This window comes from Salvelinus alpinus, chromosome 5 (genome assembly GCF_045679555.1).
Source record: "Salvelinus alpinus chromosome 5, SLU_Salpinus.1, whole genome shotgun sequence".
Taxonomy (NCBI): domain Eukaryota; kingdom Metazoa; phylum Chordata; class Actinopteri; order Salmoniformes; family Salmonidae; genus Salvelinus; species Salvelinus alpinus.
In genome coordinates this window covers 77,609,210-77,678,215 of record NC_092090.1, presented here as the reverse complement: position 1 = coordinate 77,678,215, position 69,006 = coordinate 77,609,210, and the positions used below count along the sequence as shown (strand labels likewise).

At 41.8% G+C, this 69,006-nt stretch overlaps 2 protein-coding genes across 2 annotated transcripts; one reads left to right on the top strand and one right to left on the bottom strand.

The window, feature by feature from the left end:
- Window positions 1–21,459: 21,459 nt before the first annotated feature.
- Window positions 21,460–23,656, top strand: LOC139576856 (uncharacterized). The gene is made up of 2 exons (XM_071403398.1): window positions 21,460–21,649; window positions 21,861–23,656. Exon 2 carries the CDS (start codon window positions 21,861–21,863, stop codon window positions 22,656–22,658), a length of 798 nt encoding a protein of 265 aa, XP_071259499.1. The 5' UTR covers window positions 21,460–21,649; the 3' UTR covers window positions 22,659–23,656.
- A 589-nt stretch (window positions 23,657–24,245) lies between these two features.
- On the bottom strand, window positions 24,246–50,079 carry LOC139576855 (zinc finger and BTB domain-containing protein 34-like). The gene is made up of 2 exons (XM_071403397.1): window positions 48,501–50,079; window positions 24,246–33,079 (listed from the first exon to the last, which is right to left on the bottom strand). The coding sequence occupies exon 2, from the start codon at window positions 33,044–33,046 to the stop codon at window positions 31,526–31,528; it is 1,521 nt and encodes a 506-aa protein (XP_071259498.1). The 5' UTR covers window positions 33,047–33,079; window positions 48,501–50,079; the 3' UTR covers window positions 24,246–31,525.
- Window positions 50,080–69,006: the final 18,927 nt, after the last annotated feature.

The following is a 69,006-nucleotide window of genomic DNA, read 5'->3' as shown; positions in this document are numbered from 1 at the left end:
GTTCCTCTCTACTGGCGAGAGGATTTCAGTTTTCCTGTTTTGGATTTACCTAAGATAATATCCAGGAGTATCGTTTTTTGTTTAAGACTGGAATAAAGACTCTGTTTCTATTAAGTCGCTTTTGGGTCCTCATTCACCAGCATAACAGATGGAGGCCACTGTGTTCTCTGGGGACCGTCAATGCTGCAGACATTTTTTGGTACCCTTCCCCAGATCTGTGCCTTGACACAATCCTGTCTCAGAGCTCTACGGACAATTCCTTCGACCTCATTGCTTGGTTTTTTGCTCTGACATGCATTGTCAACTGTGGGACCTTATATAGACAGACGTGTGCCTTTCCAAATCATGTCCAATAAATTGAATTTACCACAGGTGGACTGCAATCAAGTTGTAGAAACATCTCTTTGTTTGATCAATGGGAACAGGATGCACCTGAGCTCAATTTCGAGTCTCATAGCAAAGGGTTTGAATACTTACGTAAATAAGGTATTTCTGTTTTTGTTTTTTTATAAATTTGCAAAAATAAAAAATAAACTGTTTTTGCTTTGTCATTATGGGTTATTGTGTGTAGATTGATGAGGAACACAAAACATTTAAACCATTTAGAATAAGGCTGTAACGTAACAAAATGTGGAAAAAGTCAAGGGGTATGAAATCTTTCCGAATGCACTGTAAGTCTAGATGGTAGAGTGATATTCTATAAAATATAATGGTTACCTGCAGCAGTCATATTTTAATATTACTTTATGACATGAAACCTCAAATGTAAGGCCAGGTATTCATTTGCTTGCAACAAAGCAACCAAGCAATGTATGTACTGTATAAATTAATTGTTGGTGTAAATTGAGCCAACACATTTTGTCTGTACATAAAATATATTTGTAATATAACGTAACAAAGCTAACATGTATCACTATACAGTTGCAATAAACAATGTGCAGCTTCTTTGAGAGTTTTTCTGTACACACAGACACAACTGTAGATGTATATTCTATTGTATTACCTTGTATATGTTCACGTGTCTTGGATCTAGTATTATAGGCCATAAACACACATAGAGAGAGAGAGAGAGCGAGAGAGTAATGCTCAACATGAGCTCCTGATATATTTCAGATTTTTTTGTTTTTAGAATGAGATAAAAACTCGAATCGAAAAAGAATTCCAGACAAGAAGTGATGAACAACAACTCTATTCATTCAGAATAGAAAAAAAAGTAACTTTGCGCCTCAACCTAAGAAGTTTTGAGTCTAGCTAGCTAGCTACACAACAAAGACCTAGCCAGCAGACTAACAAGCTAGCCAGAAGAAACGAGCTAGAACAAACCTAGCAAGGGCAGTTAATACAACTACATCAAACGACCAAACTGAGTGAGTAAACCAAAAAGGAGCACGGACTAACTTTAAACGTATCTTCTGTTCTTTTGTATGAGGATTTATCACTCGTTTTGCTGGTTTTTGAACTAAATTAGTGCTAACCTTAGACGAACAAATCGGTTGCCATGGCAACGGGGCAGCAGAACAGCGCAGCAGTAGTAGCGGAGCCCACAGGCACCATGTCGCCGCTCGCCCTCAGCGCAGAATCCATTCTCTACCCTAAAGAGGCCAAAAATGACACAATGAGGAAAGCTTTTAAACAGAAACTACTAAAGGGGAGGCCAGAAACCCTTTTTGCAGACCTCTACAAAAACGGTGATGTGAGTAATGTCATCTTCCTCACTGACCAGCCAAATGCATGGCGCTCAGCAGTGTGCTCTCACTACCCATCCATAAAGAAAGAGGGAATCTGTAATGGGTGGAAGCTGAAAATCAAAGAGACAGACAACCCTGACAGCACCATGATAACAATCAACCTCTACAAGACTGGGACTGTCATGGTGCAAGGTAACATTAGGCTGTTTGAAACAGACTTTCAGACCATTAAGGAGAGAGCGGAGAGAGAGAAGGACACCACCAGTGACATGCCCTCCCACAAGACAAACTCCACCAGCACCACCCTCACCCCTACTCTCCCCACCCAAAAAGGCACATCCAGCACCTCTCTTCCCACCATAGTGGAGGACACGACCCTGGAGGAGAGCGACCCCCTCAGTGCAGGGCAGGCTCAGGCCCTCCTCACCACCATGGCTGCCATGAGGGATGAGTTCACCAAACTGGAGGGGGAGGTGGTCCTGCTCAGGGAGAGCGTGAGCAAACAGCAACCAGACAACTATACCTTAGAGGAGCTCCTAACCAAGGTGAGGATAGAGCAGGACAGCAGCCTTGCAACACAGCTGAAAGAGGTTCAGCAAGAGAGAGACGGACTCAAGAGAGAGCTGGCTGATCTAACAAAGGAGGCGAGAGAGCTCCAAAAAGACAGGCAGAGCAGCAATAAGGAGCTGACCACACTAAGAGAGGAGCTGCAGGAGAGAAAGAGAACAGAGGACAGGCTGCAGGAGCAGCTAGATCACCACCATATGACCTGCCCTCACACAGCAGAGGAGCCCAGCTCAACCAGCCAGACTCCCCCATCCCTGCCTGCTGCACCCCTCCTCCCCAACCCATAGAACAGCCTCCCACTGACAGTGGCACCGACACAGACCAGCCACACCCCAGCTCCAACACCCACCACCCCCCCCCCCCCAGTCCAGAAGAAACACTGGCTGACATCGTCCTGTTAATGGACTCAAATGGGAAGTATGTTCAGGAGAATAAACTTTTCCCTAGACACAAAACGAGAAAGGTGTGGTGCCCAACAACGCAGAGTGCCATGGAGCTGCTTGATAATGCCCATCTCGGGTCGCCAAGCCACATAATCATACATACCGGAAGCAACAACCTGCGTGCTCAGCAGGAGAGGGTGGCGACTTCACTACGGGGAGTGATTGAGAAGGCCTCCGCAATCTTCCCCAACTCAAGAATCGTAGTGTCAACCCTTCTACAGAGGAGGGACTTCCACCCTGCCACAATCCAAAGAATAAACGCCAGCCTATCCCGGGACTGTGCCCTGCGACCCAATGTACAACTGGCCCACCATCCCACCCTCGATCTGGACTGTCTCTATGACCATATTCACCTGTACAGGGAGACAGTCCCCATCCTTGCCAAGACTCTAAAGGACGTCGCTTTAAACCGCAGCCCGACCTCTCCACCCAGGAACAGCGGAGCAATCTCCACCCCGCCGAGATCACCGAGACAACACCCCGGACCAGCACCCTGGAACCCCCAGCCACGACCACAGCACCACCAACCTCAATGCCCACCACAGCCAGCGCAACACAGACCACCCCAGCCCAGCTTCAGAGCCACCCAGACGAGGCCTCCCACCCCCCTGCCCCCCACCGCAGACCCACACTCGGAGGAGCCACAGCCCAGCAGGCAGAGCTACGCACAGGCTGTGAGAGGAGCAACTGGCCCAGCCCCCACCAACCAAATGAGTGACATTAACAACAAACTAAGCTGTGTTTTGGTATATTTCACTTGTGATTTCATGAAAATAAATATGTTTAGTATTTTTTATTTATTTGGCGCTCTGCAATTCAGCGGTTGTTTACGAAAATTATCCCGCTAAAGGGATCCTGTGTCAAGAAGTTAAACAAATGCTGAGTCTACTATGCTCACATGTGATAGGCTGAGGGTCATGGTAAGATGAGCACAAGAACTCCACCATTCTCACACTACATCCACCCAAGTGGCATGACACAACTTCTATCTTAAATGATAAACAAATCACATTTGCAAAATAAGAGTTTACTTTAATTGAAAAATCCTATTTTAATAGTTCTTGTTGGATTGTGCGTGATTGTCTAATTTTGAAGGTAAAGAGAGAAAAAAGTTATGAAATCTTTTTACGTTGCATGTTGGAATTTACAAGGCTTGAGGTCCTCTGCTTTTGGGCTAAAGAGCAGAAACCCAGACTTCCTGAAAAAATTGATGATGTTGATATTGTAGTACTACAGGAAACATGGTGCAGAGGTGATGTTTCCACTGGCTGTCCACTAGGTTATAGGGAGATAATCATACCATCCACTAAATTAAAAGGAATCAAACAGGGCAGAGACTCAGGGGGAATGCTAATATGGTATAAATCTGAACTAATTAATTCAATCGAATTGATCAAAACAGGAGAATTCTTTATCTGGTTAAAAATCAATCTTGACATATAAAAACGTCTTCCTCTGTGCCACATACATTCCCCCCTCAGAATCACCCTACTTCAACGAAGAGAGTTTCTCCATTCTAGAGGGGGAGATTAGTCACTTTCAGGCCCAAGGCAACATACTGGTCTGTGGAGACCTGAATGCTAGAACAGCAGAAGAACAAGACACTATTAACAGTCATGGGGATAAACACCTACCAGGAAGCAACAACCTTTCCCTCCCCACATACCCCCACAGAAACAACTATGACAAAGTGAAAAACAAAAACGGAGCACAGCTCCTGAAGCTCTGTCCAACACTGGGTCTGTACATAGTCAATGGCAGGCTGAGAGGGGACTCTTTTGGTAGGTACACCTACAGCTCATCCCTTGGCAGCATCACTGTAGACTACTTCCTCACCGACCTAAACCCAGAGTCTCTCAGAGCCTTCATAGTCAGCCCACTAACACCTCTCTCAGACCACAGTAAAATCACAGTGTATCTGAGAAGAGCAGAACCCAACCATGAAGCATCACGGCCCAATAAATTACATGGTACTAAACAGGCCTATAGATGGAATGCAAACAGTACAGACATCTACCAAAAAGCAATTAGTAGCCAAAAATTACAATCTCTCCTGGACAACTTTTTAGCCTTAACATTCTCCTTCAGCAATGAAGGTGTAAATTTGGCCGTTAGGAACATAAACTTTATATTTGACAAATTAGCCTCCTTGGCTAATTTAAAGAAGCATAAGAGCAAACCAAAAATAACAGATAATGAAAAATGGTTTGATAATGATTGCAAAAATCTAAGAAAGTCATTGAGAAATATATCTAATCAAAAACACAGAGAACCAGACAACAAAAATATACACCTTCAATATGGGGAAACACTGAAGCAATACAAACACACCCTAAGAACAAAAAAGGAACAGCACATTAGAAATCAGCTGGATGGAATTGAGGAATCCATCGAATCAAACCACTTCTGGGAGAATCGGAATAAATTAAACAAACCTCATCATGAGGAATTGGCTATCCAAAATGGGGATATGTGGAGAAATCACTTTGCAAACCTCTACAGCAATATAACAAAGAGCCCAGAACAAAAAGATATACAAGAAAAATTACAAATCCTTGAATTAGCAGTCAAAGACTATCAGAATCCTGTGGATACACCAATTACAGAAGAAGAATTATTGGAAAAACTATGCACTCTCCAACCCAAAAAGGCCTGTGGTGCTGATGGTATTTTAAATGAAATTATCAAATATACAGACCACAAATTCAAATTGGCTATACTCAAACTCTTCAACATTATCCTCACTGCAAGTATTTTCCCCGATATTTGGAACCAGGGATTGATCACACCAATCTATAAAAATGGAGACAAATTTGACCCAAATAATTACAGAGGGATTTGCGTTAACAGCAACTTGGGGAAAATTCTCTGCAGTATTATAAATAGCAGACTACATCATTTCCTTGACGAACACAACGTCCTGAGCAGAAGCCAGATTGGATTTCTAAAAAATGATCGTACAACAGACCACATTGACACCCTCCACACTAATTGATAAACAAGTTAACCAAAACAAAGGCAAAATCTACTCGTGTTTTGTCGATTTCAAGAAAGCATTTGATTCAATTTGGCACGAAGGTCTTTTTTATAAACCAATAGAAAGTGGTATTGGAGGGAAAACATATGATTTTATTAAATCAATGTACACTAAAAACAAATGTGCGGTTAAAATTGGCAACAAGCAAACAGACTTCTTCTCTCAGGGGCGGGGAGTGAAACAGGGCTGCCCAATAAGTCCAACACTATTTAACATCTACATTAATGAATTGGCAAAAACATTAGAAGAATCGGCAGCACCTGGTATCACCCTACACAACACTGAAATCAAGTGTCTGCTGTACGCAGATGACCTGGTGCTGCTGTCTCCCACTAAAGAGGGGTTACAGCAGCACCTAGATCGTCTTCACAGGTTCTGTCAGACCTGGGCTCTGACCGTTAACCTAAAAAAAACTAATATAATGATATTCCAAAAAAGGTCCGGAAATAAGGATGACAAATATAAATTCTATTTGGACACAGTTCTATTAGAACACACCAAAAACTACACATATCTAGGACTAAATATCAGCAACACAGGTAGCTTTCACATGGCTGTGAATGAGCTGAGAGACAAAGCAAGAAGAGCATTCTATGCCATTAAAAGGAACATCAAAATCTAAATTCCAATTAGAATCTGGCAAAAAAAAATCCAATCAGTTATAGAACCAATTGCTCTATATGGCAGTGAAGTATGGGGTCCACTCTCTAATAATGAATTTACCAAATGGGACAAACATCCAATCGAAATACTGCATGCAGAGTTTTGCAAGACTGTATTGCAAGTACAAAGAAAAACTCCAAATAACGCATGTAGGGCAGAATTGGGCCAATACCCCCTCCTCATTCGAATAGAAAAAAGAGCCATCAAATTTTACAACCATCTAAAAACAAGTGACCCCAAAACATTCAATCACACAGCTCTACAATGTCAAGAGATGAAACAAGAGAAGAGTCCCCTCAGCCAGCTGGTTCTGAGGCTCAGTTCACCAACCCAAACCAACCCCATAGAGTCTCAGGACAGCCCTCAGAAAATCTGGCCCAACCAAATCATCACAAAACAAAAATAAAAATATATCACCTATTGGAAGGACACCACAAAAAATCTAAGTAAACTTCAATGCTATTTGGCTCTAAACAGACAGTACATGGTGGCAGACTATCTGACCACTGTGACTGATAGAAAACTGAGGAAAACTTTGACTAGGTACAGACTCAGTGAGCACAGTCTGGCTATAGAGACCGGTCGTCACAGACAAACCTGGCTGCCCAGAGAGGACAGGCTGTGCTCACTCTGCTCCAGGGGAGAGGTAGAGACAGAGCTGCATTTCCTATTACACTGTGACAAATACTCAGACCCAAGAGAATACTTCTTTCCCAAAATTATAATTCAATACAAAGAATTTGAAACTATAAAAGATGAAGAAAAAATCGAATATTTATTGGGTGAAAAGCCAAAATGTGCAGTTTTGGCAGCCAAATATGTGTCCTCCTGCCACAACCTGAGGGACAGCTAGTGAAAAGTGCAAAGTAATGTTGATAATATTTCCCATCTTGTTTTGTTTTGTCTTTCATACCAGGTCATGTGTCTTCTCAGTCATGTTGACACTGGTCTACTACCATTGCTTTAATGTATTGTTGTTCTGATTAATATTGTTGTTGTAGTTGTTAATGGTAATCCCATGTCCACTACTACTATTATTATTGCTGTTGGTCCCACCATTTATTTATATATAAATATATATTTTGTATATATATTTTATTTTATTTTTCGATATGTATACTTTGACAATGTAAGTAACAATGAACTTGCCATGTCAATAAAGTCAACTGAATTGAATTGAATTGAATTGAGAGAGAGAGAGAAAGAGAGAGAGAGAGAGAGAGTCCAAGCCAAGCAGGGCCTGGGTCCACAGGAGCCATGGAGATTAGGATAATTACAGGCAGTCTGCGATGAAGATGTCATCTAGCAGCTCTCCTCTCCTGTGTACAACGTGTGATTGAGGAGATAGAGACAATGTCTTTGATATAGCATTTATCAACCACAGGGCCAGTGGAACATGGGATGATGAATGAAACATGACAGCCTGTAAAACCTCTGGCATGCCATGCCCTTCCCCTCACAGCGCTTTTATTCGACTGCACCAGGGACTTCCAATCCAGGGTGGAAAATGGAGAGAGCTTGAAGGGGAGAGAGAGAAATTTCATTTGTATTGCCGTCTGAAAATATTCCCCATTAAAGGTGTAATGTGCAAAACTTGCGCCGCCATTTACTGGTTGCTAAAATTCTAATAGTTCAGCTAATTTTATGTAATAAAACAAGTATAGAGAATCTTTGTATTTTCAGCTGTTTGAAGCTGGTGTACAAAACTGAATGTAAAAGATGTTAAAACTAAACTTAAGAATGGGAAGCATAGAAATAGTGCACATACAACATATTTACTGCTTCTTAGATTTGCTTTCCATGCGAATGACAGATCTATAACTCACATTTCTATGCGGATTTGGTCAGTTTTCCCAAAAAGTGACTTATTGCAGCTTTAAGACTGTATGACAGAGGACATTTAATGCATCAAGAAATGTAAATGGTATAACAAACTTTGTAGATGGATATTGCCTCTCTGTAGAGAAAGGAAAAGCATGTTAACACTGCAATGAATCTAGTTCCATTAGATGTTTTTCATCTGAACATCCTTTTGCAACCAAATCAAATCAAGTTTATTTTATATAGCCCTTCGTACATCAGCTAATATCTCGAAGTGCTGTACAGAAACCCAGCCTAAAACCCCAAACAGCAAGCAATGCAGGTGTAGAAGCACGGTGGCTGGGAAAAACTCCCTAGAAAGGCCAAAACCTAGGAAGAAACCTAGAGAGGAACCAGGCTATGAGGGGTGGCCAGTCCTCTTCTGGCTGTGCCGGGTGGAGATTATAACAGAACATGGCCAAGATGTTCAAAATGTTCATAAATGACCAGCATGGTCAAATAATAATCAGGAATAAATGTCAGTTGGCTTTTCATAGCCGATCATTAAGAGTTGAAAACAGCAGGTCTGGGACAGGTAGCACGTCCGGTGGACAGGTCAGGGTTCCATAACCGCAGGCAGAACAGTTGAAACTGGAACAGCAGCAAGGCCAGGTGGACTGGGGACAGCAAGGAGTCATCATGCCCGGTCGTCCTGACGCATGGTCCTAGGGCTCAGGTCCTCCGAGAGAGAGAAAGAAAGAGAGGAGAGAATTAGAGAGAGCATACTTAAATTCACACAGGACACTGGATAAGACAGGAGAAGTACTCCAGATATAACCAACTGACCCTAGCCCCCCGACACATAAACTACTGCAGCATAAATACTGGAGACTGAGACAGGAGGGGTCAGGAGACACTGTGGCCCCATCCGATGATACCCCCGGACAGGGCCAAACAGGAAGGATATAACCCCACCCACTTTGCCAAAGCACAGCCCCCACACCACTAGAGGGATAACTTCAACCACCAACTTACAATCCTGAGACAAGGCCGAGTATAGCCCACAAAGATCTCCACCACAGCACAAACCAAGGGGGGGCGCCAACCCAGACAGGAAGATCACGTCAGTAACTCAACCCACTCAAGTGACGCACCCCTCCTAATGACGGCATGAAAGAGCACCAGTAAGTCAGTGACTCAGCCCCTGTAATAGGGTTAGAGGCAGAGAATCCCAGTGGAGAGAGGGGAACCGGCCAGGCAGAGACAGCAAGGGCGGTTCGTTGCTCCAGAGCCTTTCCGTTCACCTTCACACTCCTGGGCCAGACTACACTCAATCATATGACCTACTGAAGAGATAAGTCTTTAAGACTTAAAGGTTGAGACCGAGTCTGCGTCTCTCACATTAAGTGTATCAAAAAAGTGTATCAAAAGTGTATCAAAAAATAACCATCAGTTAACCAATGAGACGTGTCTAAACCAAAAGCTTGTTGAGAGTGTTTATTTGGAACAGCTCTTTAAAGATCTAGTCCGCATTTGTTTTTCTGATGAAACGGAGAGGAGCGTCCGGCATCACCGTAACAAAACAAAAAAAACTCTATTCATTGTTTGTAATAGGGCGGCAGGTAGCCTAACGCTTAAGCGCATTGGGCCAGTAAGCGAAAGGTCGCTGTATCGAATCCCCGAGCCGACTAGATGAAACATCTGTTGACGTGCCCATGAGCAAGGCAACCCTAATTGCTCTGGATAAAAGTGTCTGCTAAATTGTAAAAATGTAATGTCGCAAACAGACATGACAGTTTCACCAAATAAGGATTCTAGTTTTAAAGATAGAATCCTTATCGGTGAAACTGCCACGCCGGTTTGCGATATAATAACAACAAATAAGTTACTGCAAAGCTAATGTAAGTCATGTTTGTAACAATGTTTTCCCCCCTCAGATATCACTGCATGCGCAATAGAACAGCAACATATGTACTGCACTTTTTTCCCCCACGATGTGCAACGCTCCTCATCTCTGCTTCGTCAACAAAACAAAACAATAAGAACGGCCGTGGGGCAGACAGTGGCCCTGTTTCCCCTATTGTGGATTCCATCTTTAATAATAAAATAATCTAAAAGGCTTTAGCACTGCCAGATAGCATGCTAATGGATGCTACAGAAAGAGGGAGCAGCTGTGCTTTTTTCCCTGGCTAGAAGACCATGAAAAAAGAAAAGGACTCAGGAGTGAGTGTCACTGAACTGGTTCTCAAATCTGCAGCTTTGATGCCTTATTCCAATAGAAAATTGGTTTTGGATCAGCTGTGTGCTCACAGGAAATGAATGGGACAGTAAACCATGCATGCTGCACCAGATCCTCCTCGTGTGGTTATGAGAGGAGCTATACACATAAAGCAATCACATAGATTTTTACGCCACTTTTGAGTTTCCATTTCTGTCTAATTCAAATACACATCTAGATTATAGGCATTTAGGAAAAGTGGAAAAGCCCTGTGCTGTATTCACTCTCTACATTGTCACGCCCTCTGCTGGAGGTGAATAAACCTGGGGAAAAGAAAGACAGTCCGCTCAATCTGAGCCATATCTATAACCATACACTTACAAAATAACTGAAGTAAAGTCTCAAGTAAGCTCTAGAGCTGTACAGAATAAAGTAGACAAAGACATATCGTTTGGTTTTATAGGCAAATAATACATCTGAAACTTATGAAAGATGACTCACTTGTGAAGCTTTATGAATTCCTGGCCTTCCCCCCCTGTGTCCTCCAGACAATCATTAAGGAATTTTAGGGAGTTCTCTTTTGATCATTACTCACAGACATGACTAACATTAGCTTCAGGAATGCTAACACATTATATTAATTATTGAAACAAAAATAAGTTAAGCACATCTCACGATGACTCAAATTCAGACACACATTTTAGTAGTCATTTATCAACAGAGACGGGTCATTCCACAAAAAGAGTGCCTTATGGCATCCCTTTGATATTTTAACTGAACTGTGCACCAATATTGAATTTTAAAAGCCTGTTATAATGAATGAAGTGCCATTTAATTCAATAAAACAAGCTTCAATTCCCCCTGTCACAAGGGGATTTATTGCTGATTTAAGAAGAAATCGTCAAAGCTGTTAGGGTCAACCCTTTTACTTTATCTGTCACTTAATATGCACTTACTATAGTCATTTCTTTATTTAACCTCTTTACATGGGAAAACGTGTTATTTTATTAAGTTGAACATGTGCTCTTTATGAATGTTACAATTAGGTGAATTACATTTTTCTTTTTTACCAGGTTATACTTCTCAAAAGGCACCGAATTGGTGGAACGACCCAGATGCCATTCTGGGATTCCTTGATTGCAGCCACTGAGAATAAACGGTGTGATCCTCCTGTGTGGCTTTTCTTTGTGAGAAGTTCCTGTATGGTTTAACAGTCATCAACTAAAATGTTTTCCATTTGGAATTTTCATTCCTCTTCATCATTTCAAATCCATCAGAACAGAATTTCCACAAATGGAAGTTGGATGTTCAGAATGAAAGGGGTTATGCTTGAAATGTAGGCCTACACTACATTCCAGTATATTTTGATATTTCATTTCCTTCAGAAAGTTGTTTTAAGGAAAGATTTCTACCATGCAGCTACAGCAAAAGCTAAAAAACCTTTCAATAGTGGAGAACTTATTGTTTGAATAAACACAATGGATCACAACTCACCAGATAATCAGTGATAATCAAACAATCTGTGGATTTAGCAGGCTCTATTTCTGAACCATTACATTCCTAGTGGTGTCACCTCTATCAAGGTATATCACATACAGTAGCCTACATAGATCAGCATAGAGAGATATGACAGGACAATTTAAGAAGAGCTCATCCTTTCATTTTCAGGTCTCTGCCAGAAGAGCACAAATCCAATTTCTTATGTAACAGCCTATTTCTACAATTATGATCAGGTCTGTGCTTTGTCCAAGGTGGAGTGGAAAGCTTCTCTGACAGTGGGCTGGCTCTCAATCAGCTGCTCATTTGCACAGAGTTGAGCAGCCACAGTCAGTCCTAGCCAGCCTGTTGAAGAACCAACCAACATACTCGGCCAAGAATCTACCAGAGTGGCTCTCAGAACTAAATACATTAATTTTCCTCAACCGTTAGCACAAACTCATATGCTCAGGTCACTGCAGGTCTGTTCATCCTCACATCCTTGTGTCTCGTGGAGAGAAATCATATGTAACAAAGTTCCATTTATGGATCTGTAAATCTGAGGAGCAATGTACATGTTGATGTATCAATCATGGACATGAATGTGAGTGTAGCCTGACTGCCAGTGAGCTGTCCCCGCCGCATAAGTCTAATGAACCACCACAATGGAAAAGCCCATTCAATGTGGCTGACAGAGCCCCGAACCCCACCTCCTCCTCCTCCCCACCAGACAAAGCCGTGTTGAATCTGCACACATACACATTCTGAGCAGAGAAACGTAGAGAGAATCAGTTCAAATGCCTCATCTTTTGAATAATGACGGCTGGGCTGATCGACTCGTATTGCTGTGCAGACTCATTGAGGGCAGTCAAGGTTCCAAGACATCTTAATACCTCATACATCAAAGGCGGTGGCAGGGAATTAATAAGATGGATCCCTGCAGTTAGTCTTTGTGGCTTCGGGCCTAACGGCTACGTAGCAGGTGTGTGTCAGTGCATGACTCTCTAGGGCAGTGTACATGTAGTAAAGATAAGGAGTGGAACCACAGGACAATGTAATATAGTTCTAAAGGCATTTGACTCTATACACTGCTCAAATCTGCCAGCAGTAGTATATCATCTAACTTTGTTATAGCACCCTCCTCTCTATCGCTCGCACCATCTTTATCTATATCGTTCTCTCCATCTCCCTCTTGCTCCCTCTCCCTTCCACCTGATGAGCATCACTCCACAATGAGATCGCCATCCTTCAAAATCCACAGGCGGTCAGACGGACCTTGATTAAAGGGTCATGTTTTTCTATGGGCGTCTGGATTACCCCTCACCTCTACTTCTCCTATCTTTCCATCTATTTCATGTCTCTGTCCTGCAGCTTTCACAAAGGTACTGTATCATAAGAAAGACAGCGTCTCTGCCCTGCAGTCCAGTAGAGTCTTAGCTGAGCACGGTAGTGAAGGCTGAATCAAGCTGACGAGGTGCCTGTTTTTCTGCAACAACAATCATGGCATGATACAACATTTGCAGACAGGTTCTGATCTGAGGCAATGTTTCAGCGAAACAGAGGAGCAATTGATCTACCAGCACAGGTATTTTCTGTTGGTGTTTCACTGGCGTAGAACAAAGTTAGGCTTATGTTAAAATATTTTCCCAAAAATGCAACAAAGAAATGCCCATATGAAATCTGAAAGCATTAATGCAGCACAATGTAAAATAAATATGTCAAAGCTGGCAGTTATGGGGTCATTTAGAGAGACCACAGATTGAGACATGCATGGACAATGTGATCTCATAGGCACATTGTTGAGAGGCATCAGGCATCAGTAGTTGTTGAAGGAGGCCTCTGTCAAGAAAGTCTATAGGCCTCACAACTTTACCAAGATCATTTATTGCAAAGTACTCTGATGTTAAGTGCCTATTTTCATATAGAAATTTGAAATGAAGCCAAAGGGTACCATATTCCACTCTTAATTGTACTATGTGAAGAACATTCCTCAGCCATAGTCTGGTAATATTAGAGACTGTTCTATTCCTTTGATCTTTATTTCAATATATAGCCAAATAGACCTAAAATGTACATCAAGCTGGGAAAAGGAGACTGGCTTTGACATGGAGCAGAGCTTTTCCCATAGAGGTGGCATATAGCATGTCGCTGAATAGTCAGCAGAATGGTACACTTCACTGACTTATTGTAAGTCAGCAAAAACACAATTTAAAACAACATGGATGGAATAATTATAATCATAGATTGTGATTGCAATAAAAACCTAACCAATATATTGTTCCGTATGTATATCAAAACCAAACCAAATTATTGTCACAGAAGTATTATCATCAATGTGGTACTCATTGGAAACATTTAGAAACAGAGAGTCACACATAGTATGTAGACTAATACAGTATAGCTGGTTGAAGATGAAATATCCTTAGTTGTTTATTGCATTCATTGGTATCAAATGTGGAATAATTCAGCTTTCCCTAAGACCAAAACCATGGAACTGAGCTTCAAATTGTGGTGATGTGTAGATCTACTAATAGCTTTTAAGCCTGGGGTAAAAACTGATGCCATGACCACTGTTTCAAGTTCTTCCAACCCACTTCTGTGCACTTTCTGTGTGGAAACTCTGTCCCGGGTTTAATTCATTCATATACTTCTTCTAAAAGTTAGAGCAGGGTGTGATGCAGAAAGCAACCTCTTACAGTCCTACCATGTCTTGCGATCCAAGTCTATCTGGAGATCTAAATGACAGAGATTAAAGAGAGCATAGGTCATTCAGTTCCAGGAAAAGTATCAACCTTTCAGAACGAGACAGCTATTAATGCATTATATGGCTTCATATAAGCATTCACAATAAAATATGACAAGTTTAAAGTGCATTTAATTCTAATACTGAAACTCTGCTTTCATCCCACTTCCTTACATCCTCAATAAACTCAATTATTTATTGACCTCTGTGCAGCTTCCGTCTTCAGTTGTTTGTTCCCTTCCAGATTTTGGGGGTGTATGATGTCATTATTTCCCCACGTTTTTAACTTCCACAGGGTGACCCGTCTGTAGCACTGTGCTGGCTTTCCCTGTATTAGAAAAGTCAGAAGGAACTCTTTGTTTTTGTCATCAGTGTGCCTGCTTTAACTATTACCTTTAGCCCAATCATGCTAACTGACACCTGATGACCAAAAGGAGAAGAGAGGTTAGGACATAGATATAGTATACACTGTTGTTTTACCCTTTAGAGGTGACTTTTCAATGGTGTACCGACATGTTACAGACAAAAAATATTTGTGACAAGAATTTGCAATCACCTCTTAGTCTGTTGCTAACATTGAGCACATTGTTGTACTAAATCCCGTTTTCACAAGTGTTCCAATGACAGCTGCAAGTCCAATAAAACGCATGAACTACATCTCCCTCGAAATGGAAATAACACTTGTAAAATGAACACATGAATTCCAGGAATGTGGAAAAAGAGAGGATACAAGATCTACAGTGTAAGACCATGTATGGAACCCTTTTCTTCACCTATTTCAATGCCCAAAGTATCAGTTAAGAGCAGAAAGTGCTGCTGTTTTCTGTCACACTGTAACCCAGCAGGTTGCATGCAGCTAATAGGGACTGAAACAACATGAATGTGCTATGGGTCTTGACAGCAGTGCCACACAGCTGAAGGTCTGCGGGTTTACTGGAAGTGTTGGAAACTTACACATGGTTCTCTCCATCCCAGCCTGTACAGAGCCAGGAGGGCTGTAGCTTTTACTACACCCAGTCACTGAGGTAATGCTGACAGTGTTCGAGCAACTCATAAACTTCAGACTGAATCAGATTTATGGACTACATTTATAATTTGACACGGGCAAATGCTCTGACCTGGACAAGTCCAGTGAGGACTAATACTGTAGTGTCATACTGTTAGGGGACTGTGGGTCGTAATTAAAAAAAAAACTCATATGCCTTACTGGGAACATCTAAGCACACCATTACAAACCTAGCACAAATGTAGCAGGAAGTAACTCACCTTGGTGGTTTTAAGAGATTACTCATTATTTATTTTTGCATTTTGTTGTAAATATGTCTCTCATCAGCCATAAACTGACTTGCAGGAAATGGAATAGCCTATGCATGAAATTAAGATGACAAATCAACAAGTCACACATTCATTGATTCACCAGCCATCATCACTATACGCATCTACAGGAAGAGATGCTGTAGAAGACAAAAATCAGTCCTTTGGTCAAAGTGTTTCTATTACAGTATAATACAGTTGTAAATTAGGCCTACCTGATGGAATGTGAGGGAGAGATGGAGGCTCAACAAGACACCTAGGTCTCCATCTTACCCTCTTATTCTATCATGTAAAAAAATATATAAGTAGTCTGAAATGCACTCTTACGAAAACAAGTGAGGTCATCCACCCTTCTACACGAGGGTATTGTGCAAATGGTTGGCGTGATGTGGGCTACATGATTCTGGGGCACAGCTGACATATGGTTATGATGACATGGGATTCAACATTTCCAAATCGTTTAATAGCCTACATCAGTATCTATTCCCAATGGGGTTGGAATTTGTGTAATTGTGGAAATCGTTTGAGACCAGTTCAACATATGCCACAATAAACAACAATAACATGTTAACTAAGAAAATGGACAATAACATTCCACTCCATCTTTGGGTTTGCGTGACATCCCAACATCAGTCAAACATATATTTGCGGTTGTGAGGGTTTGGGCAATTCAGGCAAAACGTGAAAGATGACACAGATCGGTTAAACAATGGTTTTAATTCAACAGCTCATTTAAACTGTACAGCCTAACATCCAATCAAAGTGATGTTTTAATGTTTACAGTGGTGAATGAGCTCATATTTTTAGATGTGAATTCACATCAGTGAACCATTCATGATTTTTTGCACATTGCTGCAATAATTCTGTCTGTCAAAGGCGAAGAAATACTGTTAGTACTGTCCCTTGTTCCTTGTTCATACCTAACATTTACAGCTTTCATTCATGCAATATCAATGACTGATTGTCTCAAAATATTAACTCCATGAATTTATGACATGGTAGATCACTATTAGGGTGATGCTTTCTATCTACTTTACTATTGTACTAACACAAACCTTCACAGCCACTTCAATGTTATCATGCATGTACTGATGATAAAAATAAATCTTAAGAGAGTACTAAAGACAGGAATGGGGTGAACCAATAGAGCCACATTGAATAGCGCTGAATAGAGGTCCAATAAGGATTTAACAGGCAAAATTGGAGGGTGGCATCATGTCTATAATTTCAGCACAACCAGTACTCCTATTAAAAAGGCCATAAATAATGCCTGTTTCACTGAACAACAACAAGTACAAATCTGAAAATGACAAATAAAACGTGGTTTACAGAAAAATATGGAAAATGTGACTGGAAAAAGTGCTAACATCAGGTTTATGAAATCAAGACACCTTTGTAATGTCACCAACTATCAAAGTGGAATAATCAGAGACATTAACCCCTTCATTAAGTGCCATCAGAAATATTGCACCAACAGGACCCATAAACATACTGTACTGGAAAAGGCCAACCGCAATTTAACATCTAGGCCCAATGGCTCTTTCTTATACTCCTTAGGCTTTGGCAGAGCTCGAACACTGATAAGCAGAGCATGGATTCATGCATGGATACTACTTAGCTTATTGCCTTTCATGTCTTCCATATTTGGCCACATTCTCCAATGAAAGACTGGAGGCACAAAAGCTATGCTGTGCTCTAACGGTGAGAGTTCGTCAGTATGGGCCACAGGAGATACGCAATAACATTGTTATAAAACTGCACAGTCAGAGTCCAGAGATAGTAAAAAAAAAAAAAATGACCAAGATGAGGTATTCAATACGAAGGGAGGTGTAGGCCTATTCCCCTATTATGGGGTTATCAAGGATTTTTATCATAAAGCTACATCTGAATCAAATATATATATATAATGTACTTAATTAGCATGTAATTGTTTTACTTTTAACAGTAGAAGTTCCACTTTTCATCCCGTCGAATCCAGATGACCAGATGATGAGTTTTGAATTAAGATGCCACAAATTACCCAGAGAAAATACATCAATTTTAGTCAATATGAGTCTCCTAGTCTCCTGGTACAGTGTTTTACCATGTCATAAAGAACTGCTAGAACACGAGTTACTGTTCCTCTGAGGTCCTGAAAGAAATATTTTAAAATGTCAGCCAAACATAAATCCAACTCCATAATACACTGGCTACATACCCTGCCAGTTGTTCCATGATTAAGCTACTATAACAATACATACAGTAGGTCTATAATGCCTACTCATCTTTGAGCTGAAAGCTGGAATAATAATACAATAAAAAAATACTTGTGTATCATCAAGTATAATGATCTCATAAATAAAATTGGACAAAAGAAATCTAACGAAAAAAACGGTGGAATCGTAAGTGACTAATAGGGAGACCCAACCACAACTGCCATTGACTGTAACCCTGGCCTGGCTAGCTAGCTTGAGCAGGTCTGTTAGATCCAAACATAATGTTTACTGTATGTAATGTTTAGACCAGCCATGGCCAGTACATCACACTCAGAGTGTGTGCTTAGGTTATTTAAATCACAGCTGTTAGCTAAATAACACACCACTACAGGGTTTCCTGGACTTTCATTGTGTGATGCATTTTAATCTTATATTTCACTGCACAGAGCGATTTAAAGTGTTATTTCAGGATAAACTTTTACTGCTACGATACAATCTATTTTATTATCTATTAACTGATTTAGTATGCAACCTCAACTATGACTAAAAACACATTTACATCTATACTGAACAAAAATACAAACGCAACATGCAACAATGTCATGGATTTTAGTTACAGTTCATATAAGGAAATCAGACAATTGAAATAAATTCATTAGGCACTAATCTATGGATTTCACAACTGAGCAGGGGCGCAGCCATGGGTGGGCCTGGGAGGACATCGGCCCATCCACTTGGGAGCCAGGCCCACCTACTGGGGAGCCAGGCCCAGCCAATCAGAATTTGTTTTTCCCCACAAAAGGGCTTTATTACAGACATAAATACTCCTCAGTTCCATTAGTTGTCTGGGTGGCTGGTCTCAGACGATCCCGCAGGTGAACAAGCCAGATGTGTAGGTAATGGGCTGGCGTGGTTACATGTGGTCTGTGGTTGTGAGACCGGTTGGACATACTGCCAAATTTTCTAAAACAACGTTGGAGGCGGCTTATGGTAGAGAAATTAGCATAAAATTATCTGGCAACAGCTCTGGTGGACATTCCTGCAGTCAGCATGCCAATTGCATGCTCCCTCAAAACTTGAAAACATCTGTGGCATTGTGTTGTGTGACAAAACTGTACATTTTAGTGGCCTTTCCATGTCACCAGCACAAGGTGCACCTGTGTAATAATCATGCTGTTCACTCAGCTTCTTGATATACCATACCTGTCAGGTGGATGGATTATCTTGGCAAATGAGAAATGCTCACTAACAGGGATGTAAACAAATTTCTGCACATAATTTGAGAGAAATAAGCTTTTTGTGCATATGGAATATTTCTGCGATTTTTTATTTCAGCTCATGAAACATGGGACCAACACTTTACATGTTGCGATTATATTTTCGTTCAATATACTTTGTCAAATGGACTGTTGCTGACATGTAACTAAACAGTGATGATATTACATAATATAATGCCAACAAAAGTATAAATAAATAAAAATATACTTTTATTGTACACATTTTCAGGGTTGCCAAACCCTTCTATGGTAAAGAAAGTTAGAATGGAGTCAGCACTCTCAGATAAGAATAGGCCTCGATTTTCAAACCATATAATTAAGATTGAATACATTTACATAATATATGGCCTTGTGGTATGGCATAAGTAGAGCATCACTAATAAAATAAGCTAGAACAGTAGGTGTAAATTAAGATGCAAATCTTTATCCACTTCAAATCGATGAACTCCCAAGACTACTAGGCTTAGTAGAAACACATTTTTTAGCAATTAAACACTGGAAAACTATTGAATACAAACTGTGGGGCATCCACTGCTGACAACTGTGAAACCCACTGCTGTAAAAGTGATAGAGAACCATTTAAACCCAGATGATAGATGTGGGGAGGCCTCTCTGCCATTTACTCCATTTTAGTCCAATTCATTCCCAGATGAACAATTTGGACCCAAACTCACAAAACACTAACACTGCATTGGCCTCTAGCTGTAGCACAGCTGTATATCTCCCCCTGTAGATGCATATTTTAACACTATGGGGCCAGCAGCAATAACACTGCAGAACATTAAACAGAACATTCAATTGGAGACTGAGAAGGAAAAGGGGCTGCTGGTAGTAAATGTACTTTGTGTTACTCAGAGTCAGAGTAATGTGGGACAGCTCAATGCCAGGATGGCTACTTAACCAAAAGCTCAGTGAATGAGATTCCACAAACTCAGGTTTTTAGCTGCTTCTGGTTATGTTATCCTGCTATTTAGGAAACTTATTGATACTGCATTTCACCATCAGCATCCATATATTTTAAAAGCTAAACAAAGGAAATCGAAGTACAAAACTAATAGGACTATCGGTTTAATAAGTATTGTACCGAGTGAATAGTAAATTATGTAATCTTCCTAGTCTCTGATCTTGAATACTTAAATCAGTGCCATCTCCTCTTCCTCTGGAATGAAACAGAAAAGAGAGCAGTACGTCTATCCACATGCAACCACTTTAAAATCAAAGATAATTTCTAGTGTAACCTCATATCCTCCTCTAAATAGGCTACTCAATGACATCAATATAGAAATGAAGAGCATCAACATTCAGGCTATGTATTTCACCTTGTCATACTGCCTTTGAAGTGTATTATATTTAACTAGGCTTAATAAAACCACAAGAGGAAGACTAGCCTATAGGGCCAGGAGTTTTTCCTGACCGATCCTCTTATGATCATGGTCCTGTGCACCTTCACAAACAACAATCGGAGAATAGCATGAAATCTCTCCTGTTGCTCTCCTCAATCAATGCATAGTAAGTAAAGTTGCATACACTAGTGACATACAGGTATGCTGCAATTCTACATCAACAGGGCACTGCCATTCATGTTAATCCTCTAGCCCCCTCTGGTGGCATTGTCAACACATCAGCTAAAAAGGAGGGGCATACTTCAGACAAACACTACCATGGTTACTGATCACTGTTCTATTTTTATTTAACCTTCACTTAACTAGGCAAGTCAGTTAAGAACAAAATCTTATTTTCAATGACGGCCTAGGAACAGTGGGTTAACTGCCTTGTTCAGGGGAAGAACAACAGATTTTTATCTTGTTAGCTCAGGGATTCAATCTTGCAACCTTCTGGTTACTAGTCCAATGCTCTAACCACTAGGCTACCTGCCTCACTGATAGAAGAGGAGGAGCACTAGAGACACACAGGGGAGGAGACATGCATATATAGCTATGTTAATAAAGATGATATCATGATGACGGATAATGCAGGGAAGATAAGCTGACCTCTCCATGACAACCAAAGCAGTATCCATAAACACTAAACACCAGAAGGCAGTGGCTTGGACTCACTATAAACTATAATAACGCCATGACTGCCATTAGCTCATTCGTCATAGGTTCTAGTCACCCAGCAGCAGAGGCTCAAACGGTTTAAAACAACAAACCTTTATTCTGTGTGTGAGCTGAAGACGGTAGAAAGGTTCTCCTTCGCGCTTCAAGCTGAGGATCTCTGCTGTAGAGGTAAGAAAACTCCTGTAACCATATCAACCCAGAATATAATTTAGTATACCTTAAAATGATAATTCCATCATCACAAGACATATATTTGTCTATTTGTAACATACACTGAATCTGCTTAAAACTGGCATGTAATCTGTGCTATACTATGAGATGGTGCGCCACTGATTTCTCTTATCATCAGAACCTCTTGGTGTGGCTCTTGCTTTGCTAGATGTTTCCGCACAGACCACTAGCAGGAACAGGTGAAGAGGAGGGACCCCAGGGGTCCATCAGGGTGAACGTGGAGCTACAGTACAAGCTTGGAGAGAAGACCGAGGCACGGCTGCAGGAGAAGGGGGCATGGTCTATCGAAGAGGTCACCATTAGAGAGCATTACTACGACACAGAGAGCTTCCACCTGGCTTCTCAGCAGACCTGGCTAAGCAAACAGGGCAGTCAGTGGAGAATGATCATAGGTAACAATCCATACTCTTCCAACAATATGCCACCAGAGCCAGAGAGTCAGGCTGCTGGCTCTGGATGTCCCTCTACAGTCTGGGGAGAGAAGCTATGTGTGGATAGAGATGAAACAGAAGGGCCAAAGGGCTGTGAGGACAACCCACTTTCTATTCCAGAGATAGGACAGATCCAGAGCCAGCCCTGTCCTCCTGCACCCCAGTACAGGGAGCTGACTGGCCACACTCCCATCATCCAGCACCTGGCTCACTGCTTAGGGGTCCCAGTGAGAGAGCAGGAGAGCTGCAGCAGCACTGAGGCCATGAAGGCCTTCCTGGAGCTGGCTGGGATCCAGAGTTATGGCAGCTGGACAAGTGCCAGGAGGCTGGAGTACAAGCTGCCTGGTGATGACTGCACACTGGTGGTGCAGAAGAACCACAGCGTGGGAGGATCTGCAAACAATGAAACTGCACTGCTGTCCATGAGGGCAGACATTTTACATATTGGCTATGAACTGGAGAAGATGGAAAAAGTGGCTGCAGAGCTTGACCTAAGGCCCTTATCTCCCAACTGACCACGTTACAAGCTACTGTGTATGGTTATCTAAGCGTTTCAAACAAAAGTTCATGGCAAGAGGACAACTGACCCAAATTATTAAATGTTTATCTAGGTTGGTGTCTAATCTATTTTACAGTTTAGGAGCGTTATTTTCATCGTATGCAAGCCATCATGTGGATGTTGTTAGTAGGCCCACCTACGAAAGATAACAGCATGCACATGATGATCAACGTGTTGCATGATGCACTTGCTTTTGTGTTGCGCGAGAGAAATCATTATCGCAATGCCTGCGGAGAAAAGTCAGTAGCTAGGTTTACATCCAATTTGCTACAGATTTTCATGCGAATATTCTAAAATATACATAAAATTAAATATTTTCCCAATAGAGATGTTTCCATCAAACGGACTTATTGTGGACAAACGTCTGTGCGTGATGACGTAGAGCACATAAAAATACCTTTTGAGGTTACATTTCCTATGTAGTAATGAAAAATAAAAGTTTAATGTGTTCCCATCACATTTTCAACACAACTGATGGGTTTTGTCACAAACTGTTGCGTTATATAGCAAACGTGCCCACTCTGGCCTTGGCACGTGCGCTCTAGCCAACACCTCACAGCTACAGTACGGGTAGGTTACCTACATTTAAAGGAGCATCAAGCATATCAAGTGCACTTTCACAACCCTGTGAGTTTGTTATGTTCTGTTAATTACTGATGTCCCCTTTAAGAACGGAGCGCCCTTGGTCATGCGCAGTCTTTTGCTCTGTTATTCTTGTACTAACTAGTTTTAGTAATTTTGAAGCTACAGTTCACTTTCTTATATTCGGAGTCTTTGTTACATAAATTAGTAATAAGAGCTAAGACACTACAACGTTAATAACATTTCATGTGTAGCCTAATAAACTGCTTGGCTTCCCGAGTCGTATTGGGAGGACCACAACATTGCGTGACTCCAAGTTAATTTCGATATGGTTATTCTATAAATATGAGCATAAAGTTGTTTCCACTGTCATTTCTCGCATAATTCATTTTACCGACACAAAAAGATCCCACCATGTCGAACGAACAAATTGTGTCACTACCATCAGCCAGGTAATGACTTTTCATGCATCAGGTAATTCATCCTCATGAATTGTTTGGATGGAAACCTGGCTAGTGAGTGACTGCTTGAATTCAGTAAAAAAAACGGTCTAGTAGTCATTTAAAAAAGAAAATCTTCGGTAATGTAGCTAGTGTTCGTGTGCAACATCTACATTTTTCAAATAAAATGTTATGTCACATGCGCCGAATACAACTGGTGTAGAAAATAAATTGTAAGCAAAATAAAATACACAAGAATGGAGTTATATTCAGGGAGTACCAGTACCATATCAATCTGCAGAGGTACGAGGTAGTTGAGGTAGATATGTACTCGAAGGCAGGGTAAAGTGACTATACATCAGGATAGATAAGAGAAAAATAAACAGTAGCAGCAGCAAATGAGGAGTGTGTGATGTCCCTCTGCTGGCCAGGTCGTATCTGCAGTTTCTTCACCCAACAATGTCTCACCTACAACGTGCTCGCCTCCACCTTTAGTACAATAAATTTACTGGACAAGAGAGTGCCAAATGAGCATCTTTATTTTACAAATAAAAACACATTTTCTTTTGACATTTCATAGTATCATAAAAAAGCAATTTACAAGCTTATGAACCAAAATAAAGCAGCACAGAATGATGAGTAAAATATAATTTGAATAAATATATTTTTCATGCTATAAAATAAATTCAGAAATGGCAAGTTAACAGTTAAAGCATCAGCTCTAGCTAGCTTCATTTACTTCATCATTGTACAAAACAGTAGAGTTGAGGTTCACAGTTGGGTTGTGTGGTTGTATGTAGAACGGACTAGAGGCAGGTGGACGGACAATGGGCCAAACTAAAAGGTCTCCCCTGTTCCTCAGCATTGAAGCTCGTCACATGCATGCAGAGTGGGAATGGAAAACATGGGTTCAGTGAGACCCTTGAGGCAGAATGTTTGGGAACCACTGACTGAGGATTTGTTTCCCCACCTGAATATAAGTGCACGTTGAATTCTACACACGAGCTGTATGCCCAGCGTGACCACTTTATAACACTAGTATAAACCCTGAGTTCTACTTAGTTTTTTGCCATATGACCACATACTTAACCAGATACCACAGAATGTGAGAGACCAAGGAGTTTCACATCAAAGAGAATGAAACAGGTCAGTCTAAACATTTAGTTAAAGCAGCACTGACCACTTCCACTCTGACCCGCTAAAACTGTAGTCTCAGTACTCGAGGGGAAAGGGAAGACCTTGAAATTTTTAGAATGAAACAGATTGCCACTCCCACTATGTGGCTGTGGAGCCCAAAATCCCTTTCAGTATTTGACACAGATGGAGGTGCAACTTTAAAACCAGTGGCATTGGGGTTTGACGGAATCACATGTTTAGCTTTGCATTTCAGTTCACTGATAGTTTTAGGCTTTGGATGCCTACTTAAAAAGACCAGCAATACCAGTCTCACCTAATGAGCATTTTCACCTAACCGGTCCAAAGATTCACAAAATATATAAAAATAAATCTATATCAAATTGTCCTCGACCTACTTTAGTTCTACAGCTCCCTGACATTCAGCTTTTGTTTGAGAAGTGACAGGCCAAGAACTAGATTAGTCTCATTGATACCAATATATCCCCTTAAAAAAAGGTTATTGCTTTTGTATATTACACAGTGGAGAAAGGCTGAGAAGCTATGGAAATCTATATCAGTGTTCATAAACTACCTGAAGTTAATCAGTTTAAAAAAAGTAATCGAACGAGCTGCAAATTCAAAAAGTAGTCCAACAGCCTTCCCTGTAAACACTTCGTTTTGATTACTTCTGGCCCACAAATATCGCTCCCCCGCCTTTAATATGAATAGTTTTGAACAATCAGAGTGAATGCAAACAAGTGTCAGGTTCAGTTGGTTGGTGAGTGTTGTGGTATTAGTAACTTAAGTTTATAAAAGCATTTAAACAAAATTACCCCTCCATCCCCCTATAATGTATATATATATGCATGTATATAGTCTTTTGTATATAAAAATCAATAAATAACCTGACCAGACTAAAAGCACCATTTAAGGGGAAAAAAGGTCCCTAAAGATAAAGTAGTCCCTTAAAAAGGGGAGACTAGAATGATATATCCCTCTGGAATATGAATGTATCAAAAGACAGGTTATGCTATTTCTAAGTATATGCCAGATGAGACAAAAACAAGAACAAACGTTAAGTTACAAAAACTGCAATCAGCATTTCTAAACAATTGTGTGGGTGATGTGAGTGATGTGCAAAACAGCTATAACTGAGCACATTTGCACTTTGTTTTTACCTGCTTATTCTCAACAAGCTGTCCCCCTGGCCAGATGTAACAAAATTAATCTTGAGAGGGAAGAGTCTAGCTGTACTCTCCTCTCTCTGAGACTGAAGGAGATCTTAGATAGTCCTCAGTGCTAACAGAAAGGATACAGTATACATACAAAACAGCCTCTGGAGAGAGGAACAGAACAGCTCATGACTGTGATTAGATGCCATGCAAGTCACAATATAACAAAACACAATCCATCACATTATCAAATGGATACAAGTATCAAAAAGGGTCTGATGACAAGGAAATGGTATGGCTGACTAAAAACGAGGTGCCCATTACCCTGCTAACTTAAGAGAGCAACATGGGCATGTATCTCAGACATGATTCTCCGTGCCTATTCCCTTGTAGACATTTCATTTTTGAATAAACTATTACAATTTAAAAAAAAATCCAAATTAAAAGTGAAGAAAATCAACAGTACTTTATCAATATATACTTTGTCCTCGATCCTTTTATTCTTTCCATTGAAGGCAGGCACAAAACAAATGTCTACTGTAAGTGTCAGATGCTTTATATCCACAGGGATATACAGCTAGTGATGATCTGTGCCTTGCCATACAAACTAAGATTCAAAAGCTTATTTTTCTTTAAAATATTTCTAGGATTTGTATGGTTGGCATCTTAAAATGACAATGAAACAATCTCAATTTTAGTACTTATGGCTTCATACATTTCTTTCATGATATGACTATCATATCTGGCAACATCCTATGTGGGATTCAACTGCAGTGTGTTGTAACAAGACCATCAGTTGGAAATAGCAAGGAACTGGGGGAAAAAAGTATTATCTAGAAAACTCATCATGCCTCTTGTTGGCCCAATGTATAGACATACCTTTGGAGAATTATCCACAGGGAAACCTTTGATTTGACTCCTGGCACAATAACCTATTAAGGACCATATTTTTACATGGTAAAGTACACTGAACAAAAATATAAATGCAACATGTAAAGTGTTGGTCCCATGTTCCATGAGCTGAAATAAAAGACCCCAGAAATTTCCCATAAGCACAAGTTTTTTTCAAAAAACAAAATGTGCACAAATGTGTTTACATCCCTGTTGGTGAGCATTTCTTCTTTGCCAAGATAATCCATCCACCTGACAGGTGTGGCATATCAAAAAGCATGATCATTACACAGGTGCACCTTGTGCTGTGAACAATAAAAAAGCCACTAAAATGTACAGCTGCGTCACAACACAATGCCACGTCTCAAGTTGATGTACCGTGCAACTGGCATACTGACTGCAGGAATGTCCACTAGAGCTGTTGTCAGAGAATTCAATGTTAATTCTCTATCATAAGCCGCCTCCGTCCTTTTAGAGAATTTGGCAGTATATTCAACCGGCCTCACAACTGCAGACCACGTGTAACCACGCCATCCCAGGACATCTACAGCCGGCATCGTCACCTGCGGGATAGTCTGAGACCAGCCACCAGGATAGCTGATGAAACTGTGGGTTTGCGAAACATTTCTGCAGAAACTGCCTCAGGGAAGCTCATGTGCGTGCTCGTGGTCCTCACCAGGGTCTTGACCTGACTGCAGTTCAACATCGTAACCGACTTCAGTGGGCAAATGCTTACCTTCGATGACCATTGGCACACTGGAGTAGTGTGCTCTTCGCGGATGAATCCCGGTTTCAACTGTACCGGGCAGATTGCAGAACGCGTGCATGGTGTCGTGTGGGCCAGCGGTTTGCTGATATCAACGTTGTGAACAGAGTGTACCGTGGTGGGGCTGGGGTTGTGGTATTGGCAGACAGCTAAGGACAACAAACGCAATTGCATTTTATCAATGGCAATTTGAATGCACAGAGATAGCATGCTTAAATACTGAGGCCCATTGTGGTGCTGTACATAATTCCATTACCTCACCAGACATGTCACCCATTGAGCATGTTTGGGATACTCTGGATCGACGTGTACGACAGCGTGTTCCAGTTCCCGGCAATTACCAGCAACTTCGCACAGCCAGTGAAGAAGAGTGTGAAAAAATTCCACATGCCACAATCAACAGCCTGATCAACTCTATGCGAAGGAGATTTGTCACACTACACGAGGCAAAACGGTGGTCACACCAGACACGGATTGGTTCTGATCCAAGTCCCTACCCTTTTTTTTAAGGTATCTGTGACCAACAGATGCATATCTGTATTACCAGTCATGTGAAATCCATAGATTAGGGCCTAATGAATACATTTAAATGGACTGATTTCCTTATATGAACAGTAACTCAGTAAAATCAAAAATGGTTGCATTTATAACTTTGTTCAGTGTCGATTCCCAATTCTAAATCAGTAGGGGGACAGAGGGACAGATTCAATAAGAGCAGGGTTAAGACTTTACAGAGATGGTTCTGCAAATGTGCAGAGTGCATTACCACACAGAGCATAACATAAATATCCAAGACTTAGCCTAGCAGGCATTTAGACAGAGAACAATAGATTGTGGCTGACTTTGGACAACACTGTCAAGCATATGTTCTGTTGATGGAGAAATACAAAAATAAAACAAAAAGGGAAGGGCCTGTCACTGACCAGCAACAAGACATGGAGACAGTGAATCAGATAGCGCACTGAATCACAGAAAGGTCCTTTTGGTTGTAATCGGAACAGTTTCCAACAGCATCTGGTGAAACAATGAGCCCAACCACTTGTGTAGTGAGCATTCAGTGGAGAAAAGACTGCATTGGTGACCTAACATTACACAATATGGAAATACATGCAAAACTGCACAACACCAATATGAAAACAAAATCACAGCAAAATAATGAAACCAAGTTCTGCCAAAGGCAAGGGGTTGGTAATGTGATAAAAGATGCAGCAAACTGAAAAATAACAAACAGGCATAGTAAATGGTGGTGCTACATTAAATGAAGAGGAAATTATTTTGTCCGCACCCACCTGGACCTCTGGGCTTTTCGGGACATTTCTCTCTAAACAGTGAGCCTGCTAGCTCCTTGCAATACTGTAATTATGGTTTTGTGTGTTCATGTGTAAAAACTAAAAGATAACAGGATACAAGGAAGGCAACTCACTGCTGAAATAGCAAGTCAGCAAGCAGAGGGGTAATGGAGCAAAATTACTGTCGCCAAAAAGTGATTTTTAAGGATCAGCTTTCCAGCTGATCTTAACCGCATCTACCAAATAAAGAGCTTGATCTGGGCTAGGAAGTTAGAGCAATAATTATCAGAATTTAGGCCCATATTATTAAAAACTACTGCACTTAGAAGCATTTTCACACAATAAGAATATTGAAATCCCGTTCGCCACCTAAACTATGCCATGGCATTGCAATGCTTAGCCATGTAATGCAATATATATCTGACAAACATAGCCTACCTCCCATCCCAACCATATTGTGTGCATTAGTGACTTATGACGATATGAAAAATGAAATCTTTAACAAAAGTAGTGAAATGTGGTCAAATGACATTCATCCAACTGCTGAGCCCTGAGAGCCCAGCTAATCTCTAAACAAGCAGAGCACCATCACCAATGCCAGCAGTGCCCTTTGATTATTATTTACCAATTCACACTGAAAAAGCTAGCTACCAATCTGTTGTCAAATGGACTTACACTGACTGATGCAGTAATAATTTGATCATTGACTATTAAAAAGCCTATTTTTTTCACAGAATAAACTGATGGTCACCAGTCACCACTGCTCTTAAAAACATGTAAAAAAATTACATAGGCCTAACTGCCACTATTCTACTCACAAAAAGTGCACCATTACTTTGGTTCACAACCTTCTCTCACAACCCTCTACCATCTGGCCATCAATCTCTTAATTTCTAATGAAGCATCAATGAGACTACGCGCTTTCCCATTTTATCCCCTCATCTCAACAGTTACGTCTGATCAGGAAAGGGCAGAAACAGTAAATAAAAACAAGAGAGCAGAACAAGAGTTCTCATGAAATGGAGTGAACAGAAAAATGCCATGACAAGATGGCGGATATTCCCTTCTTCTCCCTGTTTGCATACTGTGAGCATATTGATTCCATGCACAGATCCAGGGCAGCGCTGCGCCTGCTGTGCCAAGCTAATGAGGGGAACTCTGCACTGAGCATCATCTCCACACAGATTAAAAAAACAGTTTCACATAAACAGGTTGAGAATAATTAACTAAACACCATCAGAATGGAAGACACTCCAATGACTTCAATGTCAGGCTCAATCATTGATCCCATGTTGATTAATAGATAGAATCACATCTGTAAAACACACCGTGGCCAACTGCATGTGACCTTCACTGGGTAAAAAAAGATCCAGATAAGTGGAATCTGCTCCTGTGTGTTCTGAAAAGCAAACTAGATCTTGGCTATAGAGACAGTGGAAATCATGTAATGTATTGTGTTCTATTATTGTACTCTATCCACTGTCCTTGAGCTTGCTCAATGCAAACACACAACATACTTTATATTTCTTTTACACCATTATAAAGTGGGTGGTTTGAGCGCTGAATGCTGATTTGCTGAAAGCTATGGTATATCAGACCATATACCATGGGTATGACCCCTAAAATATTTTTAAATGTTCTAATTACATTGGTAAGCAGTTTATCATAGCAACAAGGCACCTCAAGGGTTTGTGGTATATGGCCAATATACTCCACGTTGCGTCGTGCGTAAGAAGAGCACTTAACCGTGGTATACTCACCTTATACCACACCTCCTCGGGTCTTATTGCTTAAATATAGCAAATCCTTTCTTCGACCACATTACATCCTTGTTGACCATGAACTGATGGACAAGGTCCAGAGTTCATACAACCAGCAAGGAACATTAGTCTACAGTATCAAGGCATTGTGTTGAGACTGAGGATTGTTCTGCTTAGAGTTTGGCAAATATAACACATAGATCCTAAAACAAAACTGTTTGTTTTTTTAAACGGAAAACACTTCTGTTCCTGTTAGGTTCTTAGCTATGAGGTAGAACCTGGTGGAGTTTCATAAAATACTGTCTGTTATGAGTATGTAGTTGTATCATGAGGTATTGAACAGATATGTCACATGAAGCTTTGCACTTGCAGAAAAATAATTCCTTGTGAGTAAAGTGACCACCTTTGGCCACATGTGCAAAAACAGGTCAGGTAAAAACTTGTGACAAGCAGCAGAGCTTTCATAATATCAATTATTGCAACATGCCTATATTACTCTGTAAATATGTTTAAAAAACATGGAAAGATTAAAGAGAAAACAAAAACAACAAGGAGGCCTTGATTATTGAGGCCACCTTATCAATAGCAAGTTGATTCTCCTTCCTTTTGAAATAATCTGGTTTATAAAAAGCACCCTTTTCTTTTCTTCTTCTATGTTTCTACTTTCACTAAAATGGACAGGCGGAAAACCTGGAAGTACAAGGTAGGTTCAACATTTGAAGGAGCCGCTTCCAAAAGAAATCCTAAACATAAAAAAATAAAATAAAAATGAAAACATGTTAAAGCTTCCTCAACCAGAACAGGGGCCTAAAAATCACACCTGGACACCTGGGCTTCCTCAGGGCTACACTTTGAGCTCTCCTCCATGTCGGTGGCCGGAGCCTCCTCAGCATACTGCGTCTCAAAGGCCATCCCCTCAGAGGCATCCTCTGGGTCTTTCTGACCAGAGCTCCCCTCCGTCCTCTCTGGAGAGTCCATGTGATTGGTGCCCTCTGTGGCCCCCAAGTGCTTCTTCCTCAAGTGCTGGTTGAGGGTTCCCTGGAAAGGGAAGCACTTGCCACAGATCTGACAGTGGAAGGGCTTGTTGTCCGTGTGGCCGCGGATGTGGTACTCCAGCTGGTCCTTGCGAGTGTACTTCTTGCCGCAGAACTTGCAGACGAAGGGTGTGATTCCCATGTGCAGGCGCATGTGGCGGTCCAGGCTGCCCTTCTGATTGAAGGACTTGCCGCAGTAGATGCAGAGGAGCCTCTCATTGTAGGGATACCACTGGCTGCGCAGGCTCCGTTCCTGGACGTCATTCTCAAAGCCTGCTTGACCCAACACTGCTTCGCTGCTGTCCTCTGCGTTTCCTGGTTTGATCTGACTCAGGACCTCTGCTGGGACAGCTACAGGGGGGCGCTTGGCTCTGGCCCGGCCGCCCCTGAAGCCACTGAGCATGGAGCGGGAGGGGCTGGAGCTGCTGAGGCTCACGAAGCAGGGAGATGACAGGCCTGAGTAAGTGTAGCCAGCTGCCTGGATGACAGGACCATAGGAGCCCACACTGACAGCCAGCACCTGCTCTCCATCCACCAGCTCTGTGTGGTAGCCATCGTCGCCTGCCGAGGAGCTGTCAGAGTAGCTGGGCCGGTCCGTCTTTTCCAGCTTCACATGCACGTCTGTCACCTGGCCGTCCTTCCCAATCAGCTCCACCTGCTCAGTCTCTCCCTCCGTGGCTGCCTCCTGCTCTGACACACCGTCACTGCTGCGGCGGTCTGACTGGCCCTCCTCCTGGTGCCGCGCCCTGCCATGGCCTTTCCCTGCTGCTAGCTCAGAGCGGGCCTCTATGCTGAGTCTGGAGTAGTACGGGGGAGAGATCTGTGTGGGGTTGATGAAGAGGCTGCTGTCTTTAACACCGTTGCGGCTGGCCTGGGAGCCCTCGTCTGGGCTGGTGGCGCTGCTGATCTTGGAGTGGATTCCCTCCAGGATCTGGGTGCACTTGTCGATGACGGCCTGCATCTGCAGGAAGCTGGCTGCTGTGAGGAAGCTGATGACATCTTTGAGCTGCAGGGACATGCGGCCAGTGTAGCAGAAGGCCAGCAGCTGCTCAAACACCTCAGGGTTCTTGATGACGGAGATGGACAGGCCGCTCATGGTTCCCAGGGCTGAGTGGTCGCGGAAGTACGGCGAGCTGGCCGCCAGCACGGCCTTGTGGGCCCGGAACGGCTGGCCCTGGATGTGAACGATAATGTCACATAGCTTCCCCTGCAGACGCAAGTCGTTGAGCTGGTTGAGGACGGTGTTGCTGAACTCTGGCACGTCAAACTCTATGTAGGCGCTGCCGTTATCCATCTCTTGGATATGGCTAACCAGTTTGTAGACAACCTGGCAGAAACAGAAAATAAAACAAAACAATCATTAGGACCAAGAATCAGGATATATCTGAGAACACCTGCATGCAGTCACAGTTTAGTGACTAGTGCATTTCAAGTTTCATTTTCACATACAAAATATACGAAAGAACATTGACAGTTAACATTGAGGTTCATTTTAGATATTTTACAAATAGAGTCATGGTGTGCCACAACAGCCAAATAGCAACAAGCATGCTTCATGAGCAAACTTTGGCTGTCTGTGCCAGAAATATGCCAACACTAAGAAACCTGGCTACAGCCAATAGAATTTCACATTCACACTGGCCTGAGAAGATACTGTATGCTTTCAAAATGGCCAGTACAAGTTAGACTAACCTCTCATTCTTTGCCAGAAAAAGGTATATTTTTTAAAATATATATAGCGTTTATTCAGATAAGAATCGCCTGGGCAAAAATATTGTGCATTTGACATACTACAGTAATAGGCATTGAGAGTCAAAGCCTAGTTCAGCATTGACCCGACTGACTCTCGTAAGAGAACAATTTGGAAATCTGGATTTGAAATAAGATCCATTCAGCAGCTGGGCAATTTCACAGTAATTTGCCAAAGGAATGACTGTAGGGATAACTGCAGCCTCATCCAAGTTTGGAGATGGCGTGCAAGAGGATATTCATTCCACCCATTTCAGGATGTCTTTAGTGTTGGGAGTGCACAAGTTCAACACACAAAAGCACTCAGAAAACAAGTAATATGCACCACAGAAAAACAACAACAAAAAATACAAGCAGATGTTTCATCTGGAGTGAAAATCCTCACAGCACGAACAAAGCAGGCCCTTAAACCTTGGAGGTCAGAACAGATAGACAGTGCTGCAGCATGGTAGTCTGACACAATTTGAAATTAGTAATTAGAAGGAATATGACAAGAACTGTAGTCCTCCATGTGGAATAGAATGTATTCTAAAAGCATTTCTGCATTTTAATTACACTAGCATGTTGTTTTATATGTTTTGGCAAAGAAAGACGAAAATCTGGTTATTTGGCAAGAAAGTGGTAGCCAGCCCAGCCTAGCTGTAAATGTCAGAAAGTCACTTCGTCACACCCAGAGTAGCACTGAACACTGCTTTGTTAAGGAGATCAAAAGAAAAATGCTGTAGCCTACAACATAGATGGAAATACCTTAACCACCCTCTGAGGGTTGAAAATGCAGGCCAGTGCACCGTAATTACCAATGCATGGAGCCAAATGGGAAATTCCAGTGTTATGGATGTGACATTTCCACACAGAATGAGAAACAAAATGTCTCACAGACATTTGTAGAACCCTATAGGGGAAGCGTAGACACAAAACTACAGTAATACAATAAAGTAATGCCACTTTGAAAGTAACGGAACAACAAAACTTATGTGAGGGAAATGGACAGCCATTTTTGGGAGAATGGAGACACCAGCTAAAGTCAATCTCAAAGTCTTAGGGTAAAATATTAATAGCCACTTTGAAAGAATGGCTTGGCTACACACAAAAACAACAATGATGAAAATATAAAAATTGTTACATATACATGTACCATTATGCATGGGAGATTCTCTGTTATGGAGGTGACGCTGTGCGAAATAACTGTTTATATATTAAAGAAATAACCAGTATCTTGAATAGTTATTGCATAGGCTATCAAAGTGCACTCATGTGTCCCATCTTAATTAAGCAACCATAAATGCACAAATGTGCTAGAAAATTAATTCAGAATTCTTCAATTGGAAAAACTCTACTTTCATTCTGAATTAGAGTGCTGCATACCTCAACAATTATAGAAATATTTGCACTTTCACAATAACACTAGAGGAAAATGTTATGGATGTGACAGGGTCCCAAAAGACAGACCGCAAATGAAACTGCAAACCATTTCAAATGTACAAAGTTTCAGTAATTTTATTCTAGATCATTAATGTTTTATTAAAAATATTAAAATGTTGTCAAATCACCTATTGAGTAACAGAATAAGCATACAAAATCTCAAACTCAAAAGTTTTTTTTAATAAACTCATGCTTTGTGTTAATCTCACACCCTTTAATCTGCCAGCATAGGCTCTATGAAACCCCCTCCCCGTTGTCCACAAAAGGACACAGGGACTGGACAACTTGACCTGCAGCCACCCAAGCCTTGTCATTCTTGGCTGGCAAGATGTACACAAATCCTGTGTGGTCGTTTCTCCTCAAGAACTGCATTTCAACAGCATCAGTCAGTCTTTATCTGTTACCAATCCCACAAACTGCCTGTATATACACTGAGTATACCAAACATTAGGAACACCTTCCTAATTAAATTGCACCCCCCCCCCCCCCCACAGGGATGCTGGCCCATGTTGACTCCAATGCTTCCCCCAGTTGTGTCAAGTTGGCTGGATGTCCTTTGTGTGGTGGATCATTCTTGATACACACGGGAAACTTGTGTGAAACCCAGCAGCGGTGCATAAAAAAAAAAAAGATTTAACATTTATTTAACTAGGCAAGTCAGTTAAGAACAAATTCTTATTTTACAATGACAGTCTATCCCAGCCAAACTCTCCCCTAACGATGCTGGGCCAATTGTGTGCCGTTCTTGACACAAACCGGTGCGCCTGGCACCTACTACAATATCCCATTCAAAGGCACTTATATTTTTTGTCTTGTCCATTCACCCTCTGAATAGCACACATACACAATCCATGTCTCAAGGCTTAAAATCCTTCTTTAACTAGGGATGCACAATATATCAGTGAGAATATCACAATCGGCCGATATTAGCCAAAAATGCCAACATCGGGCCTCAACCGTATTGTATAGTTTAATGCCGATGTGCAAAACCGATGTCAAAGCTGACGTGCATACCTGGATAACGTAGGTAGGTGAGGTAATGAAGCCACAAAAAAATACAGCGCTACACGTGCAACACAGCATTCCAAACCTAACCCACAATGTCTGCGGTGTGGATCTATTTAGAAGTTTCAAAGGAAGATAACAAAAAGGCCATATGCAACGTTTGTGCTGCTATTATTTCCAGAGGGGAGAAAGTGAAATCTTTCAATACCACAAACCTAATTACTAATTTGAAAGTGCATCATCCCCCAGACGTTCAGCGACTACCTAGGACAAAAGCAGAAAAAAAACTAGGCGCACACTTCCAACAACTAAACAAGTTCAAGTCGAGCAGTCATTTGAAAGAGTAAAAACATTTCAGCGAGACAACGCAAAGGTGAAATCCATTAACACCAAGATAATGGAATTCATTGCCATTGACAATCAACCGTTCTCTGTTGTGGATGATGTTGGCTTTCGCCGACTGGTCGAGCACCAGTACACACTACCAAGTAGGCACTATTTTTCAGATGTTTCCCTACCGGAGTTACACAGTATTGTTGAATCGCACATCAGCGAGCTACTTGCTATGGGCGTCACTGCTACTAACTTCACAACTGACATTTGGACCAGCGATGTCAGCCCCATGAGCATGCTGAGTCTGACAGCACAGTGGGTCGACGAGGATTTTGTACTGAGGAAAGCCATATTGCATGCTCAAGAATGTGCTGGTTCTCTTACTGCTGCTGCCATTTCAATGGCATTTGAGAACATGTTTGAAATCCCCAAGAACAAAGTACACGATGTGCTACGTGATAATGCATGTAACATGACAAAGGCTTTTGAAGAATGCGGAGTCGCCAGTTTTCCATGCATGGCACACATGCTGTGAACGAAGGTGTTTTGGCCCAACACAGCATATCTGACACAGTGGCAAGTTAGGAAGATAGTGGGTAATTTTAAACACTCACAGCTAGCATACAGCCACCTGCAAGCAATACAGGAGCAGCTTAGAGTGAAAACGAAAAGGCTTAAACAAGACGTTTCCACCAGAAGGAACAGTACTTTTTACATGGAGAACCTGCTGGAACAAAAATGAGTGCTTGGCGTGTACGCAGCTGACTATGAGTTACCTGCAACACATCAGTACAAACCAGTGGACTCATTGAAAACATGAACACAATCCTAGATCCATTCAAACAACTGACTCGAGAAATAAGCTCTTCAACTGCGTCTGCAGCAGACGTGATACCATCTGTCATGGCATTAAAACGCCTGCTCAACAAAACTTCCAACAGACCGTGGAGTTAAAACTTACAAAAATACTCGCTGTGAACATGTGATTCGGTGGTATTCTCTCTGAGCCTCTTTACTGTGTCGCCACCATGCTCGATACAAGGACCGCTACTTTGATGCAGACAAGAAACAGGGTTTACGTGAAATGTTACAGACACAGCTGGACAAGATGGAAACGCAAGTATCTTGGTGCTCTATGTACTAGGGTGTACTAGGGTGGACAGTGAGCGCCTTTTCAGTGCAGCAGACTTTTCAGTGCAGCCTTTTCAGAAACAGACTCTCGTAACAAAGCCGAGCAGGTCTTCTTTGTGAAGAAAAACTAACCCCAAATGTTAAAATTGTAAATGGGCAGTCATATTGTAACTAGAGGTCGAGCGATTATGATTTTTCAACGCCGATACCGATTATTGGAGGACCAAAAAAAGCAGATTTTTTAACATGTATTTAATTATTTGTAATAATGACAATTACAACAATACTGAATGAACACTTTTAGTTTAACTTAATATAATACATCAATAGAATCAATTTAGCCTCAAATAAATAATCAAACATGTTCAATTTGGTTTAAATAATGCAAAAACAAAGTGTTGGAGAAGTAAAAATGCAATATGTGCCATGTAAAAAAGCTAACGTTTAAGTTCCTTGCTCAGAACATGAGAACATATGAAAGCCTTCAATATTCCCAGGTAAGAAGTTTTAGGTTGTAGTTATTATAGGACCATTTCTCTCTATACCATTTGTATTTCATATACCTTTGACTATTGGATGTTCTTATAGGCACTTTAGTATTGCCAGTGTAACAGTATAGCTTCCGTCCCTCTCCTCGCCCCTACCTGGGCTCGAACCAGGAACACATCGACAACAGCTACCCTCGAAGCATCGTTACCCATCGCTCCACAAAACCCGCGGCCCTTGCAGAGCAAGGGGAACAACTTCTTCGAGGTCTCAGAGCGAGTGACGTCACCGATTGAAAGGCTATTAGCGCGCACCCTGCTAACTAGCTCGGGAGTTGATAGGCTTGAAGTCATAAACAGCTCAATGCTTGAAGCACAGCGAAGAGCTGCTGGCAAACACACGAAAGTGCTGTTTGAATAAATGCTGACGAGCCTGCTGCTGGCTACCACCGCTCAGTCAGACTGCTCTATCAAATATCAAATCATATACTTAATTATGACATAATAACACACAGAAATACGAGCCTTAGGTCATAATATGGTCAAATCCGGAAACTATCATTTCGAAAACGTTTATTCTTTCAGTGAAATACGGAACCGTTCCGTATTTTATCTAACGGGTGGCATCCATAAGTCTAAATATTCCTGTTAAATTGCACAACCTTCAATGTTATGTCATAATTACGTAAAATTCTGGCAAATTAGTTCGCAACGACCCTGACTCTGCATGCAATGAACGCAAGAGAAGTGACACAATTTCCCTAGTTTAATATTGCCTGCATATTTTTAACTAAATATGCAGGTTTAATAAAATATACTTCTGTGTATTGATAAGAAAGGCATTGATGTTTATGGTTAGGTACACATTGGTGCAACGACAGTGCTTTTTTCGCGAATGCGCTTGTTAAATCACCCTTTTGGCCAAGTAGGCTACGATTCAATGATAAATTAACAGGCACCGCATCGATTATAGGCAACTCAGGACAAGCTAGATTAACTAGTAATATCATCAACCATGTGTAGTTAACTAGTGATTATGTTAAGATTGATTGTTTTTTATAAGATACGTTTAATGCTAGCTAGCACCTTACCTTGGCTCCTTGCTGTACTCGCATAACAGGTAGTCAGCCTGCCACGCAGTCTCCTCGTGGAGTGCAATGTAATCGGCCATGATCGGTGTCCAAAAATGCACATTACCGATTGTTATGAAAACTTGAAATCGGCCCTAATTAATTGGTCGACCTCTAATTGTAGCCCAGCCATCTAGAGTCACTGGAAATAATTTTACTAAGACCAATGGCTTTTCTATTGTTCATTCATGGCAGGTATACAGTGAGGGAAAAAAGTATTTGATCCCCTGCTGATTTTGTACGTTTGCCCACTGACAAAGAAATTATCAGTCTATAATTTTAATGGTAGGTTAATTTGAACAGTGAGACAGAATAACAAAAAAATCCAGAAAAACAAATGTAAAAATGTTATAAATTGATTTGCATTTTAATGAAAGAAATAAGTATTTGACCCCCTCTCAATCCGAAAGATTTCTGGCTCCCAGGTGTCTTTTATACAGGTAACGAGATGAGATTAGGAGCACACTCTTAAAGGGAGTGCTCCTAATCTCAGTTTGTTACATGTATAAAAGACACCTGTCCACAGGAGCAATCAATCAGATTCCAAACTCTCCACCATGGCCAAGTCCAAAGAGCTCTCCAAGGATGTCAGGGACAAGATTGTAGACCTACACAAGGCTGGAATGGGCTACAAGACCATCGCCAAGCAGCTTGGTGAGAAGGTGGCAACAGTTGGTGCGATTATTCGCAAATGGAAGAAACACAAAAGAACTGTCAATCTCCCTCGGCCTGGGGCTCCATGAAAGATCTCACCTCGTGGAGTTGCAATGATCATGAGAGCGGTGAGGAATCAGCCCAGAACTACACGGGAGGATCTTGTCAATGATCTCAAGGCAGCTGGGACCATAGTCACCAAGAAAACAATTGGTAACACACTACGCCGTGAAGGACTGAAATCCTGCAGCGCCCGCAAGGTCCCCCTGCTCAAGAAAGCACATATACAGTGGGGAGAACAAGTATTTGATACACTGCTGATTTTGCAGATTTTCCTACTTACAAAGCATGTAGAGGTCTGTAATTTTTATCATAGGTACACTTCAACTGTGAGAGACGGAATCTAAAACAAAAATCCCGAAAATCACATTGTATGATTTTTAAGTAATTAATTAGCATTTTATTGCATGACATAAGTATTTGATACATCAGAAAAGCAGAACTTAATATTTGGTACAGAATCCTTTGTTTGCAATTACAGAGATCATACGTTTCCTGTAGTTCTTGACCAGGTTTGCACACACTGCAGCAGGGATTTTGGCCCACTCCTCCATACAGACCTTCTCCAGATCCTTCAGGTTTCGGGGCTGTCGCTGGGCAATACGGACTTTCAGCTCCCTCCAAAGATTTTATATTGGGTTCAGGTCTGGAGACTGGCTAGGCCACTCCAGGACCTTGAGATACTTCTTACGGAGCCACTCCTTAGTTGCCCTGGCTGTGTGTTTCGGGTCGTTGTCATGCTGGAAGACCCAGCCACGACCCATCATCAATGCTCTTACTGAGGGAAGGAGGTTGTTGGCTAAGATCTCGCAATACATGGCCCCATCCATCCTCCCCTCAATACGGTGCAGTCGTCCTGTCCCCTTTGCAGAAAAGCATCCCCAAAGAATGATGTTTCCACCTCCATGCTTCACGGTTGGGATGGTGTTCTTGGGGTTGTACTCATCCTTCTTCTTCCTCCAAACACGGCGAGTGGAGTTTAGACCAAAAAGCTCTATTTTTGAATCATCAGACCACATGACCTTCTCCCATTCCTCCTCTGGATCATCCAGATGGTCATTGGCAAACTTCAGACGGGCCTGGACATGCGCCTGCTTGAGCAGGGGGACCTTGTGTGCGCTGCAGGATTTTAATCCATGACGGCGTAGTGTGTTACTAATGGTTTTCTTTGAGACTGTGGTCCCAGCTCTCTTCAGGTCATTGACCAGGTCCTGCCGTGTAGTTCTGGGCTGATCCCTCACCTTCCTCATGATCATTGATGCCCCACGAGGTGAGATCTTGCATGGAGCCCCAGACCGAGGGTGATTGACCATCATCTTGAACTTCTTCTATTTTCTTCTATTTTCTAATAATTGCGCCAACAGTTGTTGCCTTCTCACCAAGCTGCTTGCCTATTGTCCTGTAGCCCATCCCAGCCTTGTGCAGGTCTACAATTTTATCCCTGATGTCCTTACACAGCTCTCTGGTCTTGGCCATTGTGGAGAGGTTGGAGTCTGTTTGATTGAGTGTGTGGACAGGTGTCTTTTATACAGGTAACGAGTTCAAACAGGTGCAGTTAATACAGGTAATGAGTGGAGAACAGGAGGGCTTCTTAAAGAAAAACTAACAGGTCTGTGAGAGCCGGAATTCTTACTGGTTGGTAGGTGATCAAATACTTATGTCATGCAATAAAATGCAAATGAATTACTTAAAAATCATACAATGTGATTTTCTGGATTTTTGTTTTAGATTCCGTCTCTCACAGTTGAAGTGTACCTATGATAAAAATTACAGACCTCTACATGCTTTGTAAGTAGGAAAACCTGCAAAATCGGCAGTGTATCAAATACTTGTTCTCCCCACTGTACATGCCCGTCTGAGGTTTGCCAATGAACATCTGAATGATTCAGAGGACAACTGGGTGAAAGTGTTGTGGTCAGATGAGACCAAAATGGAGCTCTTTGGCATTAACTCAACTCGCCGTGTTTGGAGGAGGAAGAATGCTGCCTATGACCCCAAGAACACCATCCCCACCGTCAAACATGGAGGTGGAAACATTATGCTTTGGGGGAGTTTTTCTGCTAAGGGGACAGGACAACTTCACCACATCAAAGGGACGATGGACGGGGCCATGTACCGTCAAATCTTGGGTGAGAACCTCCTTCCCTCAGCCAGGGCATTGAAAATGGGTCGTGGATGGGTATTCCAGCATGACAATGACCCAAAACACACGGCCAAGGCAACAAAGGAGTGGCTCAAGAAGAAGCACATTAAGGTCCTGGAGTGGCCTAGCCAGTCTCCAGACCTTAATCCCATAGAAAATCTGTGGAGGGAGCTGAAGGTTCGAGTTGCCAAACGTCAGCCTCGAAACCTTAATGACTTGGAGAAGATCTACAAAGAGGAGTGGGACAAAATCTCTCCTGAGATGTGTGCAAACCTGGTGGCCAACTACAAGAAATGTCTGACCTCTGTGATTGGCAAAACCATTGTTGGCACCAAGTACTAAGTCATGTTTTGCAGAGGGGTCAAATACTTATTTTCCTTATTAAAATGCAAATCAGTTTATAACATTTTTGACGTGTTTTTCTGGATTTTGTTGTTGTTATTCTGTCTCTCACTGTTCAAATAAACCTATCATTAAAATTATAGACTGATCATTTCTTTGTCAGTGGGCAAACGTACAAAATCAGCAGGGGATCAAATACTTTTTCCCTCACTGTAGGTCAAGATTTTTAATTAATTTAAAAACAAAGCAGTTGTGTATGTATATATTTTTTTAAATTCCTAAATGAAAGATGAGCTGGTGTTGTAAATTAGCTCTCATTTTACTAGTCAAGTCAGTTGAGCACATTTGAAAAGTTTAAGTTGTGCCATTTATAGCAGTTTATGACAGCAATTTTTTTTCAAGCAGTCAACGCTAAATTGATTAACTGCATTTTAGTTTAAACCAATATTTCTTTCAAAGCATGTTTAAGTTTCTCCATACAGTCAAAATTGGATAGTAAGAAGAGCCATCAACAACTTAACCATCTTTGTAATGCGGGGCAGCTAAAATATGTGTCACGAATACCTGTTGTGCGATAAAATACATTCATGGATGTGTCATTTTTCTCATTTACAAGTTATTAAACAATCTGTTCCTAACTGAACAAATGAACATGACACTTTGTTCAACTATACTAGAATGCTTAAAAGGCTGCTAAAATGTTAAATATTGGTATCATTTTCTTTGGCAAGGAAAATATCAGAATCGGCCAAAATGTAATATTGGTGCATCCCCATCTTTAACCCGTCTCCTACCCTTCATCTACACTGATTTGAAGTGAATTTAACAAGTGACATCAATAAGGGATCATGGCCTACACCTGACCAGTGTAAGACATGGAAAGAACAGGTGTTCTTAATGTTTTGTAGACTCAGTGTATACCTCTAACCCTAGACTCAAGGATTGATACACCCATTTCATTCCCTTGTTTATTTGAGCTAGCTGGACTCATTCCTCACTCATCCCTACTATATCGTCTTTCCTATGAAGGGTTAACTTCTTGATTTTCCTTACTGAAATAGTAAAAAAATTAAAATAATTGAATTATAATCTACCAGTGGCACAGGGTTTGCACTTTCGTAGAGATTCTGAGACTTGACAGCTGCAGTTCACAAGCATGCGCATTGCAGACTACACAGATACAGATCAATATTGTCACTGGGGGGTACCCGTAGTTACTCAAGGAAGTTAACAAACTCAGCATGACCAGTGAAACTTTGTTATGGATTTTTAAGACCTTAATTATGTTTATGAATTTAAGACCTTTATTATGCCATGTGATCACATGCAATGCTCCAGTTAGCAGAACGCATGATTGCAGTTCATATGAGAACGTGAGTACATGCGAAACAGATCACACACACAGATAAAAATTGTCCGTTAGCTTGTTTGCAAACATAAACACACTTTGGAAGCAGTAGGAAGGGCATAAACATTCTATCATGATCGTGTTATGCAGTGTTGCTGACTAGTGAGTCATTGATCAAGTTATGAAGCGTCCATAACGGTCACATCCGTTATGCTTAGAACGAGGTATGAAAATACTTATTTTGAGAATTTGTATCCTACTTTGTAGTAACAATAACATTAAATTTGGCAAATATAAAAGGTCAAATGTAGTCTTTACTTCAAAATATACACATTCAAGGTAAATATGAAAGTAGTTTAATTAGGAAGTAAGCTATTTCACTTTTTCATGCTCAGGTTGACCTTAATATGGAATTGCTCAAATGTATCCTGTTTTAGCCACTTGGCCTGAGCAATTTGACAAAAACTGGTTTGTCTGAGACCGTTCTCCAGCTCTGCCCTCTTCTGCATATTGACTCGGTACTAGTACCCCATATATATATAGCCAAGTTATCATTATTCATTGTGTATTTATAATTACGTGTTATTACTTTTCTATTTTCTTTCTCTCTGGATTGTTGGGAAGGGCCGTAAGTAAGCATTTCACTGTTAGTCTACACCTGTTGTTTACGAGGCATGTGACAAATACAATTTTATTCTCCCCCCCCCCCCCCCAATCCATCGGCCCCTCTCCCATCTCTCCCCCTCCCGGCCCGCCTCTCTCTGACAATTCAGCATGATCTTCTGTCAGCAGTTTGAGAACGAAAACACTTTCTCCAATTGCCAAGGCTTGCCAAGACACCTATCACACTACCCATATGTTCTCATCCTGGCACAGGAGACTGAGGGGGAAAGAAGCAAGACGGAGAGAAAGGGAAAATGGAGGTGCAGTCTTACATTATTTTCACTCTGCCATCATGAGGCTTGCAAATATTGCGTGCATATTAAACCTATCAGTGGCCTCTGACAACACCATGCATTGCAAACTGAACTGAGAGCCAAGTTGAAGGGCAGCCAAAGAATGTATGCTCTGTGGCTGAGCTGAACCCAAAGGGGTGCCGGTCACATAAGCAATGCTGAAATGGACTGGATGGGAAATACAAACACTCACTTTAGTTTAGCAGGTCTGATTAAGCCCAAAATGAAAGGTCCAATCTATTGTGGGCCTGTGACTTATGGCTGAACAAAAGACTACACTTCAAAGACAACCTCCAAAACCTGCCCATCAGCACTGGCAAACAAGCAAAGAATGCTTACTTCAAGATAAGCAGTATTTTGCAAAACAGCATGCAGCCAAAACCAAGCAAGACATGATAGAGCAATATGAGATGGGCAACAAATAGTCTGCAGAGTGGGAGACTTCTGAGAAAAATGTATTTTGTGAATTTGGAGGGGGATAAATGTGTGGGGATTATCTTATCTGCCCTGGTGTGAGCAGCATAACATGCAAGCACATTGATGTATTTTAAATTTGAGCATTGGAAATAACAAGGAATGAATTAATAAATGTAGCACTGACCCACATGAAATTGGGTTTCTGGGTTGAGTAAGACATGAGAAAGAGTTCCATTATCCATTAGCCTATAATCTCCTATCATCTGTGTAGCAGGCCTATTAGAATTCCCAATGCATTGGAGAAAAAGCACTGGAAGACAACGCAATCCTTTAGCTACTAGCCTAATCAAAATGCGACCAACACCATGAAAATAACACCCCACTTGTGATGTCACTACCTGCCTCATTCTATTGGCAGGTCATCACTCTAACCTCTGCTTACTTACATTTACATTTAAGTCATTTAGCAGACGCTCTTATCCAGAGCGACTTACAAATTGGTGCATTCACCTTATGATATCCAGTGGAACAACCACTTTACAATAGTGCATCTAACTCTTTTAAGGGGGGGGGGGGTTAGAAGGATTACTTTATCCTATCCTAGGTATTCCTTAAAGAGGTGGGGTTTCAGGTGTCTCCGGAAGGTGGTGATTGACTCCGCTGACCTGGCGTCGTGAGGGAGTTTGTTCCACCATTGGGGTGCCAGAGCAGCGAACAGTTTTGACTGGGCTGAGCGGGAACTGTACTTCCTCAGAGGTAGGGAGGCGAGCAGGCCAGAGGTGGATGAACGCAGTGCCCTTGTTTGGGTGTAGGGCCTGATCAGAGCCTGAAGGTACGGAGGTGCCGTTCCCCTCACAGCTCCGTAGGCAAGCACCATGGTCTTGTAGCGGATGCGAGCTTCAACTGGAAGCCAGTGGAGAGAGCGGAGGAGCGGGGTGACGTGAGAGAACTTGGGAAAGTTGAACACCAGACGGGCTGCGGCGTTCTGGATGAGTTGTAGGGGTTTAATGGCACAGGCAGGGAGCCCAGCCAACAGCGAGTTGCAGTAATCCAGACGGGAGATGACAAGTGCCTGGATTAGGACCTGCGCCGCTTCCTGCGTGAGGCAGGGTCGTACTCTGCGAATGTTGTAGAGCATGAACCTACAGGAACGGGTCACCGCCTTGATGTTAGTTGAGAACGACAGGGTGTTGTCCAGGATCACGCCAAGGTTCTTAGCACTCTACTTAGCACTCTACTTCAATTACTGACATGGACTACTATTCACGCCATTCAGCCATTACATTTAAATGTTTTCACATTTACGTCATTTAGCAGATGCTCTTATCCAGAGCGACTTACAGTACTGAGTGCATCTATTTTAATACTGGTCCCCCTTGGAAATCGAACCCACAGCCCTGGCGTTGCAAGCGCCATGCTCTACCAACTGAGCTACACAGGAGTACCATCTCCGTTCAGTCATCTCTGTTCAGGCCAGTCCCTTTGGGGAAAGAACATTTCAATGACCAGAAACTGATAACCAAGCTGCCGTGGAATAACTGCAGCACAATTACAAGTAGCAAAGGCCTAATTAAAAAATGGCTATTACAAAATTAGCAAGGGAAATCAGGCTTTGCATAGGCCTATTTGCTGGTCATAGTCTAATCAGTACAACAAAAAACTACTTCCCTGTAAGTCGTTGCGCAGAGAAGTCAAATCCTTCTCTTTTATACTCACCCAAACAGAGCACTGAGCTGAGCAAATCCAACACTATGCTAACTAGCCTACTGGTAATAACTATAACTTCCTTAACCTGTTCTCAAAAACAGATGACCCAATACAACTTCAAGCATATATTTAGCCTAAATAACTACTCACCATTGAGATGTCAAAACAGACCATGTTAATAAATATGTTTTGATAAAGGAATTAAAATGAGAACCTCACATCAAGGCTATTACTGCTTTATTCAGAGCCAGACCTCCTTCGTCTGGCTATTCCTAGCAGCTTGCCCTTGTACTGCTCAATCAACACTGATGGCAGAGGCAGACTAAAACCTTTTAAAGCTTATCCTGATGAGAACCATGACTATAAATGCAGGGTTTAATGTGTGCAAAGTCAATAATACTCACGCACAAGGCTTAATTGGTTTGTCTGTATATTCTGACAAGCCATGCAGTGAAAATATTCAGTGGTTGAGTAACTCCTATAATACTGCAGCACAATAGAAAACCCTAGAAGGTTGTATGGGCTTCTAGGGTGTTGTTTTTCTGTCTTCCCTTTCATATGAAAAAAATTAACTATTACAATGCACTGCCCTTTGAGTTTGTGGTATGGCTCGACCAAGTCCAAGTTATAGACAAAGTACTGTATGTGCATTAGCTAGTGAAAGGGACACACACAATTGTACTGTAACAAATTAATATAACTACCCTTGAATTAAAGGAGAATGCAGGTGAACTGGATGACCCCAGATGACAATGCACTTTGTACTGCTGTGTCCTTACATCATGTCTATAACTAGTGTTTACAACATACAACCAGACCGCCAGTGGTTTTACCTGGCCTTTTCTCAAGGTCAGATGCTCCATGTAAAGTTGACTACCGAAAAAACAGACCCATCATGTGTTTTTTAAGCCAATAGCCTACATTTTATATTTCTGTATTACTGTTACAATGTTTGTTTACAATCAGTGCAGCTAATTTGCATGCTATTTAGCTAAATGCCTAGCTAACTATCAACTGACAATGCAGGAGACTAGGCAACTTTACTTGCAACACAGTAATTTAGTTAGATACTAACTAGATAGCTAGTTTATTAGTTACTTGTTCTACAGTATTTACCCACAAATGTCCCCTACCTACCTAAAGGCAATCGACCTTCCCATTTCCACAAAAACACGAACGTTAATAATGCAATCGCGCCATTGCTTTGGATCCATGCAAATGAAATGGAATGAACTAACGTTAGCTACATGAACTGGGCGTTATCTTGATACACTGACAAGATAATCCTGTTGAGAAAAAGTTTGATTTGAGCAAACGTTAGCTCCCACTAGAATTAGAAAAGTAGCTAACGAGACAGACATTAGCTTCGAAAAGTTGCAACGGCATTATTCCGTGTCTGTCTAGAGTCGAGCAAAGTTTGCTGCCGCCCGAACGGACGTTAACGTCAGCCTGCAACAAATTCTGACAGGCTAGCTAGCTTCTAAGTGGCTACATCCTACGGCATAAAAACACAAGACTGACACACTTGGGACTAGCCAAAATAAGTTAATGTTGGTTAGCCAGCTAACTAGGTCTAATTGACGTAATTTGGCTAACGTTAGTGTTTGAATATTAAGCAAGCTATGTAATGCAGAACAAACCTGTGCGGGCTGAGACCATGGCTCTTAACAGATATCGAAGAGAACAGGCAAATTCCCCAAAAATGTGCTAGGCGTATGCGCTACCTAACGTTACCCACGTTGAACAGTTAGCGCGCGCTGCTAGAGTGGAACCTTTTTCACCAAAATGACACAAGCAGCAACGTTTTGACGATGAGGTTATATTCGATTAGTGTCCAAATCAATGTTTTTACTCTGTCAAACTCACCTTTTCCCGATCAAACGTCGCCCATTCCCCCCAGTAGCTCGCTTTCACTAGTGGAAGGCCTCCCCCACTCCAGCTGTGTCAGTAGCTGCAATTTTTTTATGCAACCGGAAGTGTATTATGTTTCGAGCCCGACCTGCCAATGATTCTGTCTGGGCAGAGATTTGGATATAATGACGAGATACCAAATAGTATGGATATAATGGCAAGATGCATGTCCCTCCGCCCTAACAATCGGAGTCGTTGTCCACAAAGCGGCACCGCGGGCTGTCAAGCTCCCGCCTATTCTTTCTTTGCATTATTGTAATTATTTTTGAATATTCGATGAGGGTTATTGACGTCAACCGCTTGTATTCAATGGCGAGAGATGCTATGGGCTGCTACCTAGTTGGTGGTGTCCGGTGCGAGTCGCAGGGTCCATGTAGGGAACACAGACGCTGATGGACGCATGGTGATGGTCGACCTGTTTTGTGAGATGAGAGAGAAGGCGGTACGTGAGGTGTCTCCTGAGCTGTTTACCATCGCCACTCTGACAGGACATGCCATGGGACCCAACTACTCTATCATCATGGACAACGGTGCTGCCCATCGCTCTGGCAATGCCCATCAGTAACAGAAAGCGGGGAGGTTCTCTGTTCGAAACCAGGCAGCATCACATCCGGCCGTGATTGGCAGTCCCATAGGGCGTCGCACAATTGGCCCAGCGTCGTCCGGGTTTGGCCGTAAGTGTAAATAAGAATTTGTTCTTAACTGATTTTCCTAGTTGAATAAAGGTAAAAAAAAACACATCTTGCGTGAGGACTATGACTTCTATAAGGGGAAGTCTGAGTATGAGGATATTCTGCAAAGCAACAACCTGACATCCTCTGCTACACCCCGCGGACATCAGACCCCCGCTGCCTTCCTCATCATGGCCTCTGGGCTGAACAAGTACGGTGTGGACTCTGGCACTCCTCTGCCTTACATCGACATCGCTGGTTCTAGCGGCCGTTTCCCTGGTGTCCCCACCGGAGCTCCAATCCTCGCCATGGCTACCAACTACATCGTGCCCAGTGCCTATCAGCCCAACGACGCCCTGCCCAGAGCCTAGCAATTTGATGATATAAATAGAATGTGTCGAATGGACCCTATTTTTCCGTCTCATGGTTGTCACATAGAACCGTCCTGATAGTGACAATTCAATTGATATGTTGCACAAAGTATTCAAGAACAAATATCCAGCAATGCTGTGATATCGGCAGTTCATTTCGAACATTCCAATACCTCTCCAATATTATATTTCTAAAATTATGATACTGTTTATCCGTCCAACCTCAAATGTAAAATGTTTGACCCCATTTCTAACATGAGTCACTGTATTTTTGTTTCTTCTCCCGAGTGGCGCAGTGCTAGAGGCGTCACTACAGACCCTGGTTCGATCCCGGGCTGTATCACAATCCGCCGTGAACTGGGGTCCCAAAGGGCAGCGCACAATTGGCCCAGCGTCGTCCGTCCGTGTTAGGGGAGGGTTGGGCCGGGGAAAGCGTAATTGTAAACAAGAAAATTGGTCTTAAGTGACTTGCCTAGTTAAATAAAGGTTTTTAAAAAATAATATATGACTACACTCTTCATTACGCTAGCCTCATACCATGAATATGCGTAGCCATCGCGAGACAACTCCGGTATAGTGTTTTTTTCCTCAACATTGCCGGGATGTCACGTGTCCTACTTAGATCAGTACATTCGTAACACTTCTATTCGATCAAAAAGACCTCACGTAGCAAATGAGCCATTCATTTTTATGTTGACCAAATTAAACACTCTCATTAACCAGGTTTGCGTTGAAACTTTTTATGCGAGTAAAGTACATGTCAGATAAAAAATATAATTACATTTTTCGGTAAACTTTCCAAATGTCGACAAAACAACGTACACTAGACAAGGTGGGTTATGTTTGTGTCTGTTCAAGAAATTATGCGATAAATGTCGGTGGAAACGGTTTTATGTGCAAATGTTGACATAATAACCATCATATTGAAGAAAACTTGGAGTCAACGATGATATGTTGTGTGGTCCTTCCACTACGACTCGGAAAACCATGCAGTTTATTACACTAGTTTACAGTTGAAATAAATTCTGACGACCTTCACATGGTGTTGAAATTGCAGTTGACGAGCATGATGCTCCGTTAAATATAGAGGGTCATATTCTGGTGACATGATGATTGATGCTTGGCTGCCGTTTGACAAATAAAATAATATCGCTCGCTCTTATCCATAATCTCATAGTGTAGGTAGCCTACCCGTACTGTATCAGCGACCATTTAGCTAGAGCGCACGTTGGCTATATAACGCAAAAGTTTTTGTGAGACCACCAGTGGCGTTGAAAATGCAATGCAAACCCATTTAACTTGCATGTTTCATTTGTACATTGGAATTTAACAGCAAATGTTATTTTTATGTGCACTACGTCATCATGCACATACTTGTGTCCACAATAAGTCAGTTTGATGGAAACACATCTCTGGTGGAAAAATGCGCATATTGTTTTATGCAGATTTTAAAACATTCGCATGAAAATCTTTCGCCAATTGGATGGAAACCTAGCTATTGACCTCCATACAAAATAATCCTCGCTTGGTGAGCGAAAGAAACAAAACACCGCCATCTGCTGGCCCAGTTGTCCCTGTTGCTTCGCCTTTTCCTCTGGTCTGAATCTGCTAGTATCGATAGCTAGATTAATATCCAAAATAAAACAAAGATGCCTATAAAACTCACGGGGTTCTGTCGTCATTATTATTATCCCGTACCTACACAGCCTACTGCATCAAATACCAGCTAGGTACGTTTTTTTTATGGTGACAAATTTGTAGCATATCCTATTCTTATATCTATACCATTTTTTAACAAGCGATACTTTTTTATGTTACCTTTATTTAACCTGTCAAGTCAGTAAGAACAAGTTCTTATTTACAATGACGGCCTAGGAACAGTGTGTTAACTGCCTTGTTCAGGGTTTTGTTCAACGGTTTTCCAGAACTTCTTGGGGTTAGACCCACAGAGAGATAACTGCTCCTTAAAGTAACTAACTTTGTCAGCTCTGGGATTCGATATAGCAACCTTTCAGTTACTGGCCCAACGCTCTAACCACTAGGCTACCTGCCGCCCCGATCACATTAAGGTACAACAAATAATTATCTGTTTGAGTTAGGTTCAAAGTTGTTAATCACAGTAATTAAGAAGTACATGTGTGTGTTGTGGGATCACAAAATGCATTTCTATACTGCTGTTTAGATTCCCTCTCTATGCGCAAGCACATGGCCTATGGGGCCTGCCCTACACAATTTATGCTTCATACACTCTTTAAATTATATTAATAAGGCTTGCCTACAGCATATCACAGCATAAAACTCAGAGAAAAATAACATTTGGGTTTTGTAAAGAGAATCCTCTCACAGTTGAATATTTTCAGAGAAATGCACATTGGGCCAGGGGTGCCAAACTGTTTGAAAGTAGGGGTCAGAGGCTGCATTTGGACAAGAGGTCAAGGCCAATGCCCCTATATTGGGGACACATGGGTTGCGTTTAGACAAGCAGCCCAATTCTGATATTTCTTCACTAATTGGTCTTTTGACCAGTCATATCAGCTCTGAAAAGATCTGATGTGATTGGTCAAAAGACCAATTACTGGAAAAAAGTTATCAGAATTGGGCTGCCTTTCTAAATTCAGCTCTCCTTTATCATACCACATATGTGGTGATCTATTTCTGCCCAGAAGAGTTAACCCTAATTTCAAAACACAATGTCTCTCATATGTCCTAACTGCAATGATATGTGATAGGCTATATTCTACTGTCTGGAGATTTTTTTTACGTAATGGAACATTTAAAACAGGTTCAGCCACAGGTTCGACCGTGATCTTGCAGAGTTACTCCACCTCAAGAATTGCATTTGGCGAAAGGCTCGGCACACGCGTACTCAGGCTGACTGGCTATCGTTCAGGCAAATGAGAAATGAGTGCACTCAGGCTGTCCGGAAGGCCAAAGTTAGTTACTTTAAGGAGCAGTTATCTCTCTGTGGGTCTAACCCCAAGAAGTTCTGGAAAACGGTTAAAGACCTGGAGAATAAACCCTCCTCCTCACAGCTGCCCATGTCCCTTAATGTTGATGATGTGGTTGTTACTGACAAGAAGCACATGGCTGAGCTCTTTACTCACCTCTTCTTTAAGTTAGGATTCCAATTTGACTCAGCCATGCCTCCTTGCCCATCCAACATTCCCTCATCTCCCACTCCTTCTAATGCGACTATCTCAGATGCTTCTCCCTCTTTTTTCCCTGCCCAGCTACAAAGTTTCTCCCTGCAGGCAGTCACTGAGTCCGAGGTGCTAACTTGACCCCAAAAAAACATCTGGGTCAGATGGTTTAGACCCTTTCTTCTTTAAGGGTGCTTACCCTATCATCGCCAAGCATATCTCCAACCTTTTTATCCTGTCTCTCCTTTCTGGGGAAGTTCCCATTGCTTGGAAGGCAGCCACGGCTCATCCTTTATTTAAAGGGGGAGATCAAGCTGATCCTAACTGTTCTAGGCCTATTTCTATTTTGCCCTGTTTATCAAAATTATTGGAAAAACTTGTCAATAATCAACTGACTGGCTTTCTTGATGTCTATAGTATTCTCTCGTGTATGCATTCTGGTTTCTGCTCAGGTTATGGATCTGTCACTGCAACCTTAAATGTCCTCAATGATGTCACCATTGTGCCATTGTCTTTATTGACTTGTCATATTGTGCTGCTATTTTTATTGACTTGGCCAAAACTTTTGATACGGTAGACCATTCCATTCTTGTGGGCCGGCTTAGGAGTATTGGTGTCTCTGAGGAGTCTTTGGCCTGGTTTGCTAACTACCTCTCTCAAAGAGTGCAGTGTATAAAGTAAGAAAATCTGCTGTCTCAGCCACTGCCTGTCACCAATGGAGTACCCCAAGGCTCAATCCTAGGCCCCACGCTCTTCTCGATTTACATCAACAACATAGCTCAGGCAGTAGGAAGCTCTCTCACTCATTTATATGCAGATGATACAGTCTTATACTCAGCTGGCCCCTTCCCGGATTTTGTGTTAAATGCTCTACAACAAAGCTTTCTTAGTGTTCAACAAGTTTTCTCTACCTTTAACCTTGTTCTGAACACCTCCAAAACAAAGGTCATGTGGTTTGGTAAGAAGAATGTCCCTTTTCCCACAGGTGTAATAACTACCTCTGAGGGTTTAGAGCTTGAGGTAGTCACCTCATACAAGTACATGGGGAGTGTGGCTAGACAGTACACTGCCCTTCTCTCAGCACATATCAAAGCTCCAGGCTAAAGTTAAATCTAGACTTGGTTTCCTCTATCGTAATTGCTCCTCTTTCACCCCAGCTGCCAAACTAACCCTGATTCAGATGACCATTCTACTCATGCTAGATTACGGAGACATAATTTATAGATTGGCAGTTAAGAGTGCTCTCGAGCGGCTAGATGTTCTTTACTATTCAGCCATCAGATTTGCCACCAATGCTCTTTACAGGACACATCACTCCACTCTATACTCCTCTGTAAACTGGTCATCTATGTATACCCATCGCAAGACCCACTGGTTGATGCTTATTTATAAAACCCTCTTAGGCCTCACTCCCCCTTATCTGAGATATCTACTGCAGCCCTCATCCTCCACATACAACACCCCTTCTGCCAGTCACATTCTGTTAAAGGTTCCCAAAGCACACACATCCCTGGGTCGCTCCTCTTTTCAATTCGCTGCAGCTAGCAACTGGAACGAGCTGCAACAAACACTCAACCTGGACAGTTTTATCTCAATCTCTTCATTCAAAGACTCAATCATGGACACTCTTATTGACAGTTGTGGCTGCTTTGTGTGATGTATTGTTGTCTCTACCTTCTTGCCCTTTGTGCTGTTGTCTGTGCCCAATAATGTTTGTACCATGTTTTGTGCTGCTACCATGTTGTGTTGCTACCATGTTGTTGTTATGTTGTGTTGCTTTCATGCTGTGTTGTCATGTGTTGCTTTTTTGCTATATTGTTGTCTTAGGTCTCTGTAGTATTGTGCTGTCTCTCTTGCCTTTTGGTAGGCCGTCATTGTAAATAAGAATTTGTTCTTTACTGACTTGCCTAGTTAAATAAAGGTTAAATAAATAAGTCAATGATCCACCCTTTATGAACCAGTCATAAAGGTACTGCATGTAGTTTTGTAGTCTCTCCAGCATGGGGTGCCACTGACTAAAGAGAGGGCTGTGAAATAACATCATCTATATGGAGCAATAGGGAGCAAAGAAAATAGTAAGGATACATAGAGATATAGTTATTTGAAAGCAAAACAGAAGAAAGGAAAGGTCACAATAATTATATTGTGGCATTACTTTGATATGTTTCTCTTTAAAAATACATGCTTATCTGAAATTCGATGGAATTGCAGTCATTGATATTTTATGTGTAGCCTAATGCTACAGTATGTCTGCGATACTGTAACTTCACCACAATCTGATTTACAGTAGGACACTGCATCTCAGAGCTATGCAATAGTATGAAACATTACTGATAAGGAGTCCCTCCCTCCTGATTTAGAGGGTTGAAATGCAAAAGTGATTTGCAGTTTTAATTTCCAATAAATCAGTCTAGCTTCTCAATAATTTTTTACTTCATCTTTATTTAACTAGGCAAGTCATTTAAGAACAAATTTGTATTTACAATGACGGCCTACCCCGGCCAAACCCTAACGATGCTGGGCCAATTGTGCGCCGCCCTATGAACTCCCAATCATGGCCGGTTGTGATATAGCCTGGAATCAAACCAGGGTCTGTAGTGACGCCTCTAGCACTGAGATGCAGTGTCTTAGACCTCTGCGCCACTCGGGAGCCACTTATAATTACAATTATAATTACAGTTAATGCAGTAGATAGTGTTGTACATATGATCTAATGTAGCAATTGCAGATAACAGAGTTGTGTCAAATTAACTGTATCACCTCAACCAAATCTATTTTTACATATTAACCATAATACAAAATAAACATTCATCTAAAAAACAGAAGCTACATTTAGTTTCTCTACTTGGATATTGACCAATATATGCAAAGAGGCGAGTTTGAAATCTTGCATATGTATGGAGCTATGTACTGTATATAACATGTTTGTCAAAAGTAAATATTTCTGTAAAAGACAGACATCAATACATAAATTTGGAGTCAATTTGGAAATGTGATAACACAACATAATGAACATCTATCAAAACAGAAATACTCTTTGTGTGCTATACACTACACAGTGGACTTTGGAGTGTATTAAATGGACAACCTTGTTGTCATTGGCAAGTTAGTGCATGGCTGCAACTTTTTCTTTTTGATGATGAACAAACTAAAGCTCACAAACCTGAATTTGTAATGATTGTAAAAAATAAAATTAAAAAATTAAACAGCTTTATATCCTTCCTATAAAGCAAGAATGGAAAAGCTCTTTTCTTTTTGACTCTTTTAGACTATGGTAGTCTCTGTCCTTCCTAGCCTACAGTATTTATGGACGAGAGGGCTGAATGTGATCCTGTGTGTATTTTTTCTCATTCTGTGTGAGTGACAGCTTGGCAGCTCTAGTGAATATCTTACCTAATCTGGGTGCAGGTGGATGATCGACATAAGGAACAGAATCGCTTTGTCATTGCACATGCTCCTTGTTAAACAAGTTGCTCCTATATTCTCAACAGTAATTTGCTTTTTTCAAGAGATCGACACAGAACTGAAGGTGCAGCCAAGGTATGGTGATTAGAAATTGTTTTGCTGACCTGCAGGGGTGATCATGGTATTGATAACATTTCAAGCAGCCTCCTAATCAAAGGGTTTCCTGTTGAAGTTGTAATCTTTATTGAAAAGGGGCTTTGTTTGTTTCAGTGCCATTAAGGCTACTTGACCAATAACTTTTTGGCGGTAAACTAATGGGACTGGGTTTGAGTGGTGTTGTGGCAAGGATCAGGAAGGGGCTCCAGGTGGGGTGGCTTGAGGCTCTGAGATGCCTCACTTCTTTTTTTATTATTCCAGATGACTTTGCAAATTCTGCAATGACCCCCCTCCTTAAATCTTTGGGGAGCAAAGGCTGCTAGGAGCTGTTCAAAGTCATGATCTCAGGTATCAGTGTGAAGGAATAGGGAGCTCTACTGTTTTGTTTTGACTATAGAACATTCTCTCCCCAAAAAAATGAACATATGCCAAAGTTCTTTGTTTCAGGATAAAAACAGAATAACCTGAACAATGAAATCCTATCATTGTCATACAACTGTCACTTTAATTTTCAATATCAAACATAATTGAACTACAACATCTTGACATGCAAGAAAATGGTTTACACTTTAATAACATTTAATAGCAATGGAGGACATTCCATTTGTCTCCTTGTAAATATAACATGAATAACACATTGTTCTCCATGTGCAGCAAGAGTCCAGAAATAACTTGGCTGTCAGTACTCAGGAGGAACAATGGCCTCCCAGTCCTCTAGTCCAGAGAGAAGCTATAGTTCACTGATGGAGAACATATTTCCCAATAGCAGGTGTTTGAGTCTGTCAGTGCCTGGTCCTCACCATGACTGTCAATGAAAGGGCCAGCTCGACCAGGTGTGGGAGCACCTCTCGGCCCTCTCAGGTTACTCCTTGAAGACGTTGAGGGTTTGGGGGAGGATGTAGCTGATATCAGCAAGGAAAATGTTGCCATTGTTTATAAAGAGAGAGAAAGCACACCGCATATTTCCCCTGTCATTGTGCAAGACTAGAGCAACTTATTCTAATGATTCTAAAACCAAAAACCATGCATTTGCATCTTTTGTTTAGCGCTTTATCTGTCCCTTTAAATATTTAGGCGCCTCGATGAAAATGAATAGCTTAGATATCTTAATTTGATCTGAAAATCTGAACTACCAAAGATGAACAAAGGTACGGCACACTAGTCTCAGAAAATCATAATTAGAGGTGCATGGATACAAATGATAATGAAGCTCTAAATGCTTCGTCTTCAAATGTATCATATTGCATTTGCCTAAGAAATTAAGGCAAATTGTGGAAATTATGGCCTGGGATTTCAGCGAACACAGAGAGGCCTGTGGGGATGAGTGATATCTGGCACACCATGAAGAGAAGGAGAGGTGTGCTGTCCGGTGCTTAGCCCAAATGAAAGCCCTGCTTAGTGGAGCAGAGATCAAGATGACGGACTGGTGGAGGGTTCAGCTGGGCCTTTGTTATTGATAAGTCTGTCATCCCTGCTGATATTGGAGCAGTAATGGCAGCTGATGATTAGGCCAATCCTGAGCTATTAACTACATTTCTTATCCCTTTACTCAAGCCCAGGAGAGCAGGCTAAAGAGACAAAGGCCGCCTTTATGAAGCCAAGGACTTAAACGGCATCTACCTGACCTGAAAGACACAACTGTAACGTCTTTCTGCCAGGCCAAAGAAGTCAGGGATGAGGTACGTGTCAAAGGTTGCTATTTTAAATGAAGGGGTTCTGAGTGACTGGGCTGTTGAAAGAAGGCTGCGATGAAATTAGAGAAAATTGGCTGTTTTGTCAACATTTCATCGGCAGATTTACAGAAAGCTGACCTCAAACCTCTCTCTCCTCTTTTTCGTTGGGCTAAGGGGATTGGGTCACTCAGAATTGACTGACAAATCTCCTCTTTATTTCTCTCTCGCTTTCCCTCTCCCTCTCAAGAAGTGATATTTAATATGATCTCTTTTTAATGATCCTTAGCTGGCTGAAATTACATCTTCTCCAAAACATGTAAAAAGACAGGCTTTAGCTTTATTTACCAAAATCTTAAGGAAATGTGCCTCTTAAAAATGTTTACAACATATAACCTAGTTTGATTACAATTAAAACTAAACAGTAATACAAAGTAATATTTTGCCTACAAATATAGACATTAGATATTATAGTGAAACCGGCAAACAATGTTGTCAATCTTACAAGTGAACCAACCTGGAAATGAAATATTACAGAGCTGAAATGAAAATATAGCTACTGGATTGGTTGCCTATGAACACATCACTTTACAAATTTTGCAACACAGCATTTCCATCTCAAATCCCTATCCTTGTCCCTGACCACATACCTGTCTTATGTCTTTCTCTGGTATTCCCTGACAAAGACCAGCAGGAGTCCTGGTCTAGTTGGTTTAGCCACCTGCAGCCAGATGCAAAGCATCTTTCATTAAAGTCTAAAACTTCAGGAATATGATACTGGCCCTGTGATAAGATCTGGTAATGCAGTAACATGGAATTATGAAGAAAATTGCCATTTTGTAAATAAGCACCTGTGATCTCTTATGAAAGCCCCCTGTTTATGGGCCGGGTCAGTACAGGGAGAGAGGTGGCCCTGGAACCCAATCCGCCCCCGTGTGCAGACTCAGAGGGGGGATTTACAGACCAGGGGCCATGCAGGGGCACGGGGGCAGTAATATTGGAGCTGTGGAAGGTCAGCCCAGGGAGGACTAGACAGTGCTCCCCCTTACAGGGGAGAATGGCCTCCTGTAGATGGTCCCTTTCATAACCACCAGTCAGTGGCCCGTGTTAAAGTCATGTTGAGAGTCGTGTTGGTCAATGCTAACAGGGAGGGAGGCTCTACAGGGCAGCATTCCATCCACTGTCTGTAGTGTGTGAACCAGGCTGACCACATCACTTTATTGCATTGATCCCTGACTTCAGTGTGGAGGTGTTGTCATGTTATCATAGACGGAAGAGGAAGCGAGACACCCCACTCACAGTTTGTTTTCCTGTTTTTTCTTTGTTGTTCAATGAAAGTCAATTAACTAAGTAGATCAGACCCAGCTGTTTTTGCGGGAGGGTGATCTCTCACTCGCCAGCTTAACAGGTTCTGAGACAGCGAACAGCTTAACAATGTCAGACAGAAAATGAAAGGGACAGTTCCAACAGAATGGCAGAAAAAGGCCTAATGTTTATCAGCACATTTTTTTACAGTTATTTTTTTGATATCATACCTAGAGGCCCGGGCCATGAAGCAGCTATAACATTGCCGCTATTCTCTTATCCTCATTGATTATCCACATACACAGCACTTGAGGAGCTTTTAGAATATAGCCTCCCGAGTGGCACAGCGGTCTAAGGCACTGCATCACAGTGCTTGAGGAGTCACTACAGACCCGGGTTTGATCCCAGGATGTGTCACAACCAGCCATGACCGGGAGTCCCATAGGGCGGCGCACAATTGGCCCAGCATAGTCCGGGTTAAGGGAGGGTTTGGCCGTTGGGGCTTTACATGACTCATCGCTCTCTAGCGACTCCTTGTGGCGGGCCGGGCACCTGCAGGCTGACTTCAGTTGTCAGTTGAGCGGTGTTTCCTCTGACACATTGGTGCAGCTGGCTTCCGGGTTAAGCGGGCGGGTGTTAAGAAGAGTGGTTTGGCGGGTCATGTTTCGGAGGACGCATGACTCGACCTTCGCCTCTCCCGAGCCCGTTGGGGAGTTGCAATGATGAAACAAGATTGAAAAGGGGGTAAAATAAAGAAATAAAGAATATAGGCTACCCAACACTATAATGCTGTCCATTGTTTTGTTTCCTCTGTCACTTGTCAGTTCTTTTTAAAGGCTTGTAATGGGTTGTAATGATCTAGTGATTGATCCCACAGAGGCATGTCTGTTCTCCCTCCCCTCCATCCCTGAAAGTGCATGTCAGGTGCGATAGAGTTATGTGACATTCTGACAGATTTGACGAAGGAAATACAGTGTTGTACTTACACTCACCCCAAGTTCAGAACCATCAAAAGAGCCCACCAAGCATGCAGGTGTCCTGCAAGAAAATTATGCTACCCTCCCCCACCCCTTTCTCTCTCTGAGCAGCCACTAGCAGAGCTATGCTTAATGCTCACACAGCAAACCTTCTGAACATACTGATATCCATGATCAGGGCTGGCTGTAGCGTTTTTGGGTCCCAAAGTTTGGTTGGGGGCTGTCCCTACCTCGCGGCAAAACATTTTTGTGGCTCCCTTCTTTGTGAATTTTCTGCAATTAAAAAAACTATTTTATGGGGTGGAGAGAAAACGTTGCAGTTTTATATCAAATTTACTGAAATTCTACACATTTTGCCATCTGGGTGTAAAGTGACTAACATAATCAGGGACCCTGGGCACATGCCTTGCGTGCCCTGTCAGTAATTACGCCATGATTACTATAAGGTTGAGATAGCTGTCTTGACTAACTTACCTAGCAATCTATAAAATGTTAGCTGACATGGGTTAATTAAGTGACTTTCAGTGACTGACATAACAAGAGGAAAACCGCTGATGCTCTACCAAATTTTGAAATTGCAAAATTGTGTATTCTATTATTCTAAACCTAAACAGTAAGTTGAAACCACGACTGACTTGTTTTAGTTTTTGGTCGGGGGCCCCCTAGTCCATGATACAGTTTCCAACAAGGTGTCATTCTTATATACTGTGGTTGAAATCTTCAGCCAAGAACAGGCCGCTGGTCGTTCACACCTCATAGAAGCACAGGACTATCCGTGGACTGCCACCTCTAAGGATTTGTTCTGTTTCACCTCATTATATGCAGCTTGCTTTGACAAATTCTTGATTTCCGTTCGTAAGTGGAGGCTTTGGTGAAATTTAAGTCAGAATGCCCAGTTCTCAGTGCAATCAATTTACCCAGGCTTTCCTTAAAGATAATCCCTACTGTTAGTTAAGTGTCCACTGACTCATGACTACATAAGTCCCCCAACACAAGAACAGGTTAAAGTGGCTGGAAATGAGTGCTCAGGAGGTTTGCTAAAATGTAGAGGTTGGATGGAAGAAAGAGAGAAGTCTTATTGTGCTAGAACTGATGTGTTTCTTGTCTCCTCTGGGTAGTTTCCTCATCACCTCTTTAAATTTGAAAGCGATTGGCACACAGCCCACAGCAGGTTCTCTTGAGGAAGCCAGCAAAGCAATGAGGGTCAATGGTGGCCATACATTTTAAACTCTGCAGATTGGAATCAGCCATGGACGCACTGCAGGAATACCAACACAATTAGCTTGATCATATTATTGTCATACTACCCTCTACAAGGATAACGTCAACCATGAAAGGTGATTGAGATATTTTGAATGTAATAATCCAAGTATCCGAATGTCTGTCCAGGACATTTTGAGGTGTCAGTTTTAATATAGGTGGCTCTGTGCAGTAAGTGCGAAACCAACAGTTACTTTTAATTCGTTCCCCAAAGATGTCTTGTGAATGAACCTGAAAGACTGGAAATGTAATTTAAGTGCTCAAATTACTTGGCAAAGGCTAATCAAGGAAAAAATAAATAATTTGATATATCCATTTTGGAGAAATGGGTCTTTCATGGAAATTCATTTGGAATAGTGTTTTAAATCAAAAATAAGTGAAATTAAATAATCTTGTCAAGTGATTTGGGGACCAGAAATGTAAAGCCAGTGTGACTACAAAACAGATTTTGAAAAAATACCAATCTTGAATAGCCATAAACTGCTTTTGACCTGCAGAGTACAATGTGTAACATGCTCAAACTCCACATAACTCTCACCCTCGGTGGAAGGGCTGGAGAGGGAGTGGGGTTGGCAGAATTTTTTTCGCAGCTCATTCCAGAACGATGTAATAAGTGACATGACTGTGGCCTTAACTAACACTCACAGACAAGTGTTTTTTCCACCAAGCCTCTGTCCTTCCTCACCTAAATCATGCCTCTAGATTACACTGTAAAATGTACTGTATGACCTCATGTGGTCATCATAATTGGATACATATTCTTAGGCCTTCCAACATAGAATATATCAGGGGCCCAAACACAGCAACTGTTTTGTACTGTAGACCCGGGCAAGCCTGTACTGTGCCACATGTTCAGACGTACAGTACTGTGACTTACAGTCTGTGTTATATTTTTATATACCATCAGGGGGTGATGTGAGAAAGCTGAAACAAAATATCTAATCATTCGTCCATTAGTCCAATAAACAAGCAACCAATGCAATTGTTAATTATAGTAAACTAAGAAGTTATTTAAACCTAATCTCTCTTGGACAGATTTTGCGTGTTAACCGAAAAATCTGTCTGTTTGGGTTTCTCGTCACTGGTTATTTATATTTCGCAGGGGTTAGCATCTTTCAAATTTCTGAAGGGGAGTGGACATTGGGCCCATAGACTTGCCGGTAACTTGCGAAGAAAGAGGGTGGAGCTCCTTGTTCCGGTTCTGTTCCTCACTCTAGCATCTCTTAATCCCTTCTCTTAACATGTATGGTCCCAGAACTGAATTAAGCAGCTGACCAATTACGCAAGACTTTAGTTCTGGGTTAGCTAAGATTGTTTTAAACTTAATCAGCTGAAATTCCATTATAGGGCTTATATCATTAAATAAAAACTATTTTACCATTTACTGTTCTTATTTTGCTAATTCAAAGTTGAGGTAAAATCATGTGTACTGTGTGTAATAGTCTCTGAACTGAAGACACTGAGGGGGAGAAGTTCAGAAAAATATTTACAAGCTGGGAGTGTGATTAAGACAGTAATTCAATTAGACAAGTATCCCCGCCCACTCTGTCTGTGGGTCAAAGTTAACCTCCATCTTCATCATGGGAGACCGGAGATGCCTGAGCTCCACTGGTTTCCTTTTTGGGGTTAGTCAGATTGGACAAACAATGTCAATTACATACATTGACTATCACTGCTAGAAATATCAAGAAAATATGCTACCGATGTACACATACAAACCCCAATGAGGATTATAGGCTACAGGAGGAGGGAACAAAATATTGAGTTCAGTTTTTGCAAACATTTTCAAGCAGAGCAGTTTCACCTGAAACAAACCACAGCTGCTTTGCCCTGCAGGAGAACATGAAAACAAGTTATATGCAAAAGATAATTCATTGCATAGGGTAAAGAGGCATGACAGTGCACCGAGGGACATGCATAAATCAATAGATTGTAACCACAACTGTTCAGTGTAGCTCTTCCCTTGTTGGAAAGCACATGTACACCATGTTCATCTGCTATTAATCCAACCCAGAGAGAGACACTGCGTCATACCTTGAGACTGATAAAACACTCATAACAAAGCAATACAATCTACAGGACTGAATATACTGTGCATACAGTGCATTCGGAAAGTATTCAAACCCCTTCACTTTTCCCACATTTTGTTACATTACAGCCTTATTCTAAAATTGATAAAGTTAATTATTTTCCTCATCAATCTAAACACAATAACCCATAATGACAAAGCGAAAACAGGTTAGAATTTGTTTTGGAAATGTATTACAAATAAAAAACGGTATTCAGACCCTTTGCTATGAAACTCGAAACTGGGCTCAGGTGCATCCTGTTTCAATTGATCATCCTTGAGATATTTCTACAACTTGATTGGAGTCCACCTGTGGTAAATTCAATTGATTGGACATGATTTGGAAAGGCACACATCTCTCTATATAAGGTCCCACAGTTTACAGTGCATGTCAGAGCAAAAGCCACGAGGTCGAAGAATTGTCCGTAGAGATCCTAAACAATATTGTGTCGAGGCACAGATCTGGGGAAGGGTACCAAAGAATTCTGCAGCATTGAAGGTCCCCAAGAACACAGTGGCCTCCATCATTCTTAAATGGAAGAAGTTTGGAACCACCAAGACTCTTCCTAGAGCTGGCCGCCTGGCCAAACTGAGCAATTTGGGGAGAAGGGCCTTGGTCAGGGAGGTGACCAAGAAGCCAATGGTCACTCTAACAGAGCTCCAGAGTTCCTCTGTGGAGATGGGAGAAACTTCCAGAAGGACAACCTTCTCTGCAGCACTCCACCAATCAGGCCTTTATGGTAGAGTGACTAGACGGAAGCCCCTCCTCAGTAAAAGGCACATGACAGCCTACTAGGAGTTTGCCAAAAGGCACCTAAAGGACTCTCAGAGCATGAGAAACAAGATTCTCTGGTCTGATGATACCAAGATTGAATTATTTGACCTGAATGCCAAGCGTCACGTCTAGAGGAAACCTGGCACCATCCCTACAATACAGTGAACCATGGTGGTGGCAGCATCATGCTGTGGGGATGATTTTCAGTGGCAGGGACTGGGAGACTAGTCAGGATCGAGGGAAAGATGAACGGAGCAAAGTACAGAGAGACCTTTGATGAAAACCTGCTCCAGCGTGCTCAGGACCTTAGACCTGGGGCGAAGGTTCACATTCCAACAGGACAACAACCCTAAGCACACAGCCAAGACAATGCAGAAGTGGCATCAGGACAAGTCTCTGAATGTCCTTGAGTGGCCAACCAGAGCCCAGACCTGAACCCAATCGAACATCTCTGGAGAGACCTGAAAATAGCTGTGCAGCGACGCTCCCCATCCAACCTGACATTGAGAGGATCTGCAGAGAAGAATGGGAGAAACTCCCCAAATACAAGTTTGCCAAGCTTGTAGCGTCATATCCAAGAAGACTCGAGGCTGTAATTGCTGCCAAAGGTGCTTCAACAAGGTACTGAGTAAAGGGTCTGAATACTTATGTAAATGTAATATTAGAGTTTTTTAAATATATGTTTGCAACAATTTCTAAAGACCTGTTTTGGCTTTGTCATTATGGGATATTGTGTGTAGATTAATGAGGAGGGGGGAAGCAATTTAATGCATTTAGAATAAGGCTGTAACTTAACAAATTATGGAAAAAGTGAAGGGGTCTGAATACTTTTTGAATGCACTGCACCTTGTTCTCCAAACTGTTTGTTTTGTGGGCTTATGAGACTTGATGCACCTGCACTGTAACTTACTGGCAACCAGTAAAATAAGATACAATATGTTACCGTAAATTCCATAAAGAAACTTTGTTTAAACAGTACATTACTGTAAAGTTTTGTATTTACGGTAACATACTGTGCCTTTCTTTATAATAACATACAAGTAACTGGATGCCATTTTTTTACAGTGTGCTGTTAATTGATATAAAATTAATGAACAACTTCTTGGGCCTGTTGTATTTATTTCAAGGCTACCATATAAAATGCATCTTTAGCGAGACAAAAAAAATCACAAGTTAGTTAGCACTTTGCCCCAAGCCATCCTCACACTAAACCCTTTCTGTTTTGACAGATGGCAGTCTGCCCTCTCCCCTGGCTTGTTATTTCTATTCCCAACTTAACAACTTCCCATTGAAGCCTTTGAAACATTCCAAAGGCAACTTTAATAAGAGCTGGGTCTTCATTGGATGCACAAGTATATCTTAAACTGGATATCCGTACCTTCCTTTACCATCTGAGACCTGTCTGAGACCTGTCTCTGCACCATGCATCTTCCTGTATGTGATTTCATACCGCCTTATCTTTTCAATAACTAAGTGCAAACAGCCCCTTCCTTTCAGTCTGAACCATTGCCATCAGATTGAACCTATGCTGGGGGCATCTGCAGTACTTTGCAATAAAATATCTCTGAGCTACATTACAGACAATGACACAAGAATGTATATACCAAGCGTATACAATTTGACTTGGACTTGTTGGACTTTATTACCAGCTTATATAGACCTATATATATATTCTAGTATGGCAATACATATGCAGGTCATGTGACAATAACAACAATAAAAAAACGTGTGAACATGGATGCCAATAGTACTACCATATCATTTATTAAAAGGAATTCAACCTGGGACAAAGGGGAAAAATCAATGTGAACAATATTCCAAAATCAATAGGGATATCTATCAGTAATGGCTGTATGTAGCTCTAATCTAAGGTGGTGAAGTGACAAGATTGGTATTGGCAGCTGACACTTTGTGAACACTGCAAGGCCCTATGCATTATTAAACATCGTGTGTGTTGATCTCTCCAGTGACCTCTACAACCCTGTAGTCCTCTCCCTCCATAGGGCTCTATTGAAAATCACCAAGCTGTTCTCATAATGTGGTTTCGGTATGATGACACAGCCAGCATCAAGTACAAGCAGTGGAATGTTGAAATTATGGTGTATTTGTGACCATATAATTCCACAAACTGTAGAACTCTGTGATGTGTAGGATCTCTGTGTTTGTGACAGCCTCGTGACAGCCTATCACATTTTTTGAAATCCTTTAAGTCTTATTTAATTTTATTTCAAGAACTCAAAAAAGACAGTTGGATATCTCTGATTCAAACAAATTATACAATATTTTCTGTCAGTCATTTCATGTCATGTGGGCAACTCAGGTGACCAATTTGTCCGTGGACTGAAAGTGCCTGGGTGCAGGGGAGAGAGAGGGTGGGGACAGCAGGGTGGACAGATAGATGGGGAGGAGAATGACCATGCAGGCCTGTCATCCTGACTCTGAGATGAAGTGGGGAATTAGTGTGGAGGTGAAAGCCTGCTGAGGACCATGGAGACAGCAGATGGAGAGAGATAGGATAAAATCTCCTGGAATTCACAAATGGTGTCGGCATGAGGAGACAGAGAAAGAGACAGAGAGAGAGAGAGAGAGAAGATAGAGAGAGATTTTGTGTTGTTCTAACCTCTTGACACCAGAATAGGCAGATATTACTTTCTTCACACAAAAAAACACAGGACTCTGGCCAGGTCATTTCAGTATGACACCAGTACATACTATATACCTGGTACAGATCACTGTTGACCTTTCTGTGTGATAACCTGAGAAATCACATCTTATGATATACAATAATGAAAGCTTTCTGGAAAAGTGGATGATGTGTTTGTGTATCCTGCGGCTGTGTGTGTGTGTGTGCGCGTGTTGTGGTACAGCAACACCAGGCATTCCTCCTCCAGCAGACACACTGACTAGGCGAGAGTGGGCTCATGCATCTCCAGTAACCTCCCTTTTGTCCTCCGCTATAATAGAGCCTTTTGTCTGCTGGTTTCTGCAGGTCACTGTGAGGAGCACTTCTTAGTGTCAGCTTTAATTTACACTGTAATCCTAACCATGATGCTCTGGGGAGCACTGCGGCAGCATTACCTGATAACTGCACCCAAGGGGGAACTTGTAATGTTTGTTGCTTAAATATTTAAATACCGGTTCAATTGACATCCGTCAGACCTCACCCAGAGTAACGGCAGGGTCCACAGAGTGGATGGTTGTCTGGAAACTTCCTAAGATCCCAGCCGGATGATGGCCCTCGGGCTCTGTCTACCTCAATGTCCTCAAAAAAGAAAAGAAAGAAAAGAAGACAGATCCTCACTTTAAAACAGCAAACATTATAACCTAATACAGATACTCAGCTTGAGTCAGACAGTGACTGGGACATAACACTGTCTGTACAGTGCTTCTCTTCGGAATTACATGATCCAGCAGGAAGAGTGTTTCTTCAAACTTTAGACATCTTGGCTGAAAATATATGTTAAACTTTCAAAGCTTATTATGATAACATTTACTCTTGAGAAATGGTTAGTGAAATGTTTGTCTTACTTCGCCATTCAATTATTATGTACTGTAAATGCAATATGAATGGGCTGGACTATAACCAACCAATCAATCAGTCAATATAATCATTGATCATTACTGAGTCTGGCTGTTTCTAATATCTTCTCTAAAATACTTTTTGTAAATAACACAAAAACTGACAATTTCAGGAAAGATCTTTGAGTGTAATGTATACTTATAGTAGCCATACCAGAACCCAGTTTTCCAGCGACAAGCAAGTAAAAACATAGGGAGGTTCAGACGGGCCTGTTGACTTGTGGAGTGGAGGGTTGTGGGTGCCAGTCTCAGCCCTGTTCCCCGGCACAGCTCACGTTCTCTGGGTGAACCCGTGTCCCGGTGCCCTGGGCCAGCTGGGCGGCTCTGTCTCATGTCCTCACAGTTCACTGAGCCCTTTTAAGTGAACACACCCACCAGGGGCACTCAGGCCCACAAACACAGACAGGGCAGTCTTGGCTCCCATGTGAGACACACACACACACACACACACACACACACACACACACACACACACACACACACACACACACACACACACACACACACACACACACACACACACACACACACACACACACACACACACACACACACACACACACACACACACACACCCCCCTCCCCCCCCCAGACAGGCATCCTTTTATCTAACTCACTTTCCTTTGATTTAATTAAGACACACATTTTTGTATTTCTTGTTGTTGTTTTTTCGTCTGCAGGAGATGGATTCTGAGATGGTTACTGGAGGGAAATGTCCAGAGTGGATCAGTTTTCTGACATGGCACACTCCAGTGAACATATGCATGGAGATCAAAGTGACCCCTGTACCTACCACAGTGCATCCCCGACAGATCTGACAGTGCCCCCATTGTGCAACCCTGACCTGTTACTGATAATGGATAGCCGCCACAGCCGCCCCCTTTGAGAACCGGTCACACACAGAGAGCCATGTAGAGCTATGGCTGCAGTAGCTATCCCCCTGAATCATCACATATGACAACAGGTCAACTCTCATGTAGTATGACAGACAGGACTATGGACAATACACACAGTGCTGAGTCCTTGTATCTTCATGCAAGTGAATGTGATTCATTACCATTCACTAGATTCATAGCTTCCTCCC

Excerpts from the sequence above, each read along its gene's own strand:
- LOC139576856 (XM_071403398.1), top strand. The coding sequence starts at position 21,861 with ATGTTTCCGCACAGACCACTAGCAGGAACAGGTGAAGAGGAGGGACCC.
- LOC139576855 (XM_071403397.1), bottom strand. The coding sequence starts at position 33,046 with ATGGATAACGGCAGCGCCTACATAGAGTTTGACGTGCCAGAGTTCAGC.